Raw genomic sequence first — 71,541 nt, forward strand, 5'->3', positions numbered from 1 at the left:
TCGGGTGTAGCTGTGTGCTTACATTTTCTGGAGCACCAGATGGGTGGAGTCAGCGCAGTAACAGAAGATGCAAGAAGTGGCACCAGGCGAGTTTTAAAGAAAATCCTTCTGACGCAGCAGGTGGAGCTGACACAGAAGGGAGCGTCCTGTTCTCGACTTTTCTTCTCATGCAGGAGAACCGGTCACGATTCCTTCACCATCTCCAACAAAAAACGTTGTTGCAGAACTCGTGTTAATCTGATTCCTGGTGGATCAAATACGTCAAACTTTAAGTGATCTATCATATGATTTGATACATTGTAAGTCTGATTCCCTCAAGAAGGATTCAGACTTTTAATTACTGTAAACAACAACAATATGTTTTTAAAATAGCTGATGTTTGCAGAAAGCATCAGCAGAAAATAGAGGTGTTAAACTCAGTTGGATATCAATTTGCTGTATCCCACCAGGTGCAGTTTGCTGAGGCATGTTGCCAGTTTGTGTAGAGGTCACAAACTGGCAACATGCCTCAGCAGGAGCAGAAACAGATTGATGGCGCACCTCTTCCTCAGCACATAAAAATAACATTAAAGGGACATTCCACACGTTTGAACTTTTTATCATTTCCTGCATTTTCTGTACATTTTCTCCCAAAAACGCATTACATGAGGCCTAATATGGTCAGTCTGAAACATTCCCAACTGGCTGTTACTCTACTGATCACACGGACCACATAGCATTGACATTAGCTCAAAAAAATTAAAGGAACAGGTTTTAATCAGCGTCAGTTAAACTTCTGGGATACCGATCTGGTCGGTAAGTAGCAGAGGGCGCTGTTAATCAGTTTCAGCTGCACGAGACGGGCAACAATGGAACAAACCTCAAAACAGGAATGATTTTACAGGTGAGGGACACAGAAATTTTCTCCCTTCTCACCTTTTCTGACTGTTATTTCACTTGATTTGCATTTGACTCGGGTCATGGTCACTACTGGTAGCATGAGGTGATACCTGGACCCTACAGGCACATGCTTGCTGAGGATGCACAGGTAGTCCAACTCCTCCAGGATGGCACATAAATACAAGCCGATGCCAGAAGACTTGCTGTGTCTCCAAGCTCAATAGCATGGAGGAGATTCCAGGAGACAGGTGCTTACTCTATGAGAGCTGGGCAGAGACGTAGAAGATCCTTAACCAGTCAGCGGGACCAGTATCTGCTTCTTAGTGACAGGAGGAACAGGATGAGCACTGCCAGAGCTACAAAATGCAGCTTAGAATGTCTCTGACCAAACAATCAGAAGCGTACTTCACGAGGGTGGACCCTGTGCTCACTGCCCAGCACCATCGAGCCCGACTTGCATTTGGCACAGAATACCAGAATTACCAGGTGCACCACTGTGCTTTTCACACATGACAGCAGGGTTACCTTGAGCACACGTGACAAACGTTAAAGGGTCTAGAGAAGCTGTGCAGAGGGTTCCTCCTGGTCCACGACAATGTCTGGCCTAAATCCAATAGAACACCTCAGGGACGTTATGTTTTGGTCCATGCGACACCTCAGATTATCCAGTGTCTTTGAATTGTTTGCTTGTTTACACAACAATCATAACAACAAAGTAATATCCAGTGGGATTAGGATTAGACGGCTATGAATCAGGTCAAAGTTTGAGTCTGTTATTTAATAAAATAAGCTTTAATCAGGTTACAACACAGCATCTGAGGGTTTTTTTGTGTGTATTGTGGATAAAAACTACTACCGTGTGCTACTAACGGTAATGAACAGAACTATGTATGTATGTGGCATTTTCTTTGCTGCTCTGTTCGGTTCAGCGCACACAGTTCCTACTTTCCTGCCAAACACGAGGATTAAAAATAAGCCTAATAACGTCTAATAAGTCTCTGAGCTGGATCTGCTGCAGGATTCAGTTGCAGTTTTCACAGAGTTCAGAAGGACTTTCTGGCAGTTGTGTTAAAATGATCAGCTTGGCTGTCCCAACATAATAATAAGACAAAGAGGAGAAATGAGAGGTGGAGTTTACATTTGTGTATTTCTGGCGTTAACAGACACTCTTATCTGAATCGGCTTCCAACAAGCAGCTCACAGAGACAGACAGACTCCCTGTCTGGAGAGCGTGGGCGCCTGGGAGAGGCAACGACCACAGGACAGTAATATGTTCTTTACTTTTATTTAACGCAGATGATGGGATTAGTTGGTTAATTGTTTAAGCAAAGAAGCTCTTTAATAGTAATTCCCAGTCCTCTGGGTGCAATAAATCCCTTTAGTCCTTTAACATCTGTGTCCTCCACTCTTCAGCGTGCAGCATGTGGGAATTTTTTTAGAGACTCTCATGATAGCGAGACAGACGGGCACAAAAGAGAGAGACATAAGAGATCTTGTGAATGGAGATTGAAAGTTCAGCCTGGCCACCAACGTCACCCTTCTCACACTGCGCCCCCACAGGCGCAGGACCAGCACTGCGAGCACTGCGGCTCACAGACCATCAGAGTCCAAATCCAAGCTGAAGTCGTCCTCTAAGAGGATCACGTCTTCTAAATATACTCTCACCACAGGTAGTTTCCCCGAACAGGGAGCTAAGCAGATTACTGATAACAGATACGCCGAACGCACAACTCAGAGTGTGAGGGAACTCTGGGAAAACACCACTATCAGTACAGGTCATCCACTTAACAATACAAAAAAACCCAACGCATCATACTAAAAGCAGATGACAGCGCTCCACATTTCCCTATTTCAGCAATGAGGTTGCATGTTCTCAGAAGTCTGGATCACCATATTCCATCCCACGGATCTTATCTGGAAAACTTCAGCTGTGCTGAAGAGTGAAGAATGTTTTTGTGATTTCTTTTTTTTGTTTGTTTTAAATTTAGTGGGTTTTCCAGACTGTCTTTACTTTACTTTCAGTTTTGTCATTACTAAAAATGTAAACCTATTTAGCTGTTTTGATGTTTTATAAATAAATTATAATGGAGAAGAAGTTGAGAATAGATATTACAATACAAACCAAAGTTTATTGAAGGCAGTTCACGTGCAGATGTCCCAAATTTTGATAAACATCTGCACCACAGCCTCCTCAGGCCAAATTAAGAAAGACCCAAGTCAAAGATAAATGTGACCTAATCAGGGCAGTCTTTACAGTTTTAAAAGCGCTTTGTCACATTAAATTATGATATTTTTATTTATAACCATGCTAAAATATTTTCTGATAAAACAATACAATGGTTTAAATCATAACTGTCTTACCATGAAATATATTTTATTGTCAAGAATGAAAAATCTTGACTTCTAAAACGTTGTTCCTCAGGGGTCTGCACACACTTGGGATCATTGTCCTTCTGCAGAGCAGAGCAACCAACCTGCCAGACGGCCTCACATTTCACTCTAGATTACTTTGGTAGACAGAGTAGTTCACTGTCGACTCGGTGGCTGCAAAACCAGCCCAAATCATCACCCCTCCAACAGCGTGCTGGCAGTTGGCTTGAGGTGTTTGTGCTGATGTTCTGGGTTCTTTAGTTGATGCTGTGCATCATTGTCAAACATCTCCACTTTGGTCTGCCGTGCTCCTGAAGTCTTTTGGTTTGTTCAGATACAACTTTGCAAACGTGAGCTGGAAACACGTCCAAACAAGCCCCACTTGTTCATTCTTTTTCTAATTTTGTCGTCATGAGCCAGCCGAGGCCTGAACATCACCGTGGGGTGAATTTGCTGAGACATTTGCCGACTCCATGTTTGTCCAACGCCTTACAAAAAGTAGTGTACAACTGATAATCACTGCCCTGTAGTTTCTGTTAAATAATTTTGTAATGTTATACTTTGTTTCTACCTAATCTTTAGACAATACTAATATTTTCCAATTTCTAAAACCTTAGAATTTAAAGTTGAATTTATGATGTTGTAGATTTGGTGTTTTACGTTACTTCGTTTGGCCAAGGAAGACATACGAGATTTAATGTCTGAGACTTCCTAATTAAATAAAGGTAATAATCATTTTAATTAGCTATTGGATAACCTCGTATAACATTGTGTTGTGCTGTGCTGAAGGTCACAGGCGGGTACAACACGTAGAACCAAACTGGCAGAGGAGAACATGTGCGCTCGCGTGTGTGATAGGAAACCTTTGAGGTTCGGGATGAATAGTTTGTCTTCCTGGAGCCAGTGCTGCAGGATGGGAGGGTAGCAGGAAGTGAGTCAGTAGTGGATCGTACTTAACCAGGAAACAGCCTGTGTGCTGCTGAGGTACTGATCCAAATCCACAGGGACCGAGCCAAGAACTGCACGGTTCAGGTCTAAATATATAAAAGAACAAGATAAAAAAAAATGACAGCCTGCTTGTGAAAAATACATCTGAAAAGCAGGCCAAAGGGCGTTTTTAGATAATCTGATTTGACTGGAGACACAGATAGACAGCTCAGCGCTCACAACCTTCATCCGGCTGAACAATCGTGACTTCAATGAATTACTTAGAGACTTTGACAGAAAACAAAAATGCGTCAAATGAATCATCCGAGGTACTGACAACACAGGAAATACTTGAAACTGGTTGATCATGTATTAATTTTATTTAAATACTTACAACCTCACCTACAGTGTACAGTTAGAAAACTCCAGTCCTCCAAAGACGGGAACTGGATACTGGTCAAATTTACATAGTGAGGAAAAAAAAGGAACCAAACAAAAAGAAATCCATAAAGGAAAAAACAAACAACTTTCACACTTGCTATAGCTGACACTCAGCCTCCTGACAGGCTTTTAAATGGACTGGCAGGGAGGACGACATAATAGTGAGTTTTTCTTATCTGAATCTTCATACACAAAACCAGACGTGAACGTCGTTCCTCTCCTCACACTGCTGCAGCGCGCCGACGCCCCACTGAGGTGAGTGGTAATCTCTGACATACAAAATGATTCAGCTCAAAATTTACAAGTGAGGAAGTATATTTACTCAAGTATAAAAAAATAAATTAAAACGTTTATACACAAGATGGACGAACACGATCCTGAGAGCTGTTGTACAATCTTCACTTTCTGGAGGTCAAAAACATCTGAACCCGCCACAACTGACCGCTCACGTACAGATTCGCCAACGAGACTGGCAATGAAACCGCTCCCCCCTTACAACAAACAGGAACAACCGCTTTCCCTCACCCTGATTCAGACGCTGGATTCACTTCTAATTCACACAGTTCATGGCGTTTATGGCAGACGTTCTGGAGAGAAGACTTGCACTCTCATCTAAGCTGCGAGTCCAAACCGTGAACATTTCCACAATTACACGTCCACTTTTTCAAACATTTTTTTTAGTTTGTTTCATTTATTTTGGTTGGCATGGTTCAGATGAAAAGCAGGAGGGGGCACAGATGAGTGCGACACGTACAAGTCGTCTGAATTTTAGGTCCAAATGTAGTTTATGATTGTCATAGTGCCACCAGCCAAGCATTTCAATTGAGAATGCAAGGCAGAAAACTTCTCTATTCAGAACAGCTAATAAAACAAAACAAAGAAACTAAACGCTGAGATGTAGATGACTTTTAATTCAGTGGTCCAAATTCAAATGTAATTAGGAGGAAATACATGGAAATAACTTTGACAAAACCAGTTTTGGCAGCAGAGATAAAAGGACATGATTCAATGGATAACTAACCGCTAACTAAATGTGCCATTGGAGAGCGAAGTGACAGAGTCAGTCATCAGTCTGAGCAGCTAAACCTGTTTCCTGCTTTTTCCTAACGCCCCCTTAAGCTTTATGGAAACTAGAGCTTAAGTGCTCTCCATATTCACAAACCGATAAAAATAAATGTTCAAGTGAAAGTCTGTTTCTCCTCACAGCAACAAGACTGGAGTAAAGGCAAAATCTGTGAGAATTAGGGGCTTCAACGGTTGTGTAGTGATTAAAGAGCCTGTCACCTGTAAGAGCTAAACACCTGAAATGGAGCTGTACATGAACAGCCTGAAGGGTTACAGCCACTCAAAATATAAATACAAGCCTCAGAGACACAAGCTGACAGTGCAAAGGAGTAGAAAAATACTTAAAAAAGCATTTAAGTAGAATAAAGACCATTTCAGTCATTTCTGCAGAAAAAAAGTAACGTGGAAAGAAAAAAAAATGCTTTAGTTTGATGTGACGCCAAAGACAGAGGACAGTGGATGAAAGCAAAGGCAGTGATGTGGAGGGCATTTAGTTTTTGACAGGTGTAAAGTAAGTTGCCTCAGTGCTCTTGATTCTGTTTAAAGAAACACCAAAAATAAACAATATATTGTTGGGAAAATCAGATATAAAAAAAAGCTTTTAATTTGTTACAAAGAGCACAGCCATCTGTAACTAACCAGAAAATATGCATATATACACGAGCACATCAGCTTTAAGAAGAGAAGAAATATGAAACAGAAGGATGTGAGAAACTTAAATAAAAGGAGATTTAAACACATGTGATGCCTAAAGTTTCATTCCATATAAATGTGTGTCTGTTGTCAGGATAATCATTTTCATTAAGCACTGAGATGAGAGAATACATCTATTTATACATCAATAAGTCTGTTTAAAATAGAGATTTCACTTTAAACTTTAAACGCTACCCGAGAGTCTTTTATAGAATCTGAAACACTGTGTTTGGGTGTGTGTGTGTGTGTCTGTGTGTAATATGTCTGCTGCCAATCTTATCAAAACTCGTCTTACAGGCAGTTGCCGCAGTGCACGTTTCTCTTTGCACTGACATTTTCAGTGTCCAAAAACCTGAAACAACCCACACCCAGCTGCCACATGTGGGGCGTCAGGGTCCCAGGATCAGTGTCACTGGCAGAAGGGAGAGGCTGTGGGGTCAAAGCCTTTGAAAACTTCCTTCAGGGAGCCGTTGTCCTGCTCTGCGGCCGCCTGATCAGACTGTGCAGGGCTGTTTCCCCCAAAGGGGCTGCTTGTCCCGCCAGGCTTACTAGCCTGCTTCACAACACCAAATAAAGAGGATACTGGTAGGTTATGGACCCCTGCAGGCGCCTGGTCTGCAGCAGATCCAGGAGCACCCTGACCTCCAGCTGCAGCCACCCCAGCTGCAGCAGGCCCGCCCTGAGCTGTGGAGTTAGGTGAGGGCGCAGGTTTGGGCCGGGGCCTGTTATAGCTGTTGTATCTATCCGTGCCTTGCTCTGTACTTTTCTCTGGCTCAGGTTGGTCCAATGCAGACTTCCGAACAAAGAGGGGCTCCTTGGATTTAGGTTTACTCGTTGTGGGGTCACTGAGTTTGGACTCAGTTTGGCTGGCTGAGTTAGGAGAGTTGTTAGCGCCACTGCTGGTACCAGGGCTGCCTGGTTTGTTAGTCCGAGGGTCATACAGACTAATGCTGCTCAGCACACTGGCACCCCCTGGTGTCCCGGCCCCTACACTGCGCCCTGCCCCAACTGAGGAGAGCAACCGTGGGTCATAGGGAGCGATGGCAGGTGGAGAAGAACTAGATGTTGGTGCAGGAGATGTGGACGGAGGGGGCACAGGTTCTGATGGCTGCTTCAGTGCCGACTTCGGTGGCTGGAGACGGGGATCAGAGGGGACTTTGCGGGCAACACGGGGGTCAACAGGCTTTTCTATAGAAGCTGCAGGCATGGACTGAGGTTGACCCATAACTGGCATAGTGGTAGGGGGTGTGGGTAAATGAGGAGGAGAAGGAGTCTGGGACGTGCTGGAGTTAACATTCTTCAGGATGCGAGACAGAAATTCAAATTCTGGGAGGGTAGAAGCTGAGGAGGAGGGAGCAGGGGCGTCTAAGGAAGGAGGAGGCTGTACGGAAGGAGGTTGCGAGTGAGTGAGTGGCGTGTGTAACTGCTGCTGCTGACCGCGGGACAGACGTGAGTCAAGGGTGGACACGGGAGGGATGCCCGGGGGTAGAGGAAGCAGGTCCTGCTTGGGAATAGGGAGCGGAAGCAGATCTTCAGGAGACCAGGTGATGGTTTTAGCGAATGCTGGCATGTGAAGAACAATATCCTTCTTGATGTGGCTGAACTGCTGCAACTGGGAACGTGGGTCTTTCAGAGCCATACCCATGAGCGGATCCAGAGGAATCGGCACGGGCTTGTCCCGTAGAACCCGCTCAGTCTCCTCCTCATCCACTGCCGGGGTCGTGAGCGGAGGGGGCTTATAGACCAGGGGAGGTTCAGGCTTAGCAGCTGGAGGCGAATGGGAGGCAGATCCTGCTGAGGCAGCAGCAGCTAGCCTAGCTAGCCTGGGGTCTGCAGGTGGTCCAGATGACGATGGAGCGAGTGTGGAGTGGGTGGGGTCAGAGATTTGAGCTGACTCAGCAGCACGTGCCAAGCGTGGATCCCGAGCTAAGCGGGGGTCTGCTGGGCGAGCCGGAGGGTGGGAAGGAGAGGCTTTCACAAGGCGTGGGTCGCTCGGATGCACGTCAGATTTTTGAGGAGCCTGGGTCTGCTGACGGAGGGTCTTCAGGATGGAAGTCACGCTCCCACCGCCATCCTCATCCTCGCTAGAATACCAGTTCCCTGAGTCACCTAGGAAAAGAGGGATTTGACATTTTGGTCAACTCTAAGCAATCACTGAAAGGGTCACCTCCGTCTCATTTCTGTTACACACAAAATGGTTTTAAGTCTTAAGTCTTTGGTTTTACAGGTTTCTCCTGTTCTTAGACAGTCATACGGAAAGAGGAATACTTGCAAAGGATGCTACATCTCACTATGCCACAGGAATCATTTATACACAGATGCAGGTGCTGTTCCTCTACCTTCAGTGTCTCTGCTTTTTTCTGCTCCTCCCTCAGCCATCCTGCGAGCTCTTTCCTCTTCCTCTTGCTGCTTCTGTTGGATCCTCATGAAGAGGACGCGCTGAGCAGGTGGCAGAAAGTCAGGCACAGAAATCCCCCCCTGATTGGCTGTGGCTCCATTAGCAGGGCCTTCCTGGTTGCCTGACTGATTTCCAAATGTTCCTGTGCCTCCTCTCTCGTCCATACCGGAAAAACCCTGGTAACTGTCACCTGATAGGGAACAGACAACATTCTCATAAGTTTAAGAGCCACTATTGTTTGAAGTAAGCTGCTCCAACTCTATTTTGGTATTTAGTATAAAATGATCTCACCTTCTTGAACCACACCCTCCATCTTCATACCCTCTTGCTGATTGTAGAAGTTATTGTAGAAGTTTCCTCCTCCCTGAGGAGGACCTGGAGGCATAGCACCTCCATGTGGAGGGCCCTCTCCTGGTGGAAATCCTCCCATCATTGGTGGTCCACCGGGTCCCATGTTGGGAGGGCCCTGGTTCATTCCAAGGTTGGGGCCCATGTTCTGCATGTCAGGGGGCATCATACCTGGAGGGGCAGGGAATCTGGGAGGAGGGGCACCAGGGGGCCCTTGAGGTCCAGGTGTTGGGGTCTGACCCTGGTTGGTACTGGGGGCCTGGCTTCTAATACAAAAGCGGGAGTGTGATTTAGAATTCGGATAGTGACTCTCAAAGCAAACATTTTTTTTAATTATTTAGAGTTAATTAAAAAAATGTAGATACTAGTTCCTGTTACACATTATTCTCTGCTAGTTGTGCATTTCCTAGAAGTCTGACAAAACCAATAACCAAACACTAAAATAATTATTGCACTGAAAATCCTTTGTCTACTCAACACTCAGGGCCCGCGGGTTTTGGGAGGAACCTTTGAGCTGTTGTGAATCTAAGCAGATGCTTCTCAGCCTTAACGCAATTTCACAGATGTTCAGAAAACGTTTTCAGTTCTCAGAGTAAAAACCTCAGACAGTATTCCTACATTCCAAAAACTGAGAACTTGGATCTTCTTACAGACAAAGTCAGGATGCGGATTATACAAATACTCACTTTAATTCTTTGCATTTCTGATCTCTTACCTAACTGCGAGTTTCTGGGCCAGCTGTCCTGTGGGCTGAACTTTAATCTCAAACAACGAGGGGATCTTCTTCCCCATGCCTCCTCCTCCTCCTCCTCCACCAGCAGGAGGTGGGGGACCCATGTGGGGAGGAGGAGGAAGGCCAGGGGGATTCGGCGGGCCACCTTGGAAGGGACTTCCATCAGGACCGTGGACAGGTGGACCGACGCAGGGACCAGGGACAGGAACAGGCCCTGGTCCTGGGGGACCTTTGACAGCCATGGGCACCTGATTAGGTCCAGGAAGACCCCCAAAGTCACCAGCTGGAGGCCCAGCAAAATCCACACCACCTGTGTTGGTTTCAACAGGAACGGGCCGGGGAGGGGTTGGAAGGAGGCCGACTCCAGGAGGGGGCTTAGGAAGCGGGTTAATTCCTTGCTTCTTCAGCTCCTCCACCTCTTTTTCGTCCTCAGCTCCAGCTTCTGCATCCTCTGCCAGCATCTACAAAACCAAGAAAAATACTCTGCTGGGTGAATCTTAAAGAAACACAACTGAAGGCAAACAAAAACAACAGTCTGTCAACTTAAACTGGCAGACTGTGCGAGTGACAAAAATCTAACTTATATACACTTAATATTGTGAGAGTTTACAGAAGATAAACGAGGTGACTGTCTTCGAGGTCGGAGGTTCCTACCTTGTTAAGCAGCTCCCGAGTATCATCATTGAGTTCCTCGTGGGAGAACATACACTCGTCACCATTGACACACTTCCCTGTGGTGTGGAACAGCTTACAGGGGAATTCACGTAGCACAGGAGTCAAGGAGGAACACTCGTGTCACATTATCAGCTGTGTCAACATCAGACAAAGTGGGTACGACGACTGATACAGCACTGCATCATATTTAACCTCACTCACATACAACAATACATCATTTACCCTGATTATTGGATAAAACAATTTGCTAGTTCATCTTTGCTTCATAGTGTTAATGGTTGTTAAAACTAATATGAAAACTAAATGGTCATTTTAACGATTGGAGCTTTTAAAAAACAAACCCTGAAACAAAACACTGGTGCACATATCGAGCAAAGGGTCAACTTTGGCCTGGTGGCCCGAATAAACAGGTGTAAACCCTGGATTGATTTCACTTATGCAACTTCATACTGGTAAATATTGCCAGCTTGACTCTTAACTTGACTTACTAGTCAGAGATTCAAGTTTAATTTGATTGGAAAAACTGGTTCTGATCCACAACTCCAGACTGCCTTATCTATACTGATAAATAGGCTCTCCATGTGGTCAACAGCAAAGGATATCATGCATGTAAGGACAGTGGTCAGCTCGGGCACAGAATCCAGTGATGTAGAACTTGCACAACTCCTTCTTCTTTGGCAGCTCAATGTCATGGCTGAAGTTACAGTGGTCGCCCTGTTGTATGGGAAAAAAATGTGTGTTATGGATGTCAGGGCTGAGACAGCAGCCAACAGATAATTTGTAGACCAAAATAAACAACACAGAAGACATTTCCTCTGCATTATCTTGCAGCTGTGGTTATTACATGCTGCTATAAGAGTTTATATTAGTATAAAGCCTTTTAAAATATTTGCATTAAGCTATAGATTCCTGGCACCAAACGTTGAAATTTCCACTGGAAACAGTTATATTTTTATCCAGTCAGGAGGTAGCTAGTGTGCTAAACAGTATAGTTGAGTGTAAATTTTTTTCTAAAACATCTTTATAAAACTCTAAAATACTATTTTAAAAATGTGTTTGCGTTTGAGGTATGAAATCATGAAAAACTGTTAGAAAGTTACTTTCAGCACAGCGGGCAACTCTGCATGTTTGATTTGGCAGAGATGTGCGCCGGATGCCCTTCCTAATGCAACCTCAAAGGAGATGTGCGCATGTCCGATTGGAACTAATGTAATACAAAATTTGTATATGTGCACTTTGAAAAGTGAACTTAACTGTATGTATACAATAAAAGAGCATTAATAATACATATTATTGATATTTGTGCCATCCTACCCAAGTGCATCTCCCCTCGATGTAGTACTTGCAGATGGCCTTTCCTTTCTTGTCCTGGTGCTTTTCATTCTGATTCCTCCTCCCCATTCCCGGTCCATCACCTCCAACACCATCCTGAACCCACCCCACACAACAAGCAAATACAAATTAGCTGTACTGTCCAGTTTGTTACCAGATCAGGGCGCTTAACCTGAGCTCATAATAATTATGAAAGTTTTACCCCGTTGTCCATGTCTCCGTTGTCATCATTCCCCATGTCTCCTCTTCCTCTCCCTCTGTTTCGACCCTTTGCTCCTCTAATCATGCCACGCCCTCCTTTACCTCTGCCTCGCCCGCGGCCCCCTTTACCACCTGGTGGAGAAATCAAGAGACAGTGTGAGTGAACTTTTGGGCAAAAAAAAGGATATATTTCCCCATTAATTTTGCATAAATCCTAGTTTTAGCCATTTTAGCTCCCTTAACCCTCCCTTTAATGCAACTTTCTGCTGATTGGCCTCACAAACTGTGTGCCATAGTATGGACATCTAGCTTCTATGACATCAACAGGATGAAAGATTTTAAAAGGAATACTGAAACTGAGTGTTTAGAACAGTCTGGTACCTCAGTTTTTGGCTCACAGAAACACTTGCACATACACTGATGGCATTATTTGAGTCTTTGTCCATATTTAATACGTGCACACACAATTATCTCAATAACATATGAAAACAAGAAAAAACAAACAACGTAGGTCAAATTTAAATAAAAGGAAACGGAAGGAAGAGACGAAAAACAAACCTCTGCCTCTGTCTTTGGACTTCTTGTACTGGTTGAGCTCTTTCGAGTAGTCATCATAGTCATCATCACCCATGTCGTAGTCATCATCTCCATACTGTAAGGACAAGGATTATTATTGTCATTTAACTGACTCTTTGTGAACTTGGAGCAAAATATAATTCTGAGCTCTAATCCTCACCTCCATTTCATCTCCGTAGCCGTCTCCATCATCATCTCCTCCCATCTTTCCTCCTCCGCCTCGCCCTCCTCTTCCTCTGCCTCCTCCTCTTCCCCTCCTCCCTCCTCTCATTAATCCACGGCCTCTGTGGTTCTTCATACGACCTCTGGCCCCTGCACGAAGACAAAGAGAGAAGTAAGAATAAGCTACAAAAGTGGGATTCCACCTGTCAGCAACTTATCTGAAATTTGTATTGATAAGAGAAGTTGTGTGTATGTATGCAAATATGCTCGAGTGCAAATTCAACTGTGGTGCAGGTAAAATAGTGAACTTTGATAACACAGTGATACATTTTTCTCTTTCCTTGTTTGAAAACATCCCTAGAAAAGACAGCTGGCCTTGTCACAACGTTGGATCTTAGGTTTGATTTTTCCGTGTACAGTCTTGCTATGAAACCGTGTTGACTTGTCAGCTGAGCACATATTTAGCATACAGCAGAATATGTTTAAAAAGTCTATTTTTCAAACTGCCGTGAAATTACCTCGCCCACCACGGCCGCCTCCTCCCTCCTTGGCCTTTCGGTACTGGTTGAGCTCCTTGGTGAAGTCATCGTAGTCGTCATCCCCCATGTCTTCATCTTCCTCTCCCTCAAAGTTGTCATCTTCGTAGTCATCGTAACCTCCGTAACCCTGTTTCTCCATCTTCATGTAACCACCCCTCTTTGCGCCACCGTAGCTCCCACGAGACTAGAGAGAGATAAGACATTGATAAACTGAGAATACTTTCACAATGTTCACATTATATTATGCACACGTAACATGTGTGTTGGGAAAGTTTTCTTTTCAGACTTACAGAACCGTACTGGGGGCTGTACTCTCTATATTTCCTTTTCTCACTGGGACTGTAGTCAGACTCATCACTGTAGTCTGAGTGGTCATCATCCGAGGACGCATGACGCTGAGAGAAAAAGGGACAAATGTTAGAGTTGATATTTTTGGGTTAAGCCAGAAAACGGGTGTTTTCATCTCTGCGTTTACTACAATTCTTACTTTATGTCGTGATTTGCGTTTCTTCTTGGACCTCCTCTTTTCTCTTTCCCGCTCCTTCTTCCGCTTCCTCTTACGACGGTGGGCTCTCTCGTCGTCTGAACCGCTGCTAGCGTGGCGCTCCCCACTTCGCCGAGGCCGCTCCGCCGACCCTTCGTGGCCTCCTTCACCTCCACCCACTTCTTCACCGTCTCCACCTGGACCGACTGCTGACACACCTCCTGCCATTTCTTCCTCCTCCATTTCTCCCCCATCATCTTCCAACTCACCCTCCTCCAGCTCTCCATCTTCTGCCCTGTATATGAAAAGAAAGCCATCTTTAATATTATGGTCACAAAATTTTACAAAGATAAATGCACAATAAAATTATACAAACAAAGAGGAGGAAGCAAGAACGACTTTATACACGCAGCTGGGGGTAAATCGGCGAAAACGAGTACAGAGGCTCGGCGAATTTGAAAATTGAAGATACAGGGATACACGCACAATTCAAGAACGAGTCATCGATCATAATCTGCTGCTAATATCATAGATGGTGCCATTTTTTCCTGATTGAGCCGTTGCGATTTCAGACTTTTCAGAAAATTATCGGTCAAATTAATCTAGATCCTTGTTTACTGTTTGTTGTATTTTTGTATCCTGGGTATGCCGCTGAGAGGAGACCCTGGGATAGATACAGGACATGCTGGAGAGATCATGTCTCTCAACTGGCTCAGGAACCCCTCCGTGTCCCCTTGGAGAGCTGGAGGATCTGGCTGGGGGGGGTCTGGGGGTCTCTGCTTACACTGCTGCCATGTGACTGTGATATGAAACACGAGCTGATGGTTGTATATAATTCTAAAAGAGACTATTAATCTGTAGCACGCACCACTTTCTGCCAGGAAAATTTCTGATGCTGAAGATTTACAAGGTTATACGGTGTATTCTGATGGACAGTCTGTCACACCGTAAGATGGGTAAATGTAAATTTAACTGCAGAATTTGAAATCTATGGCAGGTTGATGTTAAAGTTAATGATTTTGTATTTGTATACACATGCATTCCTGTAAAGACTGCACATAATAAGTACCTGGGATTGCCATAAGAATAAGATGACCTTTCAATCATATAAGCCAGGTGAAGGAAACACTAAAATGTCAAACACAACACTTTATGCATACACTGGGAGGGATATATAATCGCACTCAAGATTAAAAAACAAACTCAAACGCTCCTGCAGTGAGGTTAGACTGCACAGCTGCTTATTGACATATTATCTAGGTCATCCAAACAGAAGGATAGATAAAAACACGCTGAATGGTGAACTAAAATACTGTGTATTCAAGGCGAACTTTCTACATCGTCTACACAGCTTCCAGAAAGCATCAACACCTTTCCTTTGGATTTAATCTCATAACGTGACGAGCACGAACAATTTCAGACTTCAAATTAGGTCATGTGTATATGTAATACTGTGCTTCTATTATTAACACTCACGACAGCAATACTGGTGTGTTTTCACCTTGTGAGCCTCTGTGCGTGTGTTATCATACACAGATAAAATGCAATCATCACTCCTACAGCAGCAGAAGTAACCACAAAGGAAGTCTGCGCAATATGCCAAGTGTTTGTGTTTTTGTCTGTACGCAGACAGATTTTAGCCACCACAGCTGGAACACTGCCAGAGTAAAAAAATACCCTATAAGGCCTTTTTTTTCCTCTTTTGAATGTATTTTAACTTCTAATATGAAGGACATCCATCTGGTGTAGAAAAAAAAAATAAACAGACAGTTCCTGCTGTTTGATGTCTGCTGTTACTGAGGACTACCTCAGAGAAGGTTGAGTACTTTAACGTGTTTATGTTTGGCCATCTCTCAAAACAACAAGAACTTGCAACAGAGTGTTGCAGTAATGGGTCTTAATCTCAGATTAAATTGCCGAACAAAATATGTATTTATCATAAACTTTTATTTCCCACAGAGCACATTTCCTGCCACAATCTAGAAGCCCGTGGAAACTTCCTACTGGCTTTTAGCTGAGGGAGCCAGATCGATGCCAACTTCTGGGCCGGCCCACAAAAGGAAAAGAAAAACCATGTGGCACTCTGTTACGTCAAAACTGTGCAAGACACACGTCATAAAATGTTGACACAAAAATGTTAGTAACAAAGAAAAGAAAAAATATTAGTACCTCCCTAAAGGCCAACACCCAAAGTAGGCTGACAAGCACTGTGTCCAGCAGTCAGGGAGAGGTCTGAGCTCTGGATGATGTGAACAGGAGTTAACTGATTCACTGAGAAGACTACTGCCATTCAGTATCAGACTCTCAAAGGCAGGTTTTGTCCTCCTCTGAGCCCACAGTGAGCTAAGATGGAGCAGGTGGTGGAAGACAGCTGATCTGCTTTTGAGGCAAAATGTCAACTCCACTGTACGTGTAGTATGCACCACATCCTCAGCTCACCGGCTTTCTCAGGGGAAGCAAATTAATCAGCCTTAATCATCAGAGCCCAATTTCTCCCCTCAAAACAGCAAATATATTATTAAAAAAAGAGAGAATGCCACAAACACGTTAGCTTAAAGAATGAAAACTGTCTACAGCAAAGTCCAACTTCCACCACAAATCCTGGCTGCTGCCAAGATGTAGCCTGCCAAGGGACTGCTTCAAGGAGTACAAAGGTCATCTTTCATTAGTAGCTGTTCCAGATTTGACTGATTTTTAGGTTTTAGAGTGCAAAGATATCCACAGATGACCTAGTAAACTCTCACTTTTATTAAAAATGGGCTCATAAAACCTGGATTCACTGCCAGAAAAAAAAAATCAGTTATCTGCTAATGGCTCACAAGACACAATCCAGAATAAACTACAAAATCTGTCTTCATATTTGGTACTCGGGACCATGAGCCAGAATTAAACTACACTTATTCTCTCTGGAAATATGTAAAAAGACACGCAGTATCAGATACCAACTAACCCAGTCCAGTCCATTTTTGACATATTATCTAAAACACTTTAATAGACTCTATAAGATGATTTGTCCTAAAAAAGCTATCAGCTTTTAATCAAACACCACAAACTCAGACCCCTACTTTATGACTGGCATGATTGCACAGACCTGTTACAAAGGAGGGCTCCCTTTCATAGCACAGGGATTTGGCTGTATTGTGGAGGCAGGTTGTTGTGAATAGGGGGTGGCTGGGAATCGCTATGGGCACAAGCTGTTGGCCCCCCTGCAATTCTGAAATACCCCCTTACACACACATATCACCTGCTGCTTCCCAATTTAGGGAATAACATAAAACAGCAAACCCCATTCAAGCATACTCTATACTACCAAAACAAGCTTAGCTGTACAGAGCTGTGGAGAGGAAAAACTGTTATTTACTTTGTTATTTGTAAGCTGAGCACAATAAAGTCCAGTCCTGTGCATGATCAGTTCGCCATGTTAGTTACACCAGACAGTTTCCATTTATATCCAAAGTGTAAAATCTCCAAACAAACCTCCTACCAGACAGCTTAGGTTTAGCAGAGCACATGATTATTCCGGATCAAATGGTTTACCATGCATTATGGCACATTATTAGCTCAATATTCGACTCCATAACTTAACTCTATAAGCACAAAGGGCCACATTTAAAATGGGGAATACTTACTGTGACGGGCTTTCTTCACATTTTGCACTCAAAACAACAAAAAAATAAAGCTTCTCGCTAAACTTTCGGGGACACTAAGTGGGAGTTTGTGGGGATTGGAAAGTGGGGGACCAACCGGGTACAGCAAATTTTGCCAACTGGGGACAGTGGAGAAGGGAACTTTTGTGTTTGACTTTAAACACTTTTGGGATGCTTTGCAGACGTTTTACACATTTTGGGGGAGGTGGGGGGACTTCGGGGGGATGTTGGGGACGAGTCAGTGTGGGCACGACTGTGAATAAAAATGGCATGTTAGTTAAAATACATCCATAACTACAGTAAAACGAAAAAAAATCTAAATTTAACGACAATTAAACTTAAATGTTTGAGGGCGTTCATAAGGGGAGCTAAAGGGTTTTTCTTATTTGAGTTATTTACAATTAATGAGACGATGACAATTTTAAGTGCGTAACGCCAAGGGTGCAATTAAGCGCTACGCTCCGCCAACGGCACAAATGCATTTGAACCGATAATAATCGACGATAGTGATCAAATAACTTAAAGTTGGGCTACTTAAAAAACAGCAGCCATTAGAAATATCGACGACCTTAAAAATCACAGTCAACATAAGTATTAGCCCTTAGCTTAGCCTTTCTCTGTTGTTGCCAACAGCATACGTTAGTAACACCAGCTAACATGCTAACGCTGCTAGCCTGAGTAGGCCTCACCGTTAGCAAAAAAAACCCACCAGTTTAATGTTTGTTTTTTCCTTTTACCGCTGTGATCGCTACTGATACCAAACACACACGATTAATTGAACTAATTAGTTAAGTTTTTTAAGAGAGGGTGATTAGTTAACCAAGGCGCCGTGATCAATCGTCGAATTGTTAAGTATGGTCGCTTAAAGTATGATTTATCAGCCGTTTCAACCTCATCTCTTTTCCTTGAGACAGGCTGGCTCGAGTCGATTGCTCGTTGATTGTGATAAACGTAAATAAAACACAGGGAACAGCGTTATCCCAGAAGTTTTTTTTGGCCTCCCAGTTGGCGTTGTCGTATCAACATGGCGTTACCTCTGTACTCGTTTTCCAGAAAAGGCGAATTTAATCCCTCTGACAGAAAAAAAGGAAAAAGAAACCCCGGGCTTTTTGTGTAAAAGCACAGGACAAATAAATAATTTCATTTAAATATGACTGTAGAATTACTCGACCTTTCGTCAGTCAGGAGACTGTTGTGTTCGTGGTTGGTAGTTGGGGAGTTTGGATGGACAGTCATGCTTTCCACAGCCATTTCCTCTAGCTACATTGAGGTGCAAAAAATTACAACTCGACACTGGAAACTACTGGCTTATGCGTCACTTCACACTAGGATCTAATTGTTTTGATTTTAGGAAGAGTTTCAGTTCATAGTAGGCAATTCTCCACTACAGTTGTAAGAGAAATATTGAGTCCTGACGTTCTCCGTCCTACTGTAGCGATGTGAAATGACGACTGATGAACCTAAAATGGCCGACCATCTTCTCCAAGGAGAAAAGGGGCTGGCCTTCCCGAGAGTGACATCATGACGAATAGCGTACGCTCCTCACGGAAATCAACGAATGGCAAATTTACAGGGTAAAATGTGGCCTGGATGTTGACTTGCAGGTAAACCGTCTCCCCAAGTAATCTTATTCGATTATTAACGATTTCAAAACGTATATATTTTTTTAATGTTCGTACTAGATCGATGTATTTCTCCTTGTTATTTACGTTGGCTTGAAGTCAATTTCATTCACTGTATTTTATTCTTAGGTCGCTGTATTATCTTTCGTATAATATTTCGTGTTAGTGAATAAAAAGATTGGTCATTCTACATCCCATTTTCTCCCGTGGCCTCGTACTTGTTAGGGTCATTATAACACAAAGGTTCAATATGTTCTTAAATTCTCGACACTCTGCGGGCAGTCTGATTTTAAGGCAATACCCAGGGAAAAATCTGCCCCAATCTCCTGCACAGTTACGTGACAAAGCTGAAACTTACTTAATTATGTACGCTTTCAAGTTTAAAATTTAAGGGCTCAGTGACCAATGCATACGCTAAATCGCAGCACGGCGATATATGTATATGTTTCTATATCTATATTTCTAATACTGAACTCATTAAAAGTTAAAACGACATTAATTATTATTATTATTAAGTGAAATTAATATAAATATAGCATTCTATTTACAACATGTGAAACTACGAATAAGAAAAAATACATATCCTCAAAAAAAAGTTCGTTAGAAAAGGACTTCGTTAAAAAAAAAGTCATCTATTGTTTTGTTCTGTCGACGTCATCAGCTAGCGCCTGTTCAGCGGGACCGTCGCGGCATTTGAAACAGCTCCATCTGTAGCTGCACAAAATATTAATTTACCCCGGATTTACCTTCATTGGAACGAATTGAAGTGATCGATATGATCGAGAAGGAGGACCCGGTTATTAGTGAGGAGGAAGCGGCACAGTACGACCGCCAGATCCGACTGTGGGGACTGGATGCCCAGAAGAGGTCAGTTAGCTCGGGAGGCTAATCGGTGCAGCCGGAGCTTTGACTTGCTGTACTTACTCGAGTACATCGTTAAAGAAATCTATCTTTTACAAAAAGCCACGATTAAATTATATAATTTACTAATGAATAATAAATGTGTTATGCGATCTTACTTGAAAATATTGATAATTAGCTGAGTAGGTAATTTCTGTGATTGCTTCATTCAAACAGATGATGTAAATAATATCGGCACAGACTTCTTGTTCAAACTGGAATTATTACATGTGAATTAACTGTTTAAGGATATATTTCAGTTAATGCTCACGTGATATTAAAGCTTCAAAAAGGCTGCTGAATCTCACAAAATCAAGCTTTAGTTTCACTCTCAAACGGCTCAATATGCGTTATTTGTAACAGCTGCTCGTTTTATTCTGTCTGAATGTTTTTTTAAGAATCTCTTTAATGTAGTCAAAATGTTTACAGAACATTTCATATTGATTTTCTTCCAATCAGCACACAATTACTTCTGAAACCACACAGTAAGCAGTACTTAAACTGGTTTTTAAATTCTGTCTGTATTCCAGGTTGCGAGGGTCTCGAGTGCTCCTGGCAGGTTTGGGTGGTCTCGGGGCTGAAGTGGCCAAGAACTTAATCTTAGCTGGCGTTAAAGGACTCACCTTGCTGGACCATGAACAGGTAAGCACTCTTCATCGTTATCCCTGATTAGAGATGTCACATCAAGAGCAGCAGGAATTCTTTTACACATTTTTCAAACAAAACACATTTACTCAAATCCAATAAAACAGTGGAATAGTATGTGAGACCTTTAGATTTGCAGTACTAAAAATGCACACTAGGTGGTTCCAGTAGATAGATCTTTTCAAAGCTATTGATAAAAAGTGCATTTAAGTATTAAAATAACAACAAATGAAAAATGTTTTAAGTACAACAAAAGATGAAATACAGTGCGTCAAAATGCAAACCTTTTTTTGTACAGGTAATCCCCAGATAGAAAAAGAACAGTTGTTTTGGTACTTGTTTCTCCTACTGAAATGTTGCATCCAGAGAAACTGAATTAGTTTTTGACAGAAAGGATGTAAATAACTAATATTCACTTTGAACATTTCCACATCTTGCCATAGAAGATATCTTCTGTTCAGTATTTGTCTGATACCCTCCAACCTCAACCCCACTCTGTGCATTTTTCCAGTTCCAGGCCAATAAGACGAGACTGATCAGGGTTTATTTAAGCAGTTTTTGTTGTTGTTTCTTTCAAAAACATCAAAATTCATATAAAAAAATGTTCCTCTGATAATCTGACGACAGGCTCGTATTATTAATAGAATAGAATAGAATAGAATTCAACTTTATTGTCATTGCACAGGTACAGGGCAACGAAATGCAGTTTGCATCCATCCAGAAGTGCTTTAGTGATATAGATATATTACAATATATATTAGCAATAATATAGATATGTGAGTATATTACAGAAATGGGTCTATTATGGTATGTTATAATGTACACGGTATGAAGTATGTTGTGAATATTCTATAACTATAAGTATGTACAGGCTGTAGTGAGTACAAGCTATGTACAGGATATGAATATAAATATGAAAAACTATACAGAATATGAAATAAATAACTTTACAGAATCTGGGATATACAGCTATACAGAAATGGGAACTATGCAAGTTGTAAACAGTTGTAGGATTAAAAATTATCGAATGTACAGAATGATTATTTACACAGAGCTATACAGTAAGATAAGTGAGGGTGTAGATAGTTTCTACAGAGGCTATATAAAGTGCTAGTGGTTGTGAGTGGTGGTTCAGTCCATGTTATTATTGTGTTTGAGGGTACAGTTGTCCATTGTGGGTGTGTGTATGTTCAGTCCATGAGTTTAACGTGGGTCAGATGTCAGGAGGCAGAGTTCAGGAGTCTGACAGCTGTGGGGAAGAAGCTGTTCCGGTACCTGGTGGTCTTAGTCCGGAGGCTCCTGTGGCGCCTCCCAGAGGGCAGGAGGGTGAAGAGTCCATGTGATGGGTGACTGGGGTCTTTGATGATTTTCCCAGATGGCGTGTTTGTATCAAATTACATCAAACACCAAATGTGCAATCTGTCAGCGGGAATTCACATTTTGTGGGAAAGTAAAACTGAACATTGTAATTTAGCTGTTCTGTGATGATTTTATAATAAAAGTTGCACACTTCTGTCTTCTTGTTCCTTGTTCTCTGACACTACATGAGGGAAAAGTGGAGTAAAAATATGATAGATAATTTATGATCATAAATATAAATTAACACCTGTCTGTGTGTATTTAGTCTAAAAGGAGATCTGTTATGTGAGCACAACAGCAGTAACAGTTGCAGTAAGAGCCTCATCCAGCTGAGCGCTCCCTGTCGGGGTGTCTTCCAGGTGTCGGAGGAGTCATGCCGAGCTCAGTTCTTGGTTCCAGTCACGGCTCAGGGTCAGAATCGTGCCAAGGCCTCTCTGGAGCGAGCGCAGAACCTCAACCCAATGGTGAAAGTGCACGCTGACCCAGACAGAATCGAAGACAAACCAGACGACTTCTTCCTCCAGTTCGATGCGGTGAGTTTAACATGCTGACTCCTTTCTTCGCTGACTCCCCTCTCGTCACCAGAGGTGCAAGATAAGGAGGTGAGGCAACAGAAATTTAAACCAATGAGACATGCTTACCTCAGAGCTGCTGTTTTAAAGTAAATTCCAGTTAAAAATGACACCTGGTTGTCAGGCCAGCCTCTTGAAGTCTGTTTTTGTCTGTTTGGTCAGAATTCACACCAGTGGCCCATTGGAGGTCACTTTATAGCTCTGACAGCGCTCATCCTCTTCCTCCTCACCTAAAGGAACAGATACCGATCCTGCTTCTTGGTTACGGGCTTTCTACGGTCCTGTGCAGCTCTCTCGGAATAACTGTTTGTCTCCCAGAATGTCCTCCATGTTCTTGAGACTGTGCTGGGAGACACAGCAATAACACAGCAGTAACAATAAGTAATCCTGGAGGAGGTGGCCTACCTGTGCAACCTCTATAGGCGTCCAGTATCGCCTCATGCTACCAGTCTTCACACTGACCCTAACCAAATGCAAAACAGTCAGAAAAGATGAGGAGGGAGAAAATTTCTCCACCTGTAAAACCATTCCTATTTTGAGGATCGTCTCATTGTTGCCCCTCCAGTGCACCTGCTGTTAATTTCAGTGACCCCGAAACAGCTGAAACTGATTAAAAACCCGCCCTGCTGCTTAACCGACCAGATCGATATCCCAGAAGAAGAACTCTGATTAAAAAATGTCCTGTTACATTTTTCAGCAGTGTGTTGACTGACTGCACCTCACAGGTTGACCACTAGGTGGCGCTATCAGACCATGTGGTGCACTGAAACACCTGCGGTGAGATAATGTCTGCAAGGTGTGGTAATGACATGAGCTTCATTGTCCAGCCAGTGAAAATAGTGACGTTTAGAATTAGATGCTGCACTGATATAATTAATATATAATTATATGCAGATTATAAACACAGCCATGCTGCTGTGTATGTGAGGAGATTAAACCTGAAACTGAACAACTTAAAACCCGAGAGTCTGGAAGGAAGAAGGGCCACATTAACCCCCCCAACCCTAACCCACCTTTCACTAAGACCACACTGACTTAAAGTACCCACCTGTCAAACCACGGTGAGCAGACTTTCCTTGTTTGTGTAGACTTTGCCTGAGGGAATTACCCACACTTCAAACTGTTGCAACATTAAACACGGGGGTAACAGGGGAAGCCCTGAAGCTCTAGGGAAAAGGGCAAACAAGGAATAAAAAGACTAAACTAAGCGAATGGATTTTTTAACAGCGTCGTTCACTCAGTGAGCCGGCAGAAGGATGTCCGGGTCAGCGAGTCGGTCAGTCGGTCTCTTTGCTGATTTGAAAATCAAACTTTCTAATCAAAAAGCAGCACAGGACACGTTATTGCATGATACATAACATAAGATCAGGTGGTGCGTCTCATTCCTGTTTATTTAGTCTGAGTCACCTGTGATGGTTTAATGCCGTTTGGAATGGAGCCCTAAATATTGTCACGCATATTTATTTCAGTTAAAGGAGGAGTTCTTACAGTTGTTTTCTTTTTATTAGCTTTTGATTTCTTGGAGTCTTTATTTTATTTCAGTTCAGTGTTTTCATTTAGAGTGTCGGAGCGGTGACGCAGCGGTGCAGCATGGAGGTTGTGGGTTTGAATCCGGCAGCTGGCTGGCTCGGGCACTTCTGTGTGGAGTTTGCATGTTCTTCCTTTGCCTGTGTGAGTTTCTCCGGGTCGTCCTGCTTCCTGGTTGTCTTCCTGATTGCTACTTGTCCTGGGTGCCTTTCACCCTACGCTAGGTGGGCTCTGGCGCGCACGCCATTACCAGGAGATCATGAAAACTGGTTCCAGATCAAGACCTAGTTGAATTTTCTGACTGCATCACCAGGATCAGGAGATACTTTTAACAAAGGAGTAATAATAATTACCTTTTTCATAGTGTAGGAGCTCAGGATTAAGATATTACATTTCTGTTTTCCTTGTAATAGAAATTTACTTCCCTCTTTGAGTTCATCGTGTAAAATATGATGTAGTGAGTAGCTGGTGCTAAATACTGTGACAGTATTTTTGTGTTGTTGTCAGGAAAAACAAATGAATTATTGCATTTTACATTCGGTTTCATTGCTTAGGCGCGATCTAAGTTTTGTCAGCTGACGGCGAGAATTCATTTGAACACTATCAGAAGAATAACAGATTTTTTCCCCTCCCGTTGAGCCAGAATCGTCGGCAGTCTTCCTCCCTCCGGGGGTGCTAAATGAGTGTCAGGAGGAGGGAAAGTAGTACAGGAGGAAGACGAGGGTGGGAGCAGTAAGACAAAAAAGAGTGAGGACAGGTTGAGAAGGATGTTAGTAGGACAGATGGAGGGAGGACGAAACTTTTAAAGAAGAGAAGGTGAAACAAAAAATAGAAAGAAATGATTAAAAAAAGGTGGAAAACAGAAGGGGGTCTCTGCTGCTTTTATCTGCTTCCACTGATGTATCTGTGTGTGGCTCAGCGGGAAGATGGAGGGTGATTAAAGCGGAGCAGTTGGAGTGTGGTCGCAGTTTTCATCTGAGAAGCCCAATTACTGAGGGATGAATACAATAGAAAAGCACACAGTGTCCATCTGTGTGCCTGCAGAGAGCTGCCGACAGTGTTTACAATTCAGACTCTTTGGTTTCAAGTAGGAAAGAAAAGGAAAAATCGCACGTCATAACTAACACACACGCTGATAAATCTGAAATGTATCCTTTACCCTTTTTTTTATTTATGTATTGCTAAAAAAATATAATTATCTGCATTTTTTTCCTTTAAAGACAATAAATCTGTGCTGCTAATTTTACAGGGTTTTCCTGTTATATCTGACAGTTTGATCAATAAAATGCAGCGTTGTGCACGAGTAAATAAAACTCACAATTAACAAAATGGTTAAAAGATAGATGCTGGTCATTTCCCTCGGCTCGGTTTGGGGCAGGCACCAAAATTCACCAGAGTTTCTTGTTTAAAAAAACCTCCTCAAACATCGACCTTTGAAATGTAATCCAAGGTTTTCCAAGCGTGCAAGAGGTGTTTCCTCTCCCAGTGGCCCAAACTCTTCAGTGTTCAGCCGAACTGAAACATCTGGCTACAGCGAGCCTCTCGTGGTTATTTCTGATGCTGCTCTTATATATAAAACATTTCTACAAAAAAGATTTCAGCCTTGCCTCAAAGGAGAATCTGTAACTATTTTATTTTTATTTAAGTGGACTTAAATGTACGTGAAATGGTATTTGATTAATGTAAAGGTAAAACACTGGCTTAGACTCACTGCCTAATCTGTATGCCGACGAATCATGCTTCATTTCCCAAAGGCCAATTATGAGGCAGAACAAACCCAGTCGTGTTCTCAGAAGTTCTTATTTTTACCTCCCTGTTATTATTCCACAAAGACGCTTTTAACAGCTATGTGTTTGGTCCTGCATGCGTCTCTGCTCGTAACTTCATTTTTCTACATTTTCTGTATTTGGATGTGAACAAAGGTCCTCTGTTACAGTGAAAACACAGGCGCACATTAAAATACCTGTGGTTATCTAATATGAAAAACATAAACGTCTTCTTTGGACACTGGTTTGGCTGCATGCAGCTTGTTTGTGAGCAGTAAGAGGTCGTGCATTTGCTGAGACCTGGAAACCACCAGCTATCGTTGGTGTTTGATTTAACTCTTATTTAGCTCCTCAGAGTTTATCTGCCATTTATCCTGAAAGGGAAATCCAGGCTAGTGTGGGGCGTTTCACTTTGTAAAAGCACTCTGACCTGTGCAACAGTGCATACTGTGAAATGTATAACTGCTATCATTATGCCTCAGTTAAACACTGAAAAGTAATTAATGCTGGAAGTATTCAAAAACGCTTTATGTTTCCATACAATGGCTCACCAGAGCGTGTGTGTGTTTGATTTTGTTTGTCTATGGCTCGACCCCCAGGGGGCGCTTTTGTCTCTTTTTTTCTCGGGTTTATTGAAATTGTTTTCGTGAACCATTTTTTGCAGTTTGAAGCTGAAGTTTTTGCATATTTTCTGACTATGTTCGTTTAGAGAGTAAAGTTTATTTTCACCTCCGTTTTTTGACACAACACTACGCCGAATGTCTAGAAGACTAACATGCCAGGTTACTCATACGAAGATTCCCATTATGAAAGCAGTTTGTGCAGCTGCTCGCGCCTGTTGTTGCTCTTTCTATTAGAGGTGAAATGGGGACGTTTCGTTTTAATTGCTGTGTTGTGTTTTCAGCTATCGGCCGTCTTGCAGATAATGTGTTGTACTGTACAGCTTGTCATAGTGTGGGTGTGTAAATGATAACAATTATTTATCTCGAGACTCCTCAAATCTCCAGAGAGTGTTTTAAAAACACTGGTCCTGTAGCCCCGGCTTGCCCGGTGCGATGAGGGGGTGTCGGCAGCCGTCTTATCTGTGGGTTTAGGGTGTTTTGGGTGTTCTGGACTGGGTCAGTTGGATAAGGTAGACCCTGCCCACCGGTCAGTTGTTTACAGTCATACATGAGCCCACTCTGGTTATATCATAGCCCACTGCGTCTCTCGCCACACAGAGATGTTGGTGTTTTTTCTACAACTTCAGCAACTTCATATCATCATCGCTCCAGGAAGTTTGGCTTTGGTGCTTCAAACACAGAAAGACATTTTAATACATGACTAACACTGTAAAAAGGTGGTGTTTTTGTTTTTTGAGCCACCCAAACCGAAACCTAAAACTGAAAATATTTTTTATGATGATTCCACTGGGTCTAAAATAATAATTCTGCTTTTGCTTCTGGTTTCACAAGGGACACCAACTCAAGTGTTGTGGGTGGAAATCATTTGTTTAACCCTTTCACCCACCACAACCTACACTTCCTCTGCTGCAAGAGACTCAAATAATGAGGTGCCTAAAACATAAAATCCAGTTAACCATAAAAAAATTAATGACTAAATAAATAAAAAATACGCCAAACAAACAACCAGGGCTTGAGTTACATGTAGTGTTTTATATTCATTCAGTATTATAGGTGGTGCTGGTTATTTTAGATTACTATGAAGTGCAGGTAAGTGCCTGCTTTAGTATTTTTTTCCCTAAGGATGCCTCTGTGGTGTCGCATCAACGTGATTGGTCAGTTCAGCGATGATCCCGTAGCAACACCAACACAAAGACATCAAAAACACCATCAGTCAGCCTGGCTTTAATATAGTACACTGTGTCACTTTAATGACTTTAATCTCGTTTCACTCGGTGGTAAACTGCTGCAGTAGGTGTGTCTCGAGTGTTTTGGCAGCTCACCAGCTGCTGTTCAGCATCTCTGTTGTTCCAGGAATGAACATGCAGTGAAAGTTTCAGGTGTTTTTTGCTTTTTTTTGTTTTTTAAAGGGGGATTACAGGTGATTTTTAAGTAAAATAACTTCTTTTGGGACCAAATGTTTCTAAGCAGTTGGGTCTTTCCACGCGAAACCCGTAAATCTGAGAAATGTCCTCAGAATCAGCTGATTTTATTTTATTTATTTATTGTATAACAGCTTCATCATTTAAATTTTACCTTCACACAATGAAAATTGCGAGAGTTGTAAGCCCTTGAAGTGCATACGGTTGGGTCAGAATTTAGTTTCTTAATTAACTTTAACTTGCTCCAAGTGTCACAATCTAATTACTGTAAGATTTTATCTATAACTACAGTAATTTAATGTCTGACATAGAGATGAAGTTGTGTGGACGAAAATAAGATGACTTATGACAAAAATTTCCACGCACCCCTGTGTTCTTCAAGAGCCTGAACCTCAGAAAGTATTTATAGTATGGAGGTCAGATTTGACACAAATTCATTAAATATAGTGACAGTCTTGTACACAAAGAGTCTTTTAATTCTGGGATTAATAGATGTTTTTCATAGAATGTTTATATCAATGGGAAATCCAGCGTATTTCTTTTGAAGCCCGGTGTAGAAAGGAATAAGCAGCTGACGTGGTGTCATGTTTTTTCCAGAGCAGCTTACTGGGGCATAGGTCTGAATTTATGGTGTGCAAGTTGCACCCGTTAAGGAAAGAAGTGCACAAAACACAAAAACAGCCAAACAGGATGCAAAAGAGGGTAGAAGTTCATGCTGAATATAAAGTAACTTTAAGAATTTTCCTTTATTCTGCTCAGCCTGTGTGTCTCATTTTAATAAAACAAAAATGTTTTCTTTAATCTCTCATAAATTTTCACGTTTGTTTAAAGGTATACCGTCACAGAGGAGGTTTTCTAGGACGGAATAAAAATAATTAACAGTGCAAAGACAAAACTCCCAACGACTGTGGAGTGGGAGTTAAAGTCGTATGTTTCAACTAGTGCAAAAAAAGTGTAGAGATTTTAGAGTAAATGTCAAGTTTTCAATAAAATGTAACAGTAACCATGATCATACGACTTGAAAGTTGTTTGTGTCTCCGTCTGAGAGCGTTACGAAACTGCTCGGTCTGCCCTGAAGAAAAACTGCTTTGTTATCTGTAACTGGAAAGATTTGCTCGTTAGCCTTCAGGTTCTGATGCTTGAGATCAAGATAAGACTGGGAAAACGAGAATTTTTTGAGTGGGAGAAAAGACTTGATATTAGTAGAACGGGATTTAAAAAAATAATAATAATAAAAGGTCACATGAAAAGGAGTCTACACTTTCAACCTCATGTTTGCAAACTGTAGGATTTGTATTAAAGGGGACCTATCATGCTCATTTCCACCGCAGTGTGTTTACTAAAGTATCTTTGCATGACTCAAAGATCATAATAATCCTAATCCTTATCTCATACTGGTGCAGCCTCCAGTTCGTCCTCTGTCTGAAACAAGCTGTTCCAACTCCTTCCCCTTTAAACAACCTCTATTCTGATTGGCTGCCCCTCACAAACAGATGGTTTAAATATGCTCGAGATGACCTTATTAGGGATATCTGCACTCAGTGTCATCACACAGAGCCAAGGGTAGAAAAAACTGTCTGAAACAGCATTTAGGTAAACCTTTTTACTCACTGGGATTAATTGTACATATGTTGATCTCATTATGGCTCTCTTGCAGAGCATGTCTTTATCCTGTCTTCCTTCTCTCTCCCAACCAATCACAGCAGATGGCCCCTCCCTGAGCCTGGTTCTGCCGGAGGTTTCTTCCTGTTAAAAGGGAGTTTTTCCTTCCTACTGTCACCAAAGTGCTTGCTCATAGGGGGTCATATGATTAACTTACAATATAAAGCGCCTTGACACGACTGTTGTTGTGATTTGGTGCTGTATAAATACAACTGAATTGAATTAAATGATTTCAATATCTGAATCCCTAACGAGCCTTTAACACTTTGTGTTTGTTTGGGAAATTTTTGTCCCTCAGGTGTGTCTGACAGGCTGCTCCAGAGACCTGATGATACGCGTTGACCAGCTCTGCTCCAAACACAACATCAAAGTGTTCTGTGGAGATGTCTACGGTTACTACGGTTACATGTTCTGCAACCTGGGACAGGCACACAACTATGTCGAGTAAGTGCGATGGGGGCAGGTTCTATTCCCAGTTGTTGAGAATAAAGCTGGTCGTTTTGTGTATTGTAACATAGCCTCAGACATATTAAGAAACCTTCATTTTTACTTTCTTCTTCTTGTTTCTTCTTTAAAGGGAGAAACCCAAAGTAGTAAAACCCAGCGGTGAGTCCAACGACGGCCCGAAGGCAAAGAAAGCCAAAGTCGACCCCAACGAGACCACCATGGTGAAAAAAGTACGTGCACAATTATCAGCTTTCACCGTATCACAGGTTTATTCGTCTTAACTGTGTAGACTGAAAGAACTGACATAAACAAAGATGTTTTTTAACTTAAACAAGGAGATGTATTAGCAATCTTGCCTTTAGTTAAGAGAAGGAATATTGAATATAACAGCACTTACCCTCATTTTTAGTTCTTTCTTTCTCAAAGGCTCAAACTAAAATCGATCTTTCTTTTGTATTCTCTTTCTAATTTATGTTTTTAAAAAGGGCTTATATGATATCACATTAGCAATAACAGTATCAGACGCATTCATTACTTGTTTTTTGAGGAATTAAACTTGAAACTGGAAAAAAACATAGAAAAAGAACATTATCGATGTTAAATGTTTAAAATTAGCGTTCTATTAAATAGGAGGTTGTCATCATATAAATTGCTTTATATTTGTCCTAAAAACAAGGAACGAACAAATCAGTTCAAAACCTATTCACTCCATATTGATCTTCTCCAACCAATCAGACGGCCAGTTTTTGCACTCTGAAGGAGGCTCTGGCGGTCGACTGGACAAGCGAGAAGGCCAAAGCCGGTCTCAAGCGAACACCAGTGGACTACTTCCTGCTCCAAGGTACATAAAGCCATTTTTTGTTTCCAAATGTGGGATGATTGAGTTTTTAAATGTAAAAATAAACTTTCCAGCATCATTTTTAGAAAATCTGTTGTAGTAACAGCTGATCATTTTTCAGTTTGTGAATTAAGTGAAATTATAATCAGAATATCAACATGTTACAGAAAATTATAACGATTTTTTTCGAAGTCTGTTTAACAGTTTCTGGCATGTACTACTTTTAAACTTTGTCTTTAAAAATGACCATTTGAATTCTGTATAATTATTTCTCATGTGTATGAACACTTTTCTCTAAAGCTTTAGCCTTTAAAGATTTTGTGAAGAAGTTGCAAAGGTTTTTTACATTTAATTTAATTTTAATTCACCTTTAGGTGATGTTGTTTCATTAGCACGTACATGTGAATTGCATAAAAGAGCTGAATATTTGTTGCATTTCTGTGGCAGGCAAGATTTCCCATGCATCGATTTGGGCAAATAACATAAAGAATCCTGAAGGGTTTAAATAAGTATAGAAAATGGAAACTGAAAAAGCGTAGGGTCCTGCAGCTAGACTGAAACACATACCATGAACATGCAAAAATCACTGTTCCAGTTTAGCTGATGAAATATCACCGCACATGCGTGGAAGGTCATGTCCGTAAAGCGTGGTAAATGTCATCTAAATATAAACGCCAGTGGGATTTGAGCAAGATTGTCTTCTAGATAAAACACAGTAGCTTTAGATTTTGTCAAATATATTCGGTAACTGTTGGAAAATAAAGAGTATTCTTAAAACACAGCGATGGTATCCTGCTCCAAATGATATATTGGAATCGTTTCTGTTAAATGCTCCGTAACCGTGGCCCCAAATTTTGATCCATGAGATAAATTTACCTTCCTGTTTTTCAGGTTATTTATGTGTGTCTGATGACCTTCTCCACAGAGTTGTTATTGTCCCTCCTGTCACCTGGCCCTGCACCATTCCCACACTCTGCACGCTAGTTTCCATCACAAGCTGTCCATGGCCAGTCATGTGCACTGAGCGTAGAACAGAGAGTGGCCCGACACCTACACCGCACGACAACAAGCATATCAGAACAGGAAATACAAAGACAACTATTAAAGGTGTTAACTCAGAAAACACTTGTGTGCATAAATACGCTAAACCACAGTTTATGGGAAATTTCACTGGTTGAATTGATCACAAATATTAACCACAATGCGCTACGTTCAAAACGTTTCGTAGAATTTCCCCATGGGGCTGCGTCGATAAGGGCATGCAGCGTAAAAATCTGCCAAATCAAATATGCTGAGCTACCTGCTGTGGAGATCCCCTGTGAATAAGGGAGCTGCTGAGAGTTACAGAGTTTGCAGTTACCCTCTATTATCAGCATTTTATTTGTATTCATTTTATTTTTTGCAATAGTCAGTTAACATTGTTGACTAATGCTTTCATAGACTAGACTAAATAAAATTAATAAAACTGGTATTTTATTAATAAGCTTTTAAATACTGACCTGGAATGATTTCAGAGTTTAAACATCTAAGTGTGTTTTAATCAAAGACGTTTTTAAGTGGAACACACACATAATGCTTTCATATTCAAGCTGTAGAACAGTTTTACTCAAAGCACAAACCTATTGTTAACCCCTCTCATTACATCAGTTCCATTTTGATGGAATTGACATGAGGTCAGTCTCCTTCTGACCTCATGTTCCTTTAGGGAGGGGGTGGTGAGGTGGGTGAAGGGGGAGGGGCGTTCTCAAACCAGGCAAAGAGCTCCTCTGGAGTTTGAGGTTACTGTCGGGGGTTGGGGGGCTCTGGCCTTTGTAATTGTCAAATCATCAGTCCTCATCCGTGCATACCTTTGTCCAGTAGCCCACCCTACATCGATATATCCTGGTACCTCAAAACCTGACGCAGACTTTAAGTTGGATGATACCTGAGCTGCTTCAGTTATGTATATCTTGCTCATGTTCTGAGGTAGACTTTAGCACTGGATCTCAGCTTGGGGATCTTTACTGGATGCATAGCCTGGCTGGGATTTGAGCTCATGATCTATTGTTTCAAAGATCATAATCTCTAATTTGATCATCTCAGGCACACAGTTCTGACTGTGAGTGCAAAAGCTCCACCCACTTGTGTTTGGCAGCCAATCAGAAGAAAGTTGACTTAAAAACGGAGGGGCTAAAGGGGCTCGTTTCAGACAGTGCAGCTCCTCAACGCATCCTCTAAGCCAGTGGTGTCCAAACCCAGGCCTCGAGAGCCGGTGTCCTGCAGGTTTTCGATGTGTCCATCACAGCTGATTTAAATGGCTAAATGACCTTCTCATCATATCTTGCAGCTATCCAGAGGCCTGTTAATGAACTAATCATTTGATTCAGGTGTGTAGACCCAGGGTGAGATCTACGACCTGCAGGACACCGGCCCTCGAGGCCTGGAGTTGGCCAAGCCGGCACTAAGGACTGGTATAAGATAACTATTTTGACCAGTGAATCATGCAAAGCTACTCTGTTAGAGCCCAAAAATAAGGTTCTGAAAAAGAGCATTAGAGATTCCCTTTAAGACTGTTTCACACCCACTCACAGCAGCCACATGCAGTCATGTGACAGTGGCTGTCTGCTTTATTTGCTTACTAAACGGTCAACCTGCTCCTCAGTTTCTCATCTCGTTCCGGTGGATTTTGCATTGAGGCAGTCTTGTCTGGTTAATTTTAGTTTTTGCCAGCTGTCATGGCCTTTAGTCTAATAACACCCCATCTGAAACCCACCTACCCGCTGCAGCCTCGCCCTGTCTTCAGTCTGCTGAGTTTCAGGCTAATTTCTGAGTGGAAACACCACCTAGTTGTTGTTTTTTTGTTTTGTGAAGGCGAGATGGGAGGCAGTGTTATTATTCGTCTGCTGTTGCTATAATTGGAAGTTGTGGTGGTTGTTTGGTACCACCATTGAGGAAGTGGCTCTTCCTCTGTTATAACTGCTTCCTGTCTCACTAGGAAGGAACAGTCGAGAGATGTGAACCGTGTGTAGGGTGTATGCCTTTGTCTTTGCTTTTATGATCTCTTTAATTCCTCTTTTTATTTAAGATGTAGTCAGAGGGAAAAAAATGACCAGCAGAAGATAAGATGACACTTGAACACAAGCGTTTCCTCCTTTTTTAAAAAAAAAAACTTTTATCTGAAACTAAGGCTTTAATTACTATTAAAATCAGCCTCACAGAGATTTCTGAATTGTTTTTCTTTCCTAAAATTATCATTTAAATATCAGCCCCATGCATCCAAGAACTGGGAGAAGCGTAAATTCAAATAAAATTGGCCATTCAGCCAAGGTTTTTGCAACATGGCTGAAACTTGTGTGTGAGGCATTTTGTATTTTGTGCAGAAAGTATTTCAGACTTCAAAGGATGCGATTTTGAATTCAAGCTCCAGTGTAAGCTGTTTCATTAAGTTAGCTCAGTGGTTCTCAAATAGAGACTGTGCCGTGGAATTTTGTGACAGCGGTGCATCATGAATGCACAACATAACAGCACAAAGGGTATCAGTACTTTATATGGACTCATACAAAGTACTCTAACGCAATCCTTTAAAAAGCTCCTGTCATCAAGAACTCGTCGGTTTGCACAACTGTCGACTGCGTGACACATCAAAGGCCCCAACTGACAGCGGGGAGGTTAATAACGGGAAAAGGCATTGCTTTCTTGTGATGAGCAAACTAAAGACAACAGAAAATGTGTCATAAATTCTACATGTCTTATGATTTCAGCTGAAGCAAGGATGTCAGTAGCGCTCCACCCAAGTATGTTGTCTGTTGGATCGTTAGCTAATGCAAAACAATGCGTCAATCAAGGTAAAGAGGCACGTGGAAACCAAATGTCCCTTATAAGAGATTTCACAGGAGGCAAAGTATATATTAGTGGTGTGGTGCAAAAGATAAATAAATAAATAAATAAATACGAGTAATTTTCCTTCTGCAGAGTGCTGTTTGATTTAGCACCATTAGAAAACCACCGTCCATCCACACTTGACAGATAATCACTCCAGTGTGTCCTCCATGTGTAGTAAGATATGCCTCGAACACCTTAGGTGCCCAGGAGACATCCCCAGAACCACCTCAGCTAGCTCTCTTTAATGTGATCTCCTCATCACCCTATCTGTTAGGGAGAGGCCCGAACCAATCAGAAAGCTCGTTTCCGTGGTCCCTGTCTTCGGTCACTACCCAGAGCTCGTGGTCAGGAAAGTAACGTAGACTGCCGACCAATCAGCAGCTTTGCTTTTACACTCAGCTCTGTTTTCACCACAACATCCTCATCACTGCTGACGCTGCCCAAATCCACCTGTCGGTATCCCGCTCCCCTCACTCGTGAAGTCCTCCACTCAGGGCAGCAACTCATCCCTGCGAGCACTTCAGCCTTTCCCTGCTGAGAAACCGTCTGAGGGTATTAGAATACCTACATGGATGTTACATTCAAACCTCACCAGTTTTTGTGTTAGAGGTCCTGATGATGGAGAGATTTCTGGAGTTTCATGTGAACTAAACTGATGTGCTCTGTTTGTGGTTTGTTTGTTAAAACAGTCTCATTTATTTGTTTTAGTCAATTTCAGAGTGGAAATGTTATTTTTCACTTTCACTTTCTGCAAAAGTAAAAACCAATGAATAAAAGAAGAGCTTGCTGGATGATGTCGAGGCTGTTTTACGTAGATAATGCCACCGATATGTTGTTTTAATGTGTTTGGTGTGCCGTGGACACAAACAGGTTTAGTTGTAGGTGCTAATATGGAGATAACACACATTTTTCGTGTCTTAAATCTGAGGTGTACATGTAATAAAGGAAAGATTTAGTTGTGCTAATAAATATCCACCTGCCTACCTCTGCAAGATGAACATGATTCTCACTCTGTCCATTGTTTTTGATCTGAATGTGCAGGATTTGGCATTAAGGACCATCTCGAGCATTTCCCCTCCACTCTAATCTGCAATGGTATCACCGCTGCCTGTGTATGTTCAGAGATGGTATCTTTGTTCCATCCATGTTCACATTATTATATCGTGTTATGAAATTCAGTTTGATTTCCTTCCCGAGCGTGATGCCATTTGTACCAGCCTGTAACTTTCTACTAACAAAGTTTCACTGATAAAGGGCAGAGCCGAGGTGTGAGAATGATTCATCGCTGCTACATGTGAGCATGTACTGTGTGTGCGGTGTGCCACGCTGGTGGAAATGGCCGTGGGAGGACTTGACTTCCTCATGTGGTTTTGAGTTAATGGACGAACAGGAAATACGGGGGCGAGGTGTTGATGTGTGCATCTGTGTGGTGCAGCTGGAGAAGTCGGTTGTTGTTTGAAATATTGCACATGACCAAATAGTTTGTTCTTTTGATTTTTAATTTCTCAATCGGTCCTAAAGCCGACACAGGAAAGGTTTGGGTTTTGTTTTTTTTCATCTTTCTCGCTCTGAGAGGCAGACTTAATACTTCCTCTGTGATCCTGTGCAGGTGGATGTGTGTTGCACGCAGGAGTCTGTGACTGCGCGCTCTTAATTTGATGTGGGGGAAACGTGGGCCTAATCGGATGAAATGGTTGATGGTGCAACCACATACTGATGTTATCCTGGTTCAAAGGGAGCAGCAGGGGAGATGTTGTCTTTCCATAAGATGATAATTCACTGTGGAAGTCACTTAAAAGCGTGATGTAATTATAAATGGCAATAGTGCAATAGATTATGTGGAAAATATTGCCTTAGTTAAATGGTTCAAACTTCTTTCCTGCGTCTCAACTGTCATTTCTTTCCTCCCGTCTGCTGCTCTCCACAGTTCTGCTGAAGTTTCGTACAGACAAAGGCCGTGACCCCGACCCGCAGTCCTTTCCAGAAGACAGTCAACTCTTGAGGCAAATCCGTGACGACGTCCTCGAGTCCCTGTCATTGAACAGCGACCTCCTGAATGACGACTTCATCAGGTGACTTTAAATAAGTCGATTCAGAATAGATCATCTGCTCTTTCAAACACAAACACACCAAACTTCCCCTGATAGACATTATTTTATATAATCAAGATGAATGTACTTTTTTTAGAAGTTCGAAGCCACCTTCCTCACTTTGACCCTCTTGTCGGCCATAATGCCTCTCCATGCATCTCTTCTGTGACCTTAAGGAAAGTTAAATCTCTAAACAGGACCATAACTGTGCATGCAGCCTTTATTCCTTTATTCCTTTACAGTAATGTGTGATCTCTGCAGAGATCAGAGAATTAGAGGCACTAGTTGCAGTTTAATGTTAGCATAAACAGCGATCCACCACAACATAAAATCTCTGAATAACATTGAAGGTGTTTGCTTTTCCATATTTCCTGTCACATATTTACTGCCACATGGGCGGATGTTCATATTAAAGATGATCAAAATTTCAAATAATGAGCTCGCTGTATGTAGAATACCTGTGAAATCCTTTTTGTCTGCTATAAAAAATGCTTTTCAGAAGCCACCAAGGCCCAGTGTTCATGAGAAGCTAGTCTAGTAGTTCAAGGATAAAATTACTGAGCTGGAAATCACAATAAGAAGTTCACGTTACTGATCCCAGAAAAAAGTCTGAATTGTTAGCCAAGCTTTCAAAGTCTTCAGACTCCAACCCAGACAATCCCAGACAGCATACATGTACACACACAGCAGTATAGATGTGGTTTTAATGTCAGGGCTTGTTGATGGCTTGCATGGCTGTTATCAGCTGTTCTAACAGGAAAATTCAACTTTAAAAAACGTGGCACACACGGGCACGAGGGCCGATGAAGACTCAGCAGCTGGCTCTGATTAAAGGCCGACTGTTAGCTGCTCTCAGTCTGCAGATGAGTTTCCTGGCTGTAATTTCACCTTCACTGCTTTTGATTTTCGACACGGTGGGTTGCCAGTTTTTGGCTTATAAACACAAGCTCATTAATCCACTACTACATCCTCACATCCACCCTGATGGCAGGAAGAAGCACATTAATGTTAGCTTTTCTCAAAGTCTCTCTAATCAATTTCTCACCAGTGTTTTGAGACAAAATAACATCACCTGGGGGAGGGGGCGATGGCAAACCGATTTACCCAAACACACATGCTTCTAGTGTGAGTGAAAAGATGTTTATTTAGTTCACATCAGCCATAGCAAGACAAATAAATCAGCTGGCAGATGAGACTATGGAACATTTTTTTTTTCTTTGTTTTGTGGCTCTTGTGCTCTTTTTTTAGTTACTTAGTTAGTCACTTCCTTAGCGTTACACTTTCTATTTAGTGGTTAATGTTTCCTTGCACTGTTTATCCTCAGCTACTGCTTCTCTGAGATGTCTCCAGTGTGTGCAGTCGTGGGAGGAGTTCTGGGACAGGAAGTTGTTAAGGTGAGGATGTAAACATGAAGATTTTTGGGGCAGTGTGCAAATTGCACACAGAATTGTATGAATCTTGCAGCTTCAGGAAACGTTGTGAAAGGGCTGATGTCATCCCCTCTGAAGCGTCTAACGGTATTCAGTCGGTGACTTTGTGATGAAGACGGCAGGTCTGGTGTGTCAGCTGACATGTGGCCACTCGGCTGGTCGCTGGGTTGGATCCAGAGAAGCGGCGGCGGCTCTGCTCGGTGCAGAAGCGATTTTCGCTGTGACCACAGTGCAGCTCGGTGTGACGCTCTGGCAGCAGCCGTTTAAATGGAGAGATGATTTGTACTGTTCTCAAGCTGAAGCCGTAATGACCCCATTCATAAAAGAGCCTAATGAAAGCTGTTAGTGGGAAGAAAAGCGACTGAACGGTGACACCAACACCTTTCCTACATGCTGTAATCTCAGGGTAACAATCAAGCTTGTTCTGTTGTTTTAATTCCCTCAGGCTAATCAGTTTATTAAAAATAACAAAAGCTCCTTGAAATTGTGCCAAAATCTATGCAGCGAAATATCTTACAGAGCAATCACTCTTTTCTTTGTTTCTACATGAATCAGTTTGCTGATAATCAACAATACTTAAATTCAGCTGATCTCCTCTTCAACCCCTCCTCCTTGGGCAGCACAGCCTCCATGTTTAGATCCCTCTGTGGAAGTCTTGTTCTGTGAACTCTCAGACTTCACCGTGAACCTCAAACTGCAGCACTGAGGTGCTCTGGCTCCCATCCACAGTCCAAAGACATGCAGTTGGTGAGGTTAGGTTCATAGGTGATTCTAAATTGCCCAGAGCTGGGAATGGTTGTCTGTCTCTCTGTGTTCGCCCTGGGTCAGCCTGGCCACCTGTCCAGGGTGTACCCTGCTTCTCGCCCTATGGCAGCTGGGATAGGATCTAGTCCTCCTGCCCCAGAATTGCATATGTGGAAAAAATTTATGGAATATTGGAAACTGACCCGACTTTCATGTTTCTCTGCTGACATCACCCCGGTCCACCTTGCTCTGTTACCCACTCTCTGACAGAACAGTGAGTTTTTTGACAGAGAACCATGTTGCCAGATGTGGAGATGCAGACTCATCCAGGCAGTGACCTTCAGAATTAATCAACACAACACAAGCAGGAGTACTACACACACTGATCACTCGAGCTACGCCTTAAGGTCCTGTCCATAAATATAATGAACAGATCTGAGGACAAAGGGCAGCTCAAGGAGTCCAAAACTCACTGAAAATGTGCTTGACTGTGCACCAGATGTTCTCAGTTCTCACTTTGAGTATACAGGGACCCAACAGCTCGTAACAAATTTGGATCAGCTCTCAAACTTCGTACACCACAGCCCACAGGTGTCCCAGGGGTCGCCCAGTTTTCAGCATTCCTGAAGTTCCCAAAGAATGTGTAGATTAGATGGTCAAACTCCCATACTTCCTCCAGAATTTGGAGGGATTATGGGAATAATGTTATAGTCAATGATGCTATAGTGATTTGATGCCTGCATGTTTCTAATATAACATCCAGATCAGAATCAGGAAGCTCTGCTGTCACATCCCGATGGAGACGTTCAGGCTAAAGCTCCTGAACTGTGTCAGTCTCCACTCGTCAGATGCCCTAGTTGCCAGATTTGACTCTCTGTGACTTTGTCCTATTCCCAAACTCAACGCCTGGGAGGAGATCAAACGCAAAAAGCAAATCCGGGGCATGAAGGGAAGGACAGCCGAAAGAGTTGCAGGGCTGCTCAAAGCGACAGTCTTTAAGGGAAGATCAGCTGGATTTAAATTGATATTGTATTTTATTTTTTATAAGTGAAGTCAGGGAGCTTTCTAAGTCTTTAGTGTGATTTTTGCTTACCAGCGACTCTTGTGGTTAAACCCAACAGTCAACATGTTGCCTGTTTTTTTTTTTTTTTTTACCTAAAAACATTTCAGATAGGCGCAGTTAAGATTAGAAACCTGTTTTTCTTTCTGGGGTGAGCGCAGGGCAACACAAATGGGCGAGTTCATTTCAGGGTGAGTGTGTTAGACAGGCCGGGGGGGGGAGAGGACAGACAGTTCAGAATCAGGCTGCGTTATATTGGCACAAGGCCAACCTGCTGTCTGGATGATGATGATGATGATGATGATGAAACCTGCTGCAACAGCCAGACTGATGTCTCTCACAGTGAATCTGACTGATTTCTCTTGTACACAGAAACATTAAGTCCATTTATGAACTGACAGAAGTGTGACAGGCTCTAGTCAAGTTAAACCCCGGCATTGAAACTTGGTTAGCTGCAGTAGAGTATTTCATCCTGCCGACGAAGCACGTGGAGGTTTTATTTCTCGCAGATTCGACGAGAGGCCGAACTTTTGCAAGCAGCCACTGTAGTTCCTCTTTAAATAACATAACATAACATTTTTCTCCCCTCTTTGTCTTCAGGCTCTCTCTCAGAGAGACGCTCCTCACCGCAACTTCTTCTTCTTCGACGGTCGTAAAGGCAACGGCGTGGTGGACTACTTTGGACCAAACTGAACGTGTCAGGCTACGCCGGCTTACAGGCAAACTTCAGTTTGTCCTGTCTGATTATTTATGGCAGCGCTTGTTCTACTCGTTCAGTTTCTTTTCTTTCTTTTTATTTTTTTCACAGTTGGATCCATTTCACCCCAAAATCTGATACACGAACAGCAGGAAGATTTTTTGTTTTTTTACATTTGTTAATAAAACATTGTGTAGTAAAATGTTTCAGCTTCTCGTGTCTGCTTTTTATTAAATCTTCCACCAAACTGTACTGATGATTCTCCTTCCTTTGCTGCTGGGGACATTTTAAAGTCCAGGACTTGAGCTGCAGCGTTGCATCGGCATGAGAGAGAAATCACACGCAGGCTAGATTCAGGGCTGATATCAGTGTGGTTTATCTGAAGGGGAGAGACAACCGACAACACCAACAACACATGATGTCTCGCAGAGTGTATGACTGTATTTGGTCATAGCCTCCCATCGCCTGACATGTGACTCATCCAGCCAAACATGGTGGTGTAGTGAGTATGTCACAGCACAGCAAAGAAATAGGAAAGGGCGGTGGCTGCCATTCAAATGAGACGTGACATAAAGTCGCAGCATTTCCTCTCTTATGCCCCAAAACAGAGCATCATTACATCAGCCCCTAGGTGTGGTGTTTATGCTGCTGCCCTCATACCTGTGAAACCTGATGCTCAGTGGAAAAAGTGACTTATGTTTTGATCCTGGCTCACCTCGGCGAGTGCTGACTGCTGCATGTCGGTGATCTCTGAAAGCAGTGCAGATTATAACTGATGCAGCACGTTCACCAGATAAGTGCACATCATCATGATACTGTGAACCTTTGCATGCAAACGAGGCTGTCAGACATGGTCTGCGATAAATGACCTTTCTTATTTTAAAGCAAATATAATGTGAAGTCTTGTTTAAATCATAAAGAGTGAAAGTTACCTCAGGCTCGTCCTCGTTTTGGTTGCCTTTTTCCTTTGGTAACACTTTCTAATACAGCCTCTGACTAAAGGCCATAATTCCTCAGTAATTAAAAAGAATTCCAGTGTATTTTATTTGAAATTGCATACAAATACCTAAAGGTAGGTACATTAGAACAAGGGAATAACAAGTCAGGTTTTTACAGAAAACAAACAAATAACTATATCTTAAATATTAGTACTGCCTAATTTCCTGGTAATTTAGCAGGAAAAACAAACAATATTTTCTCATCTTGCAGTACGCTGTAAAGTACTTTTTGAGACGTGGGTTGTGTTATGGAGTGGCTTCACCTTGTCTAACCTCAACTAAATAATAGAAAATCTATTGTGTAAAAAAATAAAGGTTTAAAAACAATAAAAGGGTAATTCACTCAATATGGCCTGCACCCCAAAAAGCATAGCACACTAATGATGTAAGATTGGGAAGTGTTTTTCTGCAAAACACTACTTAAAATTATTTACAGTATCATTTGTGTCTCCTTTCCTGTAAAATACCCAAAATACTCTTTCACACATAAAGACGACATCTGACAACCTCTGTTGTACCCTTAAAGATGAGTTTTGATACCTTATCCTATATCATTGAAGTTGTGGTTTGGTGACTATTAGAATAGTAGAGATCGGCCTCACTAACGTCTGATGTGAACCCAGTCATTTTGTCTATAAGAAGGTCTTAAAGGAAAGCTTCAATGGGTAAAGAGTTAATGTTGTGGCTCAACATCCAAACTTTTAAACCACTGAGTTCACTGTAATTTGTTGTGTAAAATGTACACAAATCCTGTAAAGGAAAGTGTATTTTTAAGGTATTTTACAGTAAGACTAATGTGGGACTTGTATCTGCGTTTGTAGAACAGCTCTAACTCATTCAAGGGGTTTTATGAAAAAGTAAACAAGAATCTCGGGCAGCTGTAACTTGCCCCACATAAAAGCCGTCATGTCAAATTGGTATTAGTCTGATTCTGTCAGAACTCAAGACGGGGATATTTCTATCCCTTGACTCACACTTGTTCTTGGCTCCTGCTGCAGAAATGAACATATTTTTAAATTAAGATGGGACCGGATCTATTCACACACGGGGTTCACTGCAAGTTCAACGCAGAACGAGGAGAATGAAAAGAGAACGAGGTTGAGTCCGGGTGCGGAAAAATACCCACGTATGGAGTAACTCCGTGTACTTTTGAGTGGTGTCGTGTTTTTGTCTGATTGAGGGCTATAGAGCACCAAAACAAGCCGACCCTTGTGATGAAACCAGAGGGGCGATTAGGCAGCACGGGTGCTGCTCTTTTCCCGGGATTAGCAAAGCAGATTAATTATGGAAGGTCCCTTTAAGCTCATTCTGCCCCTTTAATTAAACCTAAACTCTTATCTACCAACACACACATTCATTTCACTCTCCGTGCTCTCAGGACTACATGCTGACTCCACTGCACTTTATCTCTTTCTCTCCATCCCCTTCTTCTCTCAGCCTCCTTCTTTCTGTCCTCTCCTCCTCCTCCTCCTTCTTCTTTTTCTTCTTCTCCCCCCACACACACAGTTAAATCCCAGCCCGGTGCTCCTGCTGTGTGGTCACTCTCTCCGTTTCGGCCTCCACTTAGCAGCAAAAACCAAGTGCCTATTGTGGCAGCCAATCACATCCCGAGTTTTACTCTCAGAGCTAAGTGATTGGCTCTTTGTGCTGAGCAGTTTTAGTGAGGCTATCTAGTTCCAGTGCTGCCTGTTGACTCAGTAACAGACAGTGTGTGTGTGTGTGTGTGTGTGTGTGTGTGTGTGTGTGTGTGTGTGTGTGTGGGCTCAGCAGCAGGTCTGTCTCTGATAAAGTTGTGTCTTTTGTGGATTATGTAAAATGTATCAAGACTCCAACTAACAGTCATTTCTAATTCTAGTTGATCGCCCAAATATTTTTTCTTTATCCATTTAGTCTCATAAATTCGTAAAACATGTCCTGATGTTCCACAGGTCGGCTTAACAACCTTAAAATATCTTGATTTAACAGAAAAATGTGCTACGTCATAAGATTCACGGAAATATAAAGAACTATGCTTAAATCAATAATTAGGAGTGTCATAAACATTGTTTCAGTCATCGTGGCTTCCAGTGTTAGTGTGGCTGAACAGTGTAAAGGCTCACCAGAACTCTTTTAGCAGTTAATTGCATGTCTTTGGACTGTGGGAGGAAGCTGGAGTGCACGCAGGGAACAAACAAACAAACTGAACAGTGGATCTGAAGCCAACAGCCCTAATGTAGCACCTACCACATGAGCTATCCCAGTCCAGGTGAATGCAGCCTGGACAGGCCGCCAGCCAATCACAAGGGCTAACATACAGAGAGCCAGGAGAGGCTCCAGTGCCCAGAAATTTTATTTTACTTTTCCTTTGTCTTTAAATATGACTTAAATAATGGTTAAATAAAATAAGGTTTCTATAAATAAAATGGCTTTTATTTTTCTCATGCACTGAGTTTACACACTGTTCTTTAACTAAAGCTAGCCTGTTACATCAAGAGGAAGTCTAAAGAAAAATTGCACTTTATTACATTTTATTACATTTTATTACATTTTTAAAAAATGAATCAACCACACAGCAAACAATCCTAAAACTGTTAACTGATGAAGTAAATTTAATATCAATATCTCAGAGTAAACATTAAATGACAGAGGAGTCACACATGGCCTCTTTAGAAGCCCCCAAACATGTGCCTGCGTACGTATTTCAGTCCTGATCTGGTGTCAGATTGTTGCATTGATAATCGCTGTAAACACTTGTGGTGTGTCTGTGAGCAGCGAGGGTCTCGACGTCATGTCTGCTAATCTGCTCCAGATGTCCACCACCCGCTGTCACGCAGAGCCACAGAGCACCAACATCTGTAAACATCTGATGAACAACATCCTAAAACGGTGCTGCTGTCCTCGCCTGTATCACCAGAGTGATGTCATCCCACAAATCAAAATGAAACTACAAGCTTCCAGCTGGGCTTCCTGCTAATATTAGTGCGACGCTGGTTATTTAAACGGATTTATTATTAGCTTTAAATGTATTTTCTTACATTACATCACCACGAGAGAGAATTAAGTGAGCATCTGCCAACGTACACACCTCGGCACCCTTTATGTATTAGCTTTAAGCTAATAAGCCTGCAGACAGTCTTTATCTTTAGACCTTAAAGGCAGTATGAAATCATTGTAAGGTGATAATTAAAGCTGAACAAACAGCAGCTTAATAATCTGTCAGTTGCATGAAAACAGACAAATCCTAAAATCTGGGAACAGATATGAACAAAGTTCTCAAGCCACCCCTCATTTCTTTACATTTTGCCTCCAAGGGGCCAGACTTTCTCCTCAGTCTTAAACTGTTCTTGAATAATAGTTGTTTAGACATTTGGCTGCTTGTTCACTCATTTTCAGTCCAGTCCTTGTACCTGACAATTTCCAGGGGGATGTTGTTTTGTTTGTTAAGCCAATGCACACTAACCAATGAATCATTAAAACATTTTTACAAGAACCAAACTCCAGCGATGAGCCTGTGTTGTGTCTACATGTGACAGTCAACTTCGCAAAGAAATCATTTAAAACTCTTCCCACCCCCAAGCACGGTGGTGCAGTGGTCAACAGGTCCTTCCTGTGGAGAGTTTACATGTTGTCTGCGTGGGTGAGTACTCTGGTTTCCTCCCACAGTATAAAGACATACAGTTAGTGAGGTAGGTTTATCTGGTGGTGTGTATGCCACCTCTCACCCTACGGCAGCTGGGATAGGCTTGAGGCTCAGTGCCAACAGGTCTTCTGGAGTTATGAATCCACATTGCAAATTTTTGATTCAAGTAATTTGGGAGGTCAGGTGAGAGGTACAACAGTGACTGTCTACATGCAGCCAAACCTCTATCAAAACTGATGGAAATATGAATAAAGAAAAGTAGCATCAAATTTGACTGTAAAATCAGATGCAGGATCCTCTGGAAAAGCATCTGATTGGAAACGTAATCATATTTCAGTATGATAGTTATCCCAAACACACTGCCAGGGGAGTAAAAGCATGTGAGGATAGAAGAAAACAGAATGGTCAGCCATTATTTGGCCTCCCCAGAGCCCGGACCTCATCGTTATTATAAAAAGTGTGAGATCATCCTGACAAAGAGCAGAACAAAAGGCAGCCAAAGAGCTTTGAATGTCCTTTAAGAATCCTGGAGACCTATTTCTGCAGAATAATTAAATAAATGTAGAGAAAGATGCCTGGAGAATAAAGAGGGTCATACCAAGTATCGGCTTTCAGGCTTGTTGGAAATGTGCTTTTGTGTTTTTGTCTCATAAACTGTACTTTTGTGTATGTTTGCAGATGTTTCAAAAAAAAAATCCCTGCACATTATTTCGATTTTCATACTAAAGTATTAAGAAACTACAGGGGGCTAAAGACTTTTGCACAGTACTGCATAAAGAAGTAAACCCTGTGAGTTAGAAGCTCAGGCTTTAGACTCAAGAGAATTTTATGTTTTTACTTTTAGCTCTGGAGCTCCTGGAGTTAAAATCACTTGTGTGAAACAGGTAATGAACTAAAGGCCTGAGGAAAGGTGTAGTATAACACAAATGTGGATTATTTTGAACTGAATCATGCAAAGCTACTCTAGCAGAGTCAAAGAGTAAAAATGTGAAACTAGAAAACAGCATAGGACCTGAAGGACACATCATTCATCCCACTTTCCTGATAAAACTTAGAAATCAAACTCCAAACACGGAAAAATATTTATTCTTATCTTTATTGTATAAAAACAAAAAAAGTACAAAATTCATGTAGAAATTTTACAATAGAAAAAAAGTTGAAAACAGCAAATACAAACTGCATGTGACTGGCCGACCGACACTGAGCTTTGCTGGTAGGAAAGAGGCGAGCGCTAAACCAGGAGAAACATCAGCTACGAGCTCGCAGAGTTCACCGGCCGCTCTGATGACGGCAAACACGGCTAAAAGCACTGCGAGCAAAAGGCCGAACAAATATAAATATACAGGCTGTGAAGGAGAGTCTACGGAGCGAGCGGTTTAACCTCTGCTCAGCTCAGAGTCAGCTGAACTTCTACAGGCTGTGGTATCATTACGACTTTATACACAAAGGCTTTCAAAAGTCTTAAAAACAAGGCCCCGTGCTAAAAACGTAGAAAACGGCCGAGTGAGAGCGGCGTTTCAGACAGGCTGAAAGGCCCCACGTTTCCTGAAATAAAATGAAAACCGATAAGTGGGCACTTTAATCCAAAGTACGTTACAGTACATCAATCTGCATTCTTGAGCATGTGTAGCACCAGCAGCACTACAGCTGTCGAATAAAAACAGAAATCACACGGTTTTGGAAATAAATTTACAAAGAAAATCGTCACAGACGACTCGGCGTCCGTTTGGTTCGCCCCAGTCGATTCAAGCTGCTAAACACTGAGTATTGCTATGAGCCTGCGACGGCAGATTTCTTCTTCTTTGTGCTTTAAAAGAGGCTAAAGGGAAACTTTTTGGTACCATTTCTTCCCCATCTCATTTCATATTCACAAATGTGGCTTTCACATGGTTCAGTAATGCTCCTCACGTCTCATTTTTCACATTTGCTTCGTGGCCAAAGACAGCAGAGAACAGAGTGTGAGTGAGGCCGTTTGTAATGCTTTCTAACACAGTACTGCTGAGAGTGTTTCTGCATGAATGAGTGTTTTCACTGTGGGTGATTTCTAAATCAGTCCGTTTTTTAACTGTTTCAACTCAAGTAGCGCTTAAATTAAAGTTTTTGATCAGGAATGTGTGAAAAAAAAAAAAAAACAATAACATAAAAAACCCCAAACCAAACAAAAACCATGCTACAGCTAGGCTACTTTTCAAAATAAATTATGCTCTTAATACGAGCAATCGACCCCCCCCCCCTCCCTCCTCCCCCCGCTTTTTAAACTACAATGAAAATAATCCCACAACCAGAGGGCTCACCTGACAAACATCATCGAATACTTTCCAACAATCATAAAGATCCAAATCATATATTTCTCTTTTGCTGATATCTTCCCAAATCCACTGGATTTAAATTCAGACTCTACAGTTACAACATAAAAAACAAAACATCTTCCAACTCTCCATCCAAACCTTTGGATTGGGATAAGTTTCATCTTCCAAAAGAATATTTACAGTTGATCAAGTAACTATGAACACTGTCAACACAGGCGGGCGAGCGAGTGAAGCTGGAACGTTTGAATGTAATGTGAACGCTCGAATCCAGTGACTGCAAACAAGCCACTCCAACATTAAGTGTGTTTTATTCACTCTGTGTGTGTGTGTGTGTGTGTGTGGGGGGGGGGGGGGGGGGGGGCTGATTGTCCTGGTGTTGGAGATTAGACCTCAACAGAGCGCCAAGCAGAAAGGCACATTGTACACTGACATGAAGCAGATTGAGAGAAAGGTTCGGTCTGTGCTTCGCTCCGTTTTGTTTTTCCCTGCGATGCAACCACAGCGCCCAGTTTTCACAGTTTATAAGAAGAGGGACACAGGTTGCACGATAAAGACACAACGGCAACACGCACACATCAGACGAGGGTCAAATCGTGCCTTTGACAGTCCTGTAATGCTGAACACCGCAGCAGAAAAACACAATTTTTTATATATTCAGAGGGAAGAGCTGGAGAGATGCAGTCTATTGAAACTGAAATGATTTTGCATCCTCCAGCTGATATTAAAATCAAAAGATTTACCATCCTAATTTTAAATATCATTTCTGTACTTTAACCCTGGAAGAGCATCACAAATCCCAAACTCTGACAGCACGGGGTTGGAATTAGGGCTAAGGCTCAGAGGTTCACATACCTCATACACTTCTAGTGGCTTTAAACTTTTCTAAGGACCTCACAGCTTCTGTTTGACCCACATCTTCCATGTGTGCACACACACATACACTCCGACTCACACGAGCTGAGTCACACCTGCTACATAAAGAGCTGAGCCCCGAGACACGACATTGAGAAAAAATAATAATAACAATTTTACAAAATATACAGGTCAGTCCATCAGCAGCGGTCCGTACCAGCAGACGGGCTGACTGACAGGCAGTCAGACGGACAGGCAGGGTCCAGTTTCCACAGGAAGCAGCCCGATCCAGCTGCCGCTTTCATCTTCCCAACGCCTCTTTTGTTCAACGGATGTTTTCAGTCGCACCTCCAGGTGTGAGTGACGATGAAGAGCAGCAGCCAGTCCGGGTTGTCTTGTTCGCTACAGCAAGTCTATGTGAGCCTGTAGAGAGTGCTGAGAGTCTGGGTGATGAAGCTGAGGAGGCCTCGGCAGACGTCTCTGAAGTCGTGCCAGTGAGGGCCGCCGTGCTGGAGGGAGAAGGAAAAGACCAAATGAAGTCCAAATAAGATTCAACAACATTTCATTATTCAACAACTGACCTTTTTAGATGCTAAAAATGCGCATGCATTGACAAAATGACCCCGAAACAGCTCATAGAAGACACTTAATCACATGGCTGCAGCTTCATGCAAGTCAATGTTGTCTCCAGATGCCCTTGTTGACACACGGAGGAGCAGCAGCAACAACAAAGTGATTGAAACTATATAAACGATGTCAGCTGATCATTTATGAACTTTCAGAGATGCTACATTGGTTGAAGATTATGAAGAAAACTGTGCAGACACCTCTCTGAATGAAGAGAACGTTTATATACCAGAATCATGTTTAACCTCGATTTACTCAAATCATATCAGCTGCAAACATCTGCCCAGTTATTTAATCCCATTTTTAACTTCTTAGGTGCAAAGGTTAACTCAGGCTCAGTGGATGAGTGGAGGTAGCCCCGTCGTGACATGGCAAGTACTCGTGACGCTGTAATCGCCTAATCTGACAAAGTCACCGTGTTATTGGACACAAATGTCACATGATTGAACATAAATGTGCCATTGTCTTACTCCTAGGAAGAGAAGTAACCAGAAAAGACACATACGTCAACCCCACTGTGACAAAGAATAACATCTACTAAAGGAAAAATATCTCTTATTAATTCTTGAATGGACAAAAAAAAAAATATAGATGCATTTAGATGTTTCCATGTTGAGCTATGAAAGGTGCCTTTTCCTGCTTTTTGATTTGTTTTTCATGTTTTTAAAATATTAATAAATATATGCTTCTGAAACAAGAAGTGGCCAGAAAGAGATAAATGGAGAGAAAGACTAATAATGAGGAGCGCTGAGCCCGAACACGAGGAAAACAAGAGTGTTCCTGTGTGGAGGACGATGAACCTCTGTGGCTGTGGTTGTGGTTACACCTCCCTATATGCTTCCTTTGCAACCTCCATCCCTCCTTCCTCCCTTTCCTCATTGCTTTTGTTTCAAAGTGCTCGTTCAGAAAAACTGACTAGATCATAAACAACACGCACAGTTTCCTCAGTTTCCCCCAGAGACTGAAGTATCTCTCTCAGTGTGAAGACAGAGCGGTAGACAGTTACACGAGAAGCAAACCCTGAAACCTGCTGCACTTGTCTGCAAGGAGGAGTACGCGGGGAGGCGGGTGGGTGGCTACATCCTCATAAAGTGAGCAACTCATGTCTGAGTGCGAGCCAGGAGGAGGTGACGTCATCTTTGTTTGTGTGCAAAAGGCGGGATGGTGAGGGAGTGAGAGGGGAGAGGAGGTGGGAGGGAGGAGGAGGGGAGGGGGGGGAGGTCACTGCCGACTCCTCACGCGATGTAGAGCACAGAGGCAGGGCGGGGCCGGAGAGGGAGCGAGATAAAGAAATAACAATCAAAAGAAACAGACAGTAAAGGGAGGAGAACCCTGTCATTCAGACAAAAGGAAGAAAAAAAAGGATTAAAGAGCTCCATGTGTGACCTAATTTCTGAATGAAAGGAGAGAAAGAAGAAAGAGCTAGATGATGCAAATTCTGGAGAAACCTCAGGATTGCTGCTATTGCAGGTCTTAGTTTCTTACCTGCAGCTGAAAAAAACAAATACTAGACACAAGGCCTTTATTGTGCTTTTATTCTTCATTTATAACTAACTTGGGGCTCTTATTGTGAAAATCTGACATAATTATGACCATTCCGAGGGTTTGATATCTACAAGGGACTTGTAATTTGAAAAATCCAGCAGAATTAAAGCATCCTAATAACTTCCCATATATAACTGAAGGCTTTTATTTTGAAAACAACAACAGTTTAACAAAATAATGGATTTTATTTTGAAAATATGAAATACCTGATCTTTCTCATTACTTTCTTCAACTAACAGTGGCTTTTATTTTGAAAAAATTGCATATTTTAAAGCACATTGTAACGTGTAATGTAATGTGTAATGTGTATGTGTTAGTCCCCGTAGGGAAATTACTCCTCTGCATTAAACCCATTCACCCAGTGAAGCAGTGGGCAGCGCCCGGCGTACCTCAGGGTAGCCATTCAGTGGAGTTGAACCCCCAACCTTCCGATCATGGTGCAACCACTCTACCTACTGAGCTATCCCTGCCCCCCTAACTTCAACTAACAGTGGCATTTAGTGCACACATAAAGCAACTTCTTATGGAGCAGCTGTTGCCTAGGCTACCATCTAACGTACCTGCCACACCCTCATGTATCAACAGTATCCTTTGCTACAACTGCTTCCCTCGCCTCACTCGCTTCAAAAGGTGAGAAAAGTTTAACTATGGCCTCGCAGCATTCATTATTTTACACCTGCTCCCTTGTAGTTGCTGAAACTCCGTCACTACAGAGTCTTTGGGCACCAGGTTGCTCTAAGTCACTTCCTGTGTGGATGCTCCTTCATGGCAAAAATGTATTGAAACAACTAAGGGCTTTTACTTTTAAAATCTGACATGATCTGCTAACAGCGACTAACTTTGGGTCCTTCCCTGCTGCCCAGATAGAAAACAGATAACTAATGAACAGGAGCAAACAATGAATAAAAGATGGAGATAGGAGCGCACACAGTTGTAATTGATCCACTCGTTCGCACTCACAAATATCGATCTCTCTTCGCTCTCATGCACACGTGCAATTACTCATTGAACTCACATCCACTTATAAACCTGATAACAATGAAAGAGCAGGGCGGGGGAAAGAATCAATGTAACTGCGCTGCTTTCAAGGACTAGAAAGCACTTCGCACTTACGTCACCATCAACTCCACACTGAAAAAAAAACCCATTGCAGTCGCCAAAACAGCTCAGCGACTTTAGGGTTAAAGGTTAAAACTGAGCCCAGTTATTTCCCGTCACCCTCCTTACCGCTCTGCGGAGGAGCGTGACGTTCAGCTCATCTCCAATTGTCCTCAGCTGGTTCGCCACCCTCCTGATCTCCTGCTCCTGCACTGCTTCTCCCCCAGGAGCTCTGCGGCGAGGCGAAGCCCAGGATGGCCGCTCATTTCGGGGCAACATGTTAGACTGAGGTCGCAGCCGGCTGGAGGGCTGCTGGAGCTCCTGTCTGCTCGAGTCTGCAGAAGAAAAGAAAACTGCATATAAGAATTTATTTTTACCTTCCCCATGAACTCCATCTGCCTCTCAAGTGAGAAGAAATGTTCACGTGTGAACGGCCAGAAGCTCCTGCAGAGTTTCTGATTATCATCAATTGATTGTCAACAAGCAGCATACATTAATGGCCTCCTTGTGCAGACAGGTTAAGTCAGAGGGGATGTGTGCCCACACAGACACTGAACTCCTCCACAGAGGAAAACCGGATTAAAAATTACATACAGGGGAATCATAATAATTTAAATTTTATGCATTTCAGTGGGAAAAGAGGCCGAGGAGGTGGATTTTCTTGACCTCCGAGAGTAAATCAGGCTAAAAAGAAATGTTTCGTTTTCTCACACAGACCGACAAACATACAAATTTCTTAAGGAGGAGGCTGATGGAGTGACTTATCTTCCTCTTCATGGAACTTGGGAGAGTAATCTCTTAATCTGCTTAATAAGTCTGGCATAGAGAGCTTTTGTGTGTTTGTTGTGTTTACAGAATGATTTTTGTTTTGTTTTCTTGGACAAGCAGATACCTGAGCCTCCAGTCTGATTCCTCCGTCGTGACAATCCAAACTAAAATCAGACCTGAATCTGTTTGAGATATTATGACTTTAAGAAAACTCGATATATATCATCTTATTCTTTTCATTTACATATCTGTACTTACTTTGTGCATTTTGGTTTAAGTGTTTCTTAAATCCTTTTTCATAGTGTGGAAAGCATCGTAACCGGATAAATACTTTAACTACCTCAGTCTTTTAATTTTGATGCAGATGAACTAATTAAAAGTTAATCATCTGCTGGCTTCGATTTTAGATTTCAGCCTCTTTAATTTGAATAACTCGTCTCTAAAAGCTGAACAGATGCCCTCTGTGACCTCCCTACGGCACACCTTTGGTTCCCCGGCTTGTTTTCTACTTTGTCCAATCACACAGCTTCTTTGAAACAACCCTGTCACCGGCACAACGCCGAGCGCCAGTGGCGCCCCCGGCAACCGAAGCATCCACTTTGCTAGGAGGATTATAACTTATCCTTTAAAGATGCAGGTGACTAGACAGAGAGAGACGGAGTGAGACGGCGAGAGAGAGAGAGAGAGAGGAAGAGAGAAAAGAGAGAGCGGCGAGGAGAAAAAAAAAAAAAAAAACACAAACAGGAAAACCCTGGCTTGTTGCCAAGGTAACTCTGAGGCAGCACTCCTGGAGACATCTGCGTGTGATTGGAAGACAGCACAGGGGGCTGAGCTGTGATAGGATGACCTAGAGGAAAGGGGGCGGGTTTCTAGATGAACCTGTCCGTCTGATAGGCTGACGGGGTGACAAGGTGACAGAGAGACCCCCTTGACCAGTTAAGTGTGGGAGCCACTAGAGACAGAAGGGGTGGGTGAGGTGAAGAGGGGGTGGCATTAAAAACCTCAGACTAAACCTAAAGACACACCAACGGGGGAGGCAGAAGGCTTAATGGTGAGCTGGATAACTCTACCTACTTTAGTTCTGTTATTAATATTTCACTAATATCTATAAACTTGGGATGCAACAAGCCTCCAAAACCACCATTTCTAATGATCTTTAAGCAGTACAGCACTCATCAGGCTAATATGGCCATAACGTTATGGGAGGATGTCCCGTGACATGATACCGTGGACGTCTGTAATGCAGTGTCTTTACTTTTATAACACCCGTATAAGAAACAGATACCTGCAGATGAACCGAAACAGAGAAGAGCAAAACAGGGAACTGGGAACTATCTAGTTTACTGAATTTCCGCTGACTGCGCTGGAAGCTCTGAAACATTGTTTCCTTAACAAATACACAACCTAAGCAAATGCGCTGCACACGAGCCCGCGAATGACGTGACCGCAAAGGAGCGCATTGTACGGCAAAGCAAACTATCTCACCTTGATGACTCGCTGCGAGCTTTGGAGCAATTAACTAATGAGTAAACCATTTTAAGACTCGCGGCCACAAACTTTCCTAGACATCACCTGAAAGCATAAAAATCTGGCACATTGTCCGGTCTTTAACCTGTCAGCTTCCTGGTAAAAGATAAAGAAAAAAAATCTGTGTAATGTTTGATTGCGGTGATGTGTGAATAGCAGCTATTCAGGTGTCTCTCTCACCTAAAGTACTTCCTGCAGCGACAGAACATTTGAAGCGGACTACTTCCTGCTGTAAAGCATCCTGACCAGGAATCATCCAACGTTCATGTGTGAAAACAGTCTGACCCTCTGGTTTATTAAATAATTGGCTGACTGATGGTGGCTCAATAATTATTACAGCTTTACGACTAATTGATTAACTCGGTTTCTGTGCAGATAGCTGAATAATCAACGTACCCACTCACTGAATAACAAATCCACTTGCCCATTAACTGGCTTAGTGATTGACTCATAAGCCTGCTTAGCAAACTTTTAATCTGATAAACCGACTTTTGTAAAGCTGTTTTTTTAAAATAATAATAAAAAAAAACCTAACTGAATAAATCCCTGCAGCTTTGACTCTTTGGCCTCATTTCCTGCTGGTGACACACTGACAGGCTGACCTGACTCTGTGCTGCCGGGCTGAGCCTCTCATGAGGAGGAAACTGCAGATTGTTTCTTTATTGCAGGCGGGGACATGTCTCAACATGCCTGCATGCACAGCTGAACTACAGCTGAGAGAGGAGGAGGAGGGGGAGGATGGTAAGATATTTGTTTACATTGCTACAGCCCTGTCACAACAGCATGGGTTAAAGTCAAACCTGCTGAGCCACTTCTGCAACCTCACCTGAATTCACCTTTCTGATAAATTTTCCTCCAGGATACAGACTCTTGGGCTTACTTCACCTGATTCCTGAATCGCCCGGAGAGGTAATTTTCTTTCTGAAGCGGAGGGCTGAATGTCTTAAACAGCCTCAGGCACAAATCAACATCTTATCACAGACACCTTATTCAGAGCGACAGCAGCACAATGAGCTTTCAGAGCCCTTTTTACTAATATTACAAAGTGGCAGCGACTCTAATGTCCCCTGGAATGAATCCGGCCTTGCGCCATAAACTCTGAGCAGTTTGAGGCGTCTGTGGCGCCTTGGGCAGCTTCTTGAAAGATCAGCATAAAGGCCAGCTGGCCTCAAGGTCACTCTGCCAAAGAGGGACCACATGTTGATCCCTGCGACAGCTGGAGCACATCTCATCTCTACCCTCCACCTGTCCCCACTCATCAGCGCTGCCCAAACAAACTCATGTCAAGTAAATAAAGCCACGGCTCCAGTAAACACATAACCAACCGATACTCTCCTGCTAACTGATAACGCTGGTGTTTACTTAAGGGTGGGGGTCTGGAAGGCAAACACTTGCGTGTGGTTGTGGCTGAGTCACATCTGATCACAACCGCTACTGCTCGTTGTGTATACATGCAGCTTGCTTCCTGCTGCAGCGGCTTTTAAAATCAGATTTGCTAAGGCTCACCTGACCAGCCGAGACAAACTGAGACAGATTCTGACATTTTGATCTGTTACACTGTAAGACAGAGACTTTTTCTTTTCTGGAATATGTTAAAAACTACCACAAATTAAAAGAAATAAAGCTTCAATTAAAGCTGCAAGTGTACTGCACAAGACAAAGTTTAGCTTCCCTGAGTTGTTGAACAAGAGTTGTTGTATTTGTGCTATATCCCTGACAGAATGTGCCCCACATGGCTTCACACAAACATACTATGTTCCACATTTACTCTGTTGGAATCACTCTGGCTGTGGCTGAAAGGGTAATGATTAACACCGCACTCGGGCTTGGTGTTACATTAACCTTCTTTTCTGCCAGCCTGTCAAAACAAGTAGAACTACCCCACGTAGTTTTAATATTACACCATGCTACAACTCACTGTGTGCAAAACTGTAAATATTCAATATTACCTGAACGCTCTCCTGAGACGTCACCGGGTGCAGGTGCACCTCTGCACCTCAAATCCCTCCGGTTGGGAGGCGATGCTGCGGGTAACTGCTGGTGAACTCGGGGGTCGTCGTTGTCGTCTGGGTGGGAGTACGACAGCGGGTACGACACATAGAGAGCCTGCATGGGCTGCAGGTGATGGTGGTGATGGTGATAGTGGTGGATGTGTATGGCACCAGTGCTGGTCCCGGAGGAGGAGGGGGTGGTGGTCGTACTATTGAGCATCCCAGGCCAGGTGTGGAGGGGGCAAGGCAGCTCCACTCGGCAGGTGTTGTGACACGGAAGAGAGGAGTTTCCTCCAGCAGGGGTTTCTCCAGCGCTCTGTATGGTCTGTGCTCTGGCCATATCAGTTGTAGCCTAATTAAGGAAGACAGAAGTTTTAAAATTTTGTGTTAATTTTCAATTCAGTTGTGTTTTTACAATTTAAAGTTTTAGTTCTGTTTTTATTGGTTTCAGCGTTGGTTTTGGTTTTTGTTATGGCTGCCATTCATCAGAAAGTATAACACACACCCCAGTCTCCATAAACACAGGCACTAAAGCTTAACTCAAAATTAAGACCTCTCCTATATATAGATTTTTTTATTATTTTGCCCATTTTTATAAATATCCAAAGTTATTTTAGTTTTCATTGTTTTAAAAGGTTTTTACTGGTTTTTAGAGGTTACGTTGTTTTTAAAGGTGCAAATATACAAGACTGTGTAAATTAATTTATTATAACAACTAAAAATACGTCAGACAATAATCATTTTAGTTTGTTGAGCGCACAGAGGCAGCTGGACGGTGTAAAAACAAGTAAACTGAAGATTTAAAAAAAATAAAATAAAAAACCACAGATCTATTTTTGGCGCCTCTGATTTTTCCTCCGGTATATTCTGCTGTAGGCCGCTAGGAGGCACCAGCGGCTCCATTTTCGGAGCACGAGACCTGTGTTTGTAAACAAATCCGTGCCGCCCGTGCACGAGGAAGCGCGCTCGCGAACTCACACAGCGAAGAACAGGGACGCGCGCGCTGATTTAACGGCGGAACACTTCGATGTTCGCTGTCACCGAGCAGAAAGCGGGGCACGAACAAAACTCAACAAAACCGTTTATTTAATATTTTGTCGCCACAAATGCACCCAATGTTGTTCATTTCCGGGCACAGAGTCAACACTGACAATTTAAAAATAAAATCCACGAGAGGAAAAAAACACAGAAACAAAAAAAACAGCGTTGACTTTACGAACCTGTCCGCACTACCGCGAAACAAAATTAGCTTATATTTATGTTTTTACCGCCACGTTGTTAGCTTTTCGTGCTCTGACATGTCGGGGCTTGTCTCTGTCAGAGCAACGCGAACATCAGCTCACTGCACAAGAAAATAAAACTCTGTGTAAAAATGCACTGTTTGAGTATAAAATCTGAAAGGAGCATGAAGTAAACGGGCTCGTTCAGGTGAAGTCTAAAGCGCACTCCTGATCCCCACAGCTGGGCAGATGATGCAACTTTGCGCTGCCAACTTCTGCAGAGAGAAATCCGGCGGAAAGCGCTTACTTGGTGGAGGTTTTCTGAAGATCCGCGGCGAGGCTGTCTGCAGGTCTGAACCTGACGGTAACAGGTGGCCATAAGACGGAATAAAAGCTGCCGAAAGAAACCGTGGATGCGCCGGTGAGAAGGCTCCGGAGATGTTTAAAGTCCGCCCGGAGGAAGCCGTGTCACTCCATCCCAGGTGTCCCGCTGTGAATGGAGTCGGTGAATTTTTTTAATCTCTTTTTGTCTCGGGTTACGTCGTCAAAACAATAATATTGATGAAGATGAGGTGAAGCGGGCAGGTAGCGGGACTACGTTCTGCCTGGCTTGCTGTCTGTCAGGGTTTTCCGTCTGAGCTGGTCCGTCTCGGCGTTTAAAACGCGATCGGTCAAACATCCGGTCTAGCCTTTCACAATAAACTCCACACAATACAACCAAAATAAACACATCTTTCTCTTTCGGCTTCTCCTGTCAGGGAGCTTACTTCCATCTCTGCATGTCTTCCTTCACTTCATCTTCAACATCTTTTGTCCAATATATCCACCATCCCTCCTCTGCAATTGTCTAAACCATCTCAGACACACAATATATCTGCTTTCCTTTTCCCAATCATAGTCCCTACATTTAATATCCCCCCTCTCACCTGTATAGTCCCAATCACCGCCTCCAAACACACACCTTCCCTCTTGGACACTGGTGTACAATCACCACTCAAATCTAATAGAAAGCCCCCTTATCTGTTTGCCAAATATGATATTTTAAAAAGATTTCCCATCTTTTCTGTGACAGAATTTTCCTATTTCAATCCAAGGATCTGTGAGTGTCATGCCTCTTTCGCATTCAGTAACTAAGTTAAGCAAAATTGGACTCTAAAACTTTCTAGTTGACTTGCATAAAAATAAAATCACTAAGATGTATTTTAACACTTATTTTAACAAATATCATTAATGATTCAAAAAAATTAATGTCTGTGTAAAAAAAACACATTAAAGCAAAAGTTAGTGCATATAATAGAAATCACCACATGTGGGCTCACTTTATGTGCAGACTGAGTCACCTATCCAATGATTTGTGCTTAATTTACTTTTGCGTTTGCATTGTTCTTGCTTTAGCTTTTATTTTGATGGGTTTGTCTAACTTCCGGTCCCTCCCTCCCTCTCCTCCTCCACAACAAGTGCAGACATGCTCCTTGACAGGATGCTGCTGTCTTTAACTCCACCGCTGTCCTCTCTGCCTGCCTTCTCTCTTTCTTTTACATTTTCTTTATATTTGACATTTTATCAAAAACTTTTAAATCCTCTTCAGCACGTCTCCATGGTTTTTTTTTTTTAACTCGCACATCAAACACTCCTTCATATTTAACAGTTAATGCCCTTCTTGTGCTCTGTTTTTCTTCCCTTCCCCCTTATCTTTAACTTTTTTCATGCCACAGCCCCACACAGCGATCAACAAAACACCCCCCACCTACACACACCTCCTTTCACTCACAACCCCCCCCCCCCAGCTGGTTTCCCTCTAATTTCCTTCTCTTTTTCAGACACATCCTCAGCAGCTGTAAACAAACAGGCTGTCTTCCTGTTTGGAGTGGAGCTGAGTCAGCCTTTAGCATACAGTAGTGCTGCTAACAACACATTCATTGCATAATCAGTGTGTGTGTGACCAAGACATTAGTGCTTCTGACTGTGGTGAGTTCAGGGTGCATGTGATTCATGCAAAAAAGGAACATATCTTCCGCACTGAGGTCACAACCCTGGGAATTCTGTTTGTTGCATGGGTTATCTGGCAGGCTAATCCGAGTTTAGATCCAGGAGCGTCACTGGTGCACCCATGGCTTTGTTCTGACTCAGCTCAACACCGTCAGCAATAAATTCCACCTTATCCATATCTGGATATGTCTTTGAAATGCAAAGCGAGTGTGTTGAAAGCTTCATTAAAAGTAATTTAATGGCATTCATCAGGAATTTCCTGCAGCTAAACACTAGAAATTATAATCCTGTATACTCGTGTTTCTCATACCTACAGTGCTTCCTTTATCTTGACAGATGTCTCAAATGTTTTAATGTTGTTAATTATAGTTTTCTACAAAATCAGCAAAAAAAACAACTGACATCACTTTTCATCGAAATCTTTATGCCATACTTGGCTGGTTTAGAAGGGATGTGTTGCCTGAAGCTGCACCTGCTTCTGAAAGCTACCAACTGTTCATCCACAGAGAGATCAGTAGGAGGGAGAGAGAGGGGGAGTATTTTGGTAAACGGGCTCCAAACATGGTCTAAAAATCCCTGGAAACAGCAAGTTTGTCCATGGCCTGCCTGTGTGCTCCGGTTACTTGTGTGTTAAACCTGCATGTACTTCAGGATATCTCTAAATCTGCTCTGTCAGCCATGGCTCGCTGCAGAACATTGACAGCATACAGAGATTAGAAGTGGAAACTTACAATGTCCCCTATCCTCGTGGCACAAATAGGCTAATTCCTATAAAAAATTATGAAAAGCTGAAGAAGAATTAGACTGAAACATTCTTCTGAATATTAACACGACTGAAGGTTCGCAGTTAAAGGTTATTATTCTTTTACTACCACATAGTTACCCGAGCTGAACCCTTCACCTCACAGCAATGCTCATATTTAACATATTGACATAAACCTGCAGTAAAGTTTAAAGTCACAACAACAACTCAGCTGTGCAAGCTTTTGTTCCCCCAAGTCTGAGAGCTCTGCATAACATTAGCATCCTAAATGACACCAGAAACTCCGTCATCTCGACCCCTGACCCTCAGATCATTGTTTTTTGGATGCACCCCTCAGCTGCAGGGCATGTGACAAGGGGGCTGCTCAGCTGAGCAGCGGGGTTGGAGGTTGGTTAATCGGCTGGAAATGGCAGCTCGAGTGAGGAACGCTTTCCAACTCTTCCAGCAGCAGATTGCTGCACATGCCTTTGTTTTGGTGCAGGGGGTGGGTCTCCTGTCAGGTACATGCCCGGGCGAACACCCTCTGCCAGCTTTGACACGGGCAGACTTTGCATGACATGTGGTCAACAGTTAGCTTGTAGGGGCGAGATAATGAATGGTAATCTGAGTCAAGACCATCAGGCTGCGTCTGTTACTGGTTTGATTATGAATACGATGAATTATTTTAAATATAATCAACTTTCTAATATTTGTCAGAAGAGTCTGAAATAACTGGATTATCACTGAAGGAGAATTTCCTTCAGCTTTGTCTCCCTCTTTGTTCTTCTTCTGTCGTCTTCAACCTTTCTTCTCAGGAGCAGCACATTCGGATGCACTTCTGCTTTCACCCATGCAAATTTTGTAGGAGTTTTACTGTCACACTCATAGCTTGATCACAAACAGGGTTATGAGTGGGGCTGAGGCCTGGATCACATTCAGGAAAACAGATGCTGTTTACAGACTTTCCATGTAGAAATTTATCCCAGTCATTGTTTTGGATTTTTATATTTAAACACTATGTTTGTTGTACACCTGTAGTGCATCTGAAAGCTGTGAACACACCTGTGTGGTTACTTCTCAAGGCAGTGTGATAAGCTGATTAGACTGAGTAAATCTAATCGAAATAAATGTATTTAAACATCCAGACGTTTGCACTTGTGTTTGTTCATGAATGCAAGTCCAATGTTTCCTCTTTTGTGGTCTCTACCAACTCTTGCGGATGATATCAGGCTCTGGCTGTTAAATGTTGTTGGTCTTTCTGTATAAGCAGGTCAACTATCAGAAAATAGTGCACTACTGTAGTTTTAATGGAATAACAGCCTCTCACTGCATAATATCCTCTGAGGTACTGCTGTTGTGTCCTTGACAGGGGGCTTGTGTCTTACATAAACTAGACTTGAGCCTCTGGTAAAGATTTTGTACCTTAACGCAGCATTTTATTTTTTATCCATTTATATATATGTGAAACCCATCTGCACATGTGCAGGAAGAAAAACAGCAGGTTTAAACTTAAATTCGTACTTGCCGTGAGGTGATATTGCTAACCTGTGCAGTTAAAAATCTTTCTGTTTTTTTTCCTCCTGATATCAAACCTTAAATTATAGAAGAAACGGTGCAAGCATGTTCCTTTAACAGCTCGAAAACAAAGACATACCTTTATGTTCCTTGGAAGGTTCACATAGTCACACTGAGGCCGAATAATTAGTCCCAGAAGGTTTGTGGAGATTATACCAGCTGGAAAATAGACTTTTACGACATTCCTGTTTCTAAAAGTACACAGCTGCATTTTAGACCCCTTTCTGCTTGAAGCTGCCTACTTTCTCCAAACATGAGGATGTTAGAGCAGTTAGAATAAAGGAAGTTGGAGGCAAATTGAAGGATAATGCTCTTCTGAGTCTTTATTGCCAGACCTTTGACTGATACATAACCTTTCTGATTCATAAAAAACGACTGGTTATAATATTGAGATTCCTGCAGCAGGAGAACAAGTGCAAACTGCACGGTTCAGACCCAATGCAGGGCTCCCCAAACACCTGCTGATGCCACCTGTGATCGAGTCACCTGCCAGGTTTTTGGTTCCAAACTGCATCACCAACCTTGTTTTCTGTCCTGCAAAGCATGTCTCTGTGTTGGAGGTGTTATTCGCTGTAACCCGAGGGCACTGGTGCAACAGAGAGACGGTATGACGGCACCAGATCAGGTGTACGCACACACACTCTCTTCGCTCTCTCTGACAGGTAATCGATACCTCTGTAGCTGTGATAAGAATGTAAATGAGATCTATCACCTCGAGTCTCATCTCGTTCTTCAGTCCAACTGAAAACCTCAACCTCAACCTTCATAACGTTGCTGAATTTGGTAAGGTTTCATCTAAGGGTTATGCAGCTGATGGATCTGACCTGAAAGTTAAGAGTTTAGCTTAAATGTGTTTATTTTGTTATGTAAGTGCCAAATTTAAATGTGCTTTGTGTTTTAGATTTTAATCAAGAAAACCTTTTTGTTTACCTTTCACCTGGATGCTTTTCAAATTTCATGTAAAACGCTTTGTTTTGTTGAAGTGAGCTGAACAAACAAATCTGCTTCTTTTTCATTGGTTGTACGTTTGTTAGGAGACGTGATGAGAGCCTTTAGACAGGTCAGAGGAATCCCCATTGTGTGTGTGTGTGTGTGAGTGTGTGCATGTGTGTGTGTGCGTGTGTGTGTGGCTGCTGTTTGTCCTGCAGTAACCAAAGCAGAAAGCCTCAGCTTTTGTCCCCACAGCTGAAAGCTGAGCCACTGTTTGGGTTGTTACAATGACATCATCGTTTTAACCCTCACCCACTCCGCCCTTCATCCCACACCTCCTCCTCTTTCCTGCATCCAGGGCTGAGTTTGCACTCGGACACAACATTGAAAGAAAGGACGTGTTTGTAAAATGTAAAAAGACTCGATAGTGATCTTATAGTGAATTATCGGTGAATTATAAGTAAAAGGACTATTTAGATTTAACAGAGAAAGTCATGTGACTGACACTTATTATGACAGCTTACTGTTAATAAATTTCATCCTGTAGGCAGCAGGAGGTCTGACTTAAATGTTTTGGCAATAATAATTGTTATGGTATGTTTCTAAAAAAATACGTCACCCTGTTATTGACATCATCCACAGAAAAGGTCAGGAAATCACCGCCAGCATCAGAAAAGCCAGTCTGGGTATACTCATATACACATTCATCACAAACATGCACAAAATTTGATGGAAATTCATCCAAAGAGTCAGAAACACATCCATATATACTCAGCCATACCAACACATGAAGCAGGGATTAAACTCTCTGAGGTCATCCTTTCTTTCCTGATCTGCACTTCTTTCAGCCTATTTACTTTACTTTTCCTTAGTCATCCTTCAGCCCTTCCTATGTTTTCATTACCTCTGAGTCTGGGTGGCCAGTTGGCAACAAACTAATGTACTTGAACTTCAAGTGTTTCTTACACAGCATGAATGGAGAAACCCAAATGTAGGAGAAAAGCAGACAAGAAGAGTAAAAAGGTATTGAGTTTTTAATTTGAGACAGACATCCGTTAACACTCACATTCACACCTATGGGTAATTTAGAATCCCTGGTTAGCCAAAAAAAATAAAAATAAAATAAAAACATCCATCTACTTTCTGGCTTTACTTACGTAAGTTTTATTTACGTTTTTCAAAATAAAAAAATAAAAAATAAAAATCACAATAATGATGCAAAGGGCTCCAAAACCCACAAAAACTCCTGTACCAAATTTGATACTCTTGGAATTTCAAGGTGAACGTCTTAGTTATGCATCGTTATTTTAACTTTTAATTAATCCCCAGCTCCAAAATTAAAGTGATGAACAGATTAAATGTGCATATATGATTCTGCACAGTGACTACTTAAGTAGGCTCATTTCAACTTGTGCCAGCATGTTCTGTCAAGTCTGTGTGCAGCAGGTGTTAATGGTGGATCCAAAGTGCAGACTCACGGAGATGAAAATACACACTCAACACAGCTTTATTGCTAAACACGACAAAACAACTAAGCAGGATGGCGGCCAGCCCACACAGTGTTGCATGAGGGTGATCGTGACACAGACCAAGGAAAACACACGGCTTAAATACACAGAGGAGCAATCAGGGAATGCGAGACAGAAGGGAAACACAGCTGGGAAAAATCAGACCTAACGAGACAAGGAAAGCAAAATTAGAAACACTGAAGTGAGACACGGACTTTCAAAGTAAAACTGGAAACATAACACAGAGACACGGACTAGACAAGGGGATACAGCTCTAACATATAAACCAAAAGACTAGAAATTATAAATAATGACAAAATCAAAGTTTAATAAAAATGCAAAACTCAAAACACTGGGTTAACGACCCAGGCACCCTAACAGGTTTAAATAATGCTTGAAATCATGGTATATTGTACATGTTTACTTCCGTTTTAATACCACAATCACTGTTAAAACTGTTAACCCTCATTCCTGATGTTCACCTGTCTGGCAATCACCCTTTCAAATGTTTATTTTGAGGCTCCCATTGCTAACTTTTGTAAATTTGATCAGTCAAATAATCTCAAAACAATCTCAAAATGTGGAATGATGCTGTGGTCCTGCTCACAGTACTTACAGAAGGTGCAGGTTTTGAATTTTCTGTTATTCAAAACCAGGTTCTTATCTCAGTCCCCCTTATACTGTCCTTTATTATCTTCTACTCCCTTCATCTCTTTTCTTCATTTAACAAATTAGCCCTCATTGCTGTGGTGACTATCAGCTAAAGAGCCAGCAGCAGCGGGAGAAGCAGGGACCTCATCAGGTGAGCTGCAGAAAGCTACCTGTTAACAGGTAAATGTAAAGCTATCTGAACGCACTGTGGCAGACCAGAGCTCGCTGTTATCAGATGTGAGTTGTAATGTTAGCAGAGTGTGGATGGCATGATAACGATGCTTTGTGCTGGGTGTTAGCAACTGTAGATAAAATGAAAAGAAGCTCTGCTGGACCTCACATTTAAAATCTATGCTGCCCTGTGAACAACTAATGATCCAGTGGGTTGTAGAACTCCTTTTGCATGATCCCACTTCAGGCGAGCTTTAGCTGAGGGACATCTAACGATACTTTGGTTTACAGAGGAGTCCACGATCGACTCAGTGACTGCAAAGTGCCCAGGTCCTGTGGCTGCAAAACAACCCAAATCATCACCCCTCCACCACTGTGCTGACAATTGGTATGAGATCTTTGTGCTGATGTGCTGTGTTTGTTTTTTCCAAACGGTGCATTATCTTCAAACATCTCCACTTTGGTCTCATCTGTTGCTGCCAGGCTGTCTCCTGGCAACCCTTCCAAGCAAGCATTGCATGAGCATTGCATAGTCCGACCTTGGGGTGGATTTACTGGAACGTCTCCCCTGAGAAGATCGTGACATTAACACGCATCTGAATGCTCCAGAATGCAAACTGTCAAAACATCTGCTTTTACAGAGATGTTCACAGTTACTGATCATCAGTTAATCTTGATTATCAGCAGCCCAACTCCTATATATGGACCACATAAAGTTAATTCAATTTCACATGACTGTAAAACCTTAGAGAGGGATACGGTAAATGTCCTCTTCTGTCCCTGCAGCTACATTCTGCATAAATTGACCCATTATTGCAGATGACATGACATGATGACTGCTTAATGGTTCTGCCTCATGATGGAGCAAAACATTACCTGTTTGTCCAACGACTACCTTAACTCAGTCGACTCAGGTGCGACATCACTCGTGGCTCCACCATCAGACTGCTCGACAGCAGTCAGTAAAATTAGGAAGACAACATTACATCATTACAAGTATAATTAAAACAGACTCAAACTGAAAAGATTAGTTCTTAGTTTAGATTTGAAAACTGTGAGGCACATGAACCAGAGGGTGAGGCTGCCTCAGAGCTGCGACAGACCAATCAGCAGGAAGAGCCTGTCTGGTGTCTTAAAGTACTAACAGCTGCCAGTCAACCGCCCCAAGCATTCAGCGTGGGGTATAAAACTATAACCCGTCTAATAGAGCCTTAGTGGCAAGCCAATACAAGAACTTATAAGTGAATAAACAAATCATGAACTGTACAGGTAGCCAGTGTAACGATGCCAGCATGGGTGAAATGTTTCCATCCACTCGTCAGGAGTCTGTTTACAAGCAGCATTTTGGAGCGAGTGCATAAAAGGGATAAAAGTGCCTCGCCCAGTCTGATGTATAAAGAACTGCAGTAATCTAATCTGGAGGTGATAAAAGCATGAATCACCTTCTCAAGGTTATTTAAAAAAGCTAAAAGTGAAAAGCTTTTCTTTTTCCAAGCTAAACTCTGCAAATCCAATTTCAGAGAGTAAACCTGAGGTTCTTCACAATATGAAACCAGAGATCTGACAAATATCTCCCTCGGGATGAGTACTGCACCTGATACACCTGCGTACACATATATGTTTCATATTTCATACATATTTTGTCATTTTTGTACATTTTAGGATTAATATCAGGACCGAGTATAATATAAGTAAAATGGAAAAATGCATTTTGTAAAATTTAAATCTTACATTTTTAGGTTTATTGATTATAAAAGCCAAATAAACAGCATCTGATACATTTTGACAAGTTTCAGTCTGTATCTGTCTTTAGCGTGGTGGTGCACAGCATCTGACTTCAAACCTTCCTTTGTTCTCGAGGTCCACCTGTAGGTACAGATTTAAACCACATCTGTGAAAACAAGGATCCCTATTAAAGGTCCTACAGGAAGTTTCCTGCACATTTTATTACCATCTTTGTCTCTTGACTGACCTTTCCAAGTAAAATCTCTTTATAACTGATGAATTTCTCCAAAAGAGAACCATTTTTATTCTTTTGGATCTAAATGGTGGGCTATTTTTTTTCTTTGAAAAATTTGTCTTCTGCGTTTAAGTAGATAATTGATGCAGGAGGACAGGCGGCTGCTCAGATCAGCTTTTGTCACGTCTATAAGTTTTTTCTGACGTCTGAATAACTGTGAAGTTGTAACTGGGCAAGAAGGAAACTGCTCCCGTGCACTGACATGTCAAACCACTGTTTGATTTTGACAAAGACACGCGTCGTTAGCAGTAGCGGTTTCTGCATTAACAGGTAGTGACACCTACCTGTTAATGTCGTTAGTTGCATTAACAGGTAGGTGTCACTGTGTCTGAAATGCTTGTTTAAAACAGGTGTTTTAAACATGGACATTTTTTACTTTGCATGTGTTGATAAGGGAGAGGATTCCTTGTAGATTGAGAGAAATACAACCCCTTTCAGCTGAGCAGCACGGTCTGATGCCAACATGGTGTAAGTTTACAGAGATTACAGAAGGAAACAAAGAAAACAATACAGAGAGAAAAAAAAGTGCTGCTGCGTATCAGGAAGAAATCTGAGAAATCTGACAGGTTTATGAAACAAGAGAGCAGGAGGGGGGTGTCAGGCTTCTGAAGAGCAACAGCATTACATCATCCGTTTCACCTCAAACAGAGTCGGACAGATGGACCTGGTGTGTGTGCATAAGCACATAAATGTGTGCCTGCGAGTGTCAGCCAACCAAATCCTTGTTATAATAAGTCGAACCAACACAGTGTGGAGGAATGTGCATCTGCAGCACATCATGTCTGTTCACTCATGGATTTATTTCTCCCGAAGCAACGAGGCAGAATATGAGGTTGGGGGAGATTTGAAATCATTTAAATAATGACAGACTTAAATTCAGCAAGGTCCAAAAAAGGCATCAAAAATCCGTCGTATTTTCACGTAAACCTGGAAATAATCAAAACATTTAGAAGCTGAGAATTAAAAAAACAAAACAGGGACAGTATGAATGACAAAGAAATGCTCCTGCATTGTTTTCAGGTCAGAAATCAAATGTAGGTTGATTATTGCCACTCGCTGAGTTAATGTGTTTATACAGAAGGTCAGATTTCCTTCATTTGTATCCCGTCCACTGAAGCAGGTGTTGATTGTCTGGCTCATGGCAGGTCGTGTCAAGTCGAGCTTATTAATAGAGCGCAAAACAACAAATGTCAGTTAATGTGCTGTACAACTGTTAGGGAAACACCGCGAGGTTAAAAGCAGAAAATAGACACACATATGTACACACGGCAGACACATGTTAAATGTAATAATAAGAAACCCATTGTGGCATAGTTTTGAATCTTATTAATTTTGTTTCTTGTTTTGTTTCGCTTTATTTAGACTCAGACTTTGTTTTTGGTTTCAGATTATATTGTATATCCTCAGTTTCTTTGTAGTCCCGCTTCTCTTTCTGTCCCCATGGTTGTCTGGTTTTCCTATTTGGTTGCGTCAAGTTAGTCTTGTTTTCCCAGTCAGTCATGTCCCATTGTTTAACTTTTTGTCTGTGTCAGCTTCATGTGTCTAATTCCTGGTCTTGGTGTTTGTTACTCCCAGTCTTATTTTGATAGTATCTTGTCTCGTGTACATATGTTTGCATTTGGTTCCCCTCTCTCATTAGATTCTGTTTCACCAGGTGTGTCTGCTAGTGTCCTTTGTCAAGTCCTCTCTCTCGGTTGTGTGTTTTCCTGTTCTGTGGTTTTGCCTCTAGAGTGATAGTTTCCCCCACTTATTTTTTATTTTTACTTTCACTTCCACCCACTGGTTAGAGTTACACACCTAAGACTACTATGGCTAAAAGAAGCACAGCTCTTTCACAAACTGAGTGACCAATCATCCTCAGTTAGACCCTAACCCGGTGCATCAGGGCACGCACGCCAATGGACACCTTGCTTGTAAATTAGCCACACCCAGCGACTTTGGCAAAGCGGTACTAACTCATGCACTGGGGTGAAAACAGGTTGACGAACTACATGCAGCACTTCGCCCTAAAAAGCATTTCAAAAGACATTTATTATGCACGTATGAAAATTCTGCAATGCGTGTGCACAATTTCACAACATTAGAGCGTCATTAACAGAATAATCCAAAGTGCTGACGTTACCTCACACATCTGACACGGTGGTTAACTTCTACTGTATGCGTGCATCAGAGCAACCTGGTTGGCTAATGTATGACATGTATTTTGTTGGACTTTACCACAGTCTTTAGGGAGTCTGTTAAGGACTCTTTAAGTGCTCATTACATAATGTCCATGCTGAAAGTGAACACACTATCAGACTGCAATCTGTCACAAGACGGGCTGAGGTGTCTGTTGAACCAGGACTGACTTCCAAACTCACAGCTACAAGAGTTAATACTGACACACACACACACACACACACACACACACCTGGTCATCGACATCAGCAAGTTTCAAGGATACACCAGAGTTCATCAGATTAGCACGCGAGCTGCTTGAAGCCCTCACGTCTCATAAAACCATGTTATCCCATCTGATCTGATAATGTTCCACAGAGCTCCATCTGATATCAGGCTGTTTGTGTTTCTCTGCGTTTTGGTGCACTTCTAAACAATGGAGAAGTACACTTCATTGGCAAGATGGAGCCGTGGCGGTGCAGGTGTCCAACTCCATCACTGTGGGTTTGATACACCACAGTCTCTCTGTCTCTTTCCAGTTCTTCTCCTTATGTTCACCCATCTGTTACTGCCAGAAATCTCAGATCAGCTGATAAACGCTGGCCTTTTTTTTTTCCACCCTGAGAAGTCGTTTGGAGACACTGTTCTCGTTCTCTGACACCACATCCAGTAAGTAATCCATTCTTTCTCACACAAAGCTTTAACAGTTTTCTACATGGGGAACATTACGAAATAGATTTTTATTAAAAACTTGTTAAAAATTTTAACTTTAAACAAGATGTTCGAACTCTCAGTTCTTCTGACTTTAAAATCTGATGTTGAAATATAAATGAAACTATTATAAAATGGGTATATTAATGAGTATTTCGAGCCATCACCCCAGCTCACACCCAGCATAGAGTCCAGCATAGTAGTTGATAAACTGTTTGAGTCTAAGATCATTTTCATTTTCATCCCATCTCAGGATGTAATGCAGTATCAGTAACTTCCTTCCAAGCACTTTTAAACACACATCCTTATCAGTTTGTTTTTTTTATGTTGTAGCATGTTTTATTGTCATTTTTTTTATTGTTTTTTTAATAGTTTGTGCATCATTTTCAGTGTTCTTGTAATTTGTATTTTGCATTTTTGGGAAAAACACAACTTTAACTTTGTCTTGTTTTGTTTTCAGTGCCTGGCCTACTGTTTGCATTTAGGTCCCTGTTTTTGTTTCTTTGTCAAAACCTTTTCAAAACAGCTATATCAATTACATTTGTACTATTATCATCATTATGGTGAACCAGTGTCAGGCTAATTTGAGATAGTAAAGACCTCTTGTGTCATTTTGAGGTCTTTTTGACAGGGTGAGGTTTCAGTGCAAAGAGAACGAGACAAATATTATGTTTAGTGTTGCATTGCTCTGAGGACAACTGCAGGCATTTTCTAAATTTCCCAGAGGAAAGTTAACGACGTCTCCCCGAACAAACTTCAGCAGTAACCTCTGCTTGAGTCACTGACATTGCCGTGTAAACCCCCGAGTGCCGGGTGTTTATATCAACACTAGAAACCGTCGTCACTTTCCTCTGTCCGTGATCAGAGCCTCGAGGGAGCTCGTGTTATCCCCGGGGAGGCTGTTGTTTGGCTCTCACAACAATGAGCTCATCGCTGACATCCCCCCTCCCCTCACTTGATCCATGCTCAAAGTGAAAGGGGATCCACGTCTCTGCACCGGGCCACCAGTTCAAAGATGGAGCACTTTTTAAGCTTAGATGGGTTGACACTGACCTATATGACAGGGAAATATAGCATAATGATTCCAGTTAATCAGCCAGGAACAATCAAGACTGTGTAGCATGTGTGAGCATGTGAGGTCTGATCTCCCCGGGTTATTTGGTAACACTATGGTAACACTTTAAAATACAAACAGCTGATACATGTAGATCTGAGCTATTAAAGTTCAAACTCATATTAGTTGCAATAATAAAATAATTGTCCTGACATCAGCAGACATAACACTTTCTATACTGAGTTATAGCTTAGCTATTCTTGTTTTGTAATAACACCAGCAAGCCTGTCCTCGGTCTCGGGGCCTCAGTGTTGTGAAGCATACAACCCGACTTGTGTCAGGTGGGCAGGACCAGTAAAACAATTGCACAATAACCTATAATTCATAATTGCATAACAACCTGGAAAAAACACCTCCACCTTTTCCACTTCTGTTTAATGTAAAGAAGAAGTCTATTTTGAAAATGTTCACATCTAATGAGCAATATATTCATTAAACAGATGCTAAACAACAAGTTTTAACATTTAGTCAGTTTGCTGAAGGTACGAGGAAGCATTAGTGCCATGAAGCAAAGACAAGTGTCAGTATGATGTTATAGCAGGCCATAGAAAAATTGCTGTCAGTCACCTGGACCAGACAAAATTAGAGATTTGGATTTAACTCCTCTGATGATCTGATGACTTGCAGCACAATGTTTCACGGAGCAAAACACAGCACAAACACCAGAAATGGTGCCCTCCTTCTC

The 71,541-nt window shown here is 42.1% G+C and overlaps 3 protein-coding genes across 3 annotated transcripts; 1 reads left to right on the forward strand and 2 right to left on the reverse strand.

Annotated features, from left to right (window-relative positions):
- Positions 1-4,544: 4,544 nt before the first annotated feature.
- zc3h4 (zinc finger CCCH-type containing 4) lies at positions 4,545-18,915 on the reverse strand. The gene is made up of 14 exons (XM_085371179.1): positions 18,642-18,915; positions 13,827-14,118; positions 13,630-13,734; positions 13,319-13,523; positions 12,799-12,950; positions 12,621-12,714; positions 12,064-12,194; positions 11,844-11,957; positions 11,132-11,243; positions 10,509-10,618; positions 9,837-10,315; positions 9,065-9,387; positions 8,715-8,963; positions 4,545-8,484 (listed from the first exon to the last, which is right to left on the reverse strand). Exons 1-14 carry the CDS (start codon positions 18,719-18,721, stop codon positions 6,785-6,787), a joined length of 4,146 nt encoding a protein of 1,381 aa, XP_085227305.1. The 5' UTR covers positions 18,722-18,915; the 3' UTR covers positions 4,545-6,784.
- Positions 18,916-19,768: 853 nt separating this feature from the next.
- Positions 19,769-40,790, forward strand: sae1 (SUMO1 activating enzyme subunit 1). The gene is made up of 9 exons (XM_085370843.1): positions 19,769-19,959; positions 20,523-20,634; positions 22,356-22,529; positions 29,866-30,011; positions 30,145-30,244; positions 30,750-30,855; positions 36,641-36,785; positions 38,128-38,197; positions 40,638-40,790. The coding sequence occupies exons 1-9, from the start codon at positions 19,868-19,870 to the stop codon at positions 40,728-40,730; spliced, it is 1,038 nt and encodes a 345-aa protein (XP_085226969.1). The 5' UTR covers positions 19,769-19,867; the 3' UTR covers positions 40,731-40,790.
- A 7,649-nt stretch (positions 40,791-48,439) lies between these two features.
- On the reverse strand, positions 48,440-57,902 carry bbc3 (BCL2 binding component 3). The gene is made up of 4 exons (XM_085371226.1): positions 57,596-57,902; positions 56,027-56,420; positions 51,912-52,117; positions 48,440-49,021 (listed from the first exon to the last, which is right to left on the reverse strand). The coding sequence occupies exons 1-4, from the start codon at positions 57,665-57,667 to the stop codon at positions 48,926-48,928; spliced, it is 768 nt and encodes a 255-aa protein (XP_085227352.1). The 5' UTR covers positions 57,668-57,902; the 3' UTR covers positions 48,440-48,925.
- Positions 57,903-71,541: the final 13,639 nt, after the last annotated feature.

Source organism: Diplotaxodon limnothrissa, linkage group LG14 (genome assembly GCF_057381915.1).
Source record: "Diplotaxodon limnothrissa isolate DT_005_m linkage group LG14, D_limnothrissa_male_GT1.1, whole genome shotgun sequence".
NCBI classification, from domain to species: domain Eukaryota; kingdom Metazoa; phylum Chordata; class Actinopteri; order Cichliformes; family Cichlidae; genus Diplotaxodon; species Diplotaxodon limnothrissa.

What these genes read in the sequence shown, in the direction of transcription:
- zc3h4 (XM_085371179.1), bottom strand. Translation starts at nt 18,721, where the DNA reads ATGGCTGTGGAAAGCATGACTGTCCATCCAAACTCCCCAACTACCAAC. An exon ending in AGGCGGCCGTGGTGGGCGAG is followed by an intron (nt 12,951 to 13,318) that starts GTAATTTCACGG and finishes GTCTTCGTGCAG; the next exon opens with GGGCCAGAGGTCGTATGAAG. An exon ending in GGAGGGTGTGGTTCAAGAAG is followed by an intron (nt 8,964 to 9,064) that starts GTGAGATCATTT and finishes GTTCCCTATCAG; the next exon opens with GTGACAGTTACCAGGGTTTT.
- sae1 (XM_085370843.1), top strand. Translation starts at nt 19,868, where the DNA reads ATGATCGAGAAGGAGGACCCGGTTATTAGTGAGGAGGAAGCGGCACAG. An exon ending in CCTTGCTGGACCATGAACAG is followed by an intron (nt 20,635 to 22,355) that starts GTAAGCACTCTT and finishes GGTGTCTTCCAG; the next exon opens with GTGTCGGAGGAGTCATGCCG. An exon ending in CAGGCACACAACTATGTCGA is followed by an intron (nt 30,012 to 30,144) that starts GTAAGTGCGATG and finishes TCTTCTTTAAAG; the next exon opens with GGAGAAACCCAAAGTAGTAA.
- bbc3 (XM_085371226.1), bottom strand. Translation starts at nt 57,667, where the DNA reads ATGGCCACCTGTTACCGTCAGGTTCAGACCTGCAGACAGCCTCGCCGC. An exon ending in CGTCTCAGGAGAGCGTTCAG is followed by an intron (nt 52,118 to 56,026) that starts GTAATATTGAAT and finishes TTTCTTCTGCAG; the next exon opens with ACTCGAGCAGACAGGAGCTC. An exon ending in TCACGCTCCTCCGCAGAGCG is followed by an intron (nt 49,022 to 51,911) that starts GTAAGGAGGGTG and finishes TTCTCCCTCCAG; the next exon opens with CACGGCGGCCCTCACTGGCA.